Source organism: Larimichthys crocea, chromosome XXIV, assembly GCF_000972845.2.
Source record: "Larimichthys crocea isolate SSNF chromosome XXIV, L_crocea_2.0, whole genome shotgun sequence".
Classification (NCBI taxonomy): domain Eukaryota; kingdom Metazoa; phylum Chordata; class Actinopteri; family Sciaenidae; genus Larimichthys; species Larimichthys crocea.
This window is the reverse complement of record NC_040034.1, coordinates 18,707,149-18,779,004: the sequence shown is the minus strand read 5'-3', so window position 1 is coordinate 18,779,004 and position 71,856 is coordinate 18,707,149. Positions and strand designations below refer to the sequence as shown.

Sequence of the window (71,856 nt, the reverse complement as noted above, 5' to 3'; positions counted from 1 at the left end):
GGCTGTATGTGTCAACTGATGGAGTTAACAGGATTGTTTTGGCATACTGAAGTTATAATAGTGTCATACCTTTATGTCTGTGTCATTTGTTATTAACCAGTGTTGGAGGAATTATTCAGGTATTTTATTTAATTACGTTAAAAGTACCAATACCACAAGTAAAGATACTCCATTACAAGACCTGCATCAATATTTCTACAAGCAAAAATAAGTAAATATTTTCAGCAACATGTACTGAAAGTATAAAAGGAAAAATATTCAATGTGCAGGCACACTGTGTCTCAGTGTCACATTACATTATATAATATTCTGCTGTTGGAATATTATTATTACGGTGGAATTAACAAGTCAGCGGTATTTTAGGATTGTTTCTGGCTGAGGTGGAGGAAACGGTACCCATTTTTTGCACGGTTTGATGATTTTGATGTACTATAATAATGTGTCATAATATTATATATTAATATTCCATTATATTCAGTGCATTTTATTAAATTTCCATTGTATGTCATGTTTTAAAACTTAATCTGAAAAGTAACTACCAAGAAGTACAATATTTCCCTCTGAAATTAAAGTCATGCCATTCATGTCATTCAAAAGTATAGCGTGACAAACAACTAATATACTCAAGTGTAGTATGAGCATATATGGCATTCTACTGCCGTACAGTACAAAATTCTGCTGGATAATACCAAACCCATTTGTTTTAATTTATTCTATTCATTTTTAGGCTCTGGCAATATTATGTTGTTCAGTTAGCCTGTCACCTTCGATCCAGACTGAAATGTATTTATGTATTTATATTTTTTGATGGACATTGATGTCTCAGACTTTGATGATCCTCTGACTTTTTATTTAGACCCAACACAAAGTTCCCATGAAATGTGGTACACAGTTCATGTCTCCCTCAGGATAAAATCCTAACAACTCTGGTGATCCCCTGACCTTTTATCTAGAGCCAACACGAAGTTGAAGTTTGCGGTTTTGAAAGAAATGTCTCAACAACTTTTGGACAGATTCTCATGAAATGTGATACAAAGTTCATGTCCCGCCTTGGGATAAGAACCTCATAACTCTGATGGTCCCAGACTTTTAATCTAGGGCCAACATCAGATCAATATTTGAATCTGTCCCATATTTCAGTTTTATGACCAAATTCTTGCAAAATGATAAAATTCCGATTAGCCTCAGCTGCACTTTGTGTTTAGTGCTTATTACCTTAGCATGCATATACACTAAACTAAGCTGGTGACCCTGGTAAATGGTAAATTATACCTGCTAAACATCAGCATGTCATTGTGTTAGCAATGCTATTATGAACACGTTAGCATGCTGACTAGCATTTAGCTGAAAACACTGTTAATAGGCTCACAAACATGCAAGCATGGCTGTACCCTTAAAACCTAAAACAATATCAGTTGATTTCAAATAAATGTATGAAATTACAGACTGTAAATTTCCATTAATGTCATTAATGACCCAATAATTATGTTATATGTTATGCTCACAGATGTCAGAATATTACAAGAACATGACACCATTGCACCCGGTGGCATGGCCCGGTTTCAGTGTTCTACCATGTTAGCTCTTAATTTGAATTTGCAATACACTTGGACCAATATTCTTTGATTAGAATTACACAGGAGGTGACACATCTCTGAAATCACTGTGGTTCCTTCAGCTATGTGTATATCTGGTGTATTTTGGTCTGTATGTCTTCACTCAGAAGAACAATGCCTGAGACTGATGCAGAAATAATAATGTCTTGTTTTTTTTCCCTTCAGAGTTTCTTTTCCTCGGAAAAAAAGAAAGGAAAGAAAGAAAGAATCCGGTGTGCTTACAGCACTGAGGTCCCACTAGTACATAGATTAGAGGAAAACACAAAGTAGTAAGTGAACATGTACTAATGAGCCTAAATGGAGCTGTATTGGTAAACCCAGGAGGGGAACGCTATGCATTAAAGCGGAAATGAGCATGAATGTTATTGGACAGGCCGAGGAGCGCTGTAACCAGGCAGGGAGCAGCTGTCAGGATGTGAGTGGAGGAGCTTGCGTCACTGAGGGATAATTCTGAGAAGGAGGCTGAGACCACTAGCTCCAGCTTCAGCTCTTATCCTCCTCCTCCTCCACCACCCCACCCACTCAGCACTCTCCACAGCCACTCCGGACGTTAGCTACTCTTTACTTCTCCCACTTATACTCTTCACTCTATCTCACACGCTCTCTTTTCATTTATGATCTATTATTTCCCAGCCTATGTATCACTTATGCACTAATTTCTATTTTAAACTCTTGAGCTCAGGTTGTTATCCAAAGCAGCTTACAGTAAATGAACAAGTATGGTTCAGTTTCTTCTGCGTTTTTGTGATTTGGCAGTTTATTATCAAGCAAACAACCAGAAGGAGCACAAGTCAAATCCGAGTGGTGGTTAATTTAGGACTTGAGATTGAAGAGCTTGCGGGAACAGATCTGTAAATGCAGAACAGGTTTTGAGAGCGAGCAAGGCTAAATAAGTCATAGTTATTTCCTAACACTGTCTACCTACAGTCATTTTCTACTTTAGGCTTTAGATAAACAGTTACCTGCATGGATATGGACGTGCCACTTGTTAATCAAATCAAGTTGTCAAGTATCAATCCCACATACATTGACCTAGAGCTATAATGTATGTTACATTTTTTCGTAACTACCACACTTTCTCCTTCTTGCTTGCTTGAAAGGAGAGGATGACGTGAGGGGTTGCAATCAAAAAAAAAAACAGCTAGATGGCACTAAACCTTACAGACTGGTCTTTTAAGTCTTCAGCAGTAGCAACTGGCCTTGTGGCTGAGGTAAAGCATTGAGAAATAAGTATTGTTTCTGCTCAGTAGTATTAAAGTTTTGCTCATTTATACATTTACTTGGTCAGTTATATATTACTAGACTGTTTTCTAGTATTGTATTTCTAGACTAGATGGCGAGCAGGTGAGATCAAGACTGGCCCGAAGGAGTGTCTGAAGGACAGCAGAGTCAGAACATGAACCCAAGATACCAAGACCCTCCATACTTCTCTATTTATTCTCTGTTTAAGAAAAAAAATCAGTTCATCTCTAAACAAAAAGTTAAATTCGGATAAACTAAAACTTCGCCGCTGAGGCAAAAAATGTCTCTATGTGTCAGACCTGTGATGAACTAGCCATCCAGGATCGGCTCCAGGCCCCTGGGACACCGATGTGGAAAATGGATTGATGGATCGCTGATCATTTTGTATTTTGCAGATTAACATCAGCATTATTTGGAGTTCTGTTTCTGTTGACTTGCCTTGTGGAAATGCATTATTTGCTCTACTTTTAGCTCTGTTTTGGTCTCCACCGAGTCCTGAGTCTTAAGCCTTCTAATTGTTAAATGCTTCACTTTTTTCACCAGCCGACCTTCTCTGTTTGCATCTACAATAGGAAAACGGCAAAATCTAAAACTGTTCACTGTCCGCTGTATATCTGACATAGTCTACTCATTAAACGGTCTAATTTAAATAACAACTGAAGCACTTGCTGATGAAGTGTGTGTGTCCTGATGTGAATTGCCTCTACTGGCTGATTATTATTAATGTTTTAAGCAGCATGTGCACACACACACACACACACACACACACACACACACCAACACACACACAGACTAAGACCACCTCCTCCAAACAAGCCTCAGCTAGCATATTATTAGCTGTCACAACAACAGTTTGCTGTTCTTTTGACCTACCAACACGATCGCAGTAGGTGACACGATGACTCACACACACACACCGAGTCAGAGGCACCAAACACCACACACTGGCTCACAACTCCCCAGCTTGCGTCAGCAGCACTATGCCCTATTAGCTATTATATAAAAGGAAGGAATACATAACAAAAGGTGATTTCATAGAGTGGCTCTATCTGTTCACCACACCGCTTCTGCATCTTTATCAGCCATAGCAAGTGAACTGTAGCTCTTTTTCAGACTATGTGGTGCAGAGAAGATATGACCTTTAAAGGTGGAAAGGAATACCCTGCCTACAGTTAAGGCTCAGGGGAATTAAGACTTCTACTGTAGAAGGTACAGTGGTGTCAGACACATAATTTAGATAGCGGGTAAAACAAAAGGCAACCAAAAATTTAAACAAAAGATGAAACAATATGAAAGCTCAAGATCAACACTATGACTATGTTGCTTTTGTGTAAAATATGTTTATTCTTAAAGGTACAGTGTGTAGAATTTAGTGACATCTACTGGTAAAGTTATAGATTGCAACAGACTGAAAATCCATCACCTCTCCCTCTCGGTTCAAGCATTAAAGAGAAACAACAGTGGCTGTGAAACTTGTGAAAAACGTGAATGGTTCTATGTGGAGCCAGTGTTTGGTTTGTCCCTTTTGGGCTGCTGTAGAAACATAGAGGTTCAACATGGCAGACTCCATGGCAGAGGACCCGCTCCCACTCTAGATATAAAAGGCTTATTTTAAGGTCACAAAAACATAATTCTTATTTTCAGGTTATAAACATTATATTCCATTTCTGACGATAACCTTAAATGTTACACACTGGACCTTTAAGTGACAATAGAAGAAAGGTCAGGGGTTCATCCAATGGGGAACAGGAATGTGCTACGTAACATTCGTAGTGTGTTGAGCTAGTGTTAGCTTATTTTCAGTATGTCCCTTTCTGTCATATTTTTAGGCGGTAGGATGAACAGTAGGCAAGTTTTAAACTCAAAATATAGCGCTGACATAGCCAAAAGTAACCTACTGGCTTAGCAGCTCTGTAGGGCCAAAGGAATCTCTGTAGTGGGCATTTTTGTGATGCTAGTCCTGATGATTGTCAGATTTTTCCTGGCTCATCCAGAACTAAGCTATGAACCAACCATCATCCTGGTAACATCTGGGACCAGCTGGTAGTAGGCTACTCCCTGTGATGTCTCCTCTTTCTGAGGGTCTCATGTATGGATCCCCATTTCCCTGTTTCCCTGTATCAAGGGTACTGTTTGAGAGCATCGGTCCTCTACGATCAGAGCCAGAAAAGATGCCCTCCACCTGTAAAAACTTTACATCTTCGTATTTAGCATACAAACATGAAAGTTGATCTTCTCATCTAAGTCTTGGGAAGACCAGTTCCACCATACGTGGAGTAAAATTACACAAAAAAGTTATATATAAATTCCAAAACTAAAAAACAAGTCATAGTTTCCTAAAGGTCATGTTGACTATGCGGCTATTTAAGCTGTTGATTTTCAAGATTTGTGATCCTTTATTTTATTGTCTGTTACAGAAAGTCCTCTGGTATTTTTGTTGGAGGGAAAAACCCACAGTTGAATACAATCACACATTTAATGTTCAAAATCAGTTAATTTAGCGTGGATGCACACTTGCGATAAGTTGTAGGTGGTTGATTTTATGGACTTTGAGAATGTTTCATTATGCTTTTACACCCACATCTTTACTTACATTGCAGCACTGAACCCACAAAACCACCCTGGGTACTGTCAGCGTGTCCTCACATTCAATCTCTAATTCGTTATCAGCGAGACTGTTCCAGAAAATGCTGCTTGATCACATCACACACTTTCTCAGCTCTCTCTGGAGCTTTGAGGCAACTTGTCTCTGTCTGTATATCTTAATCCAGCTGTCCAAGATCTCTCCCAGTGTGGATTTTTGCTTTCAGCATGACCCAGATTTGGTTCATGTTCTGCTTGCAGATAAGATCTAATCTCTTGTTTACATAAATCTAATTTTTGTTTTGTTCTTGTGTAAATCCGGTAAACATCATTTGCATTTGAACATGCTGTGTTACCAGTTGCCTCTGTGCTGTTTATAAAACGTTTCTTTTTAAAAAAATTATCACCACTTGCAAACAGAATTGTATGCAATGCTTGTTTAAAGTCAAATGTAGGAGCTGGTAGGAAAAACAATGACAGCAGGATGGTCTGAATTGTATTTCCATTTACGTAAATGGCAATGATTATGTCAGTTATGATGTCATGCACTGATGTGCATCAGGTCGCTATGGTTACACCAATCTTGTGATAGTGAAGCCTTCAGACTGGATTTCCATGTAGGCAACAGGTCTGTGAGGGTGAGTTTGTGGTCGAAAAAATTTGATCCATCCATCCATTTTTGTAACCGCTTATCCTCATCAGGGTCACGGTGGGTCTGGAGTCTATCCCAAGTTAGATCTGGTCAATAAAAAATAAACAAAACACTTCCCGTTGCTTGTTAAAATCATGACGTATAAAATAAGGTGCAGGATTTTGTGTTTTCTCTGACAAGGTTCTAATAAAAAACCTTGAATATCTTTTTAGATGAATGTACAAACCCTTTAACCTTTCTCAAAGTGTGGAACAAAATTTCCTTTTCACACCAAATGTGTCGGTTCCTGCTCCTCTATATTCAGCTCAGTCCTATATTTAGGCCTGCTTGATGAGTCCACAATAGCCTGCTACTTTACATAGTCATACTGATGACCACAGTGTTGTTAGGAGTAATGTTATAAAACAGGCAGCCAGTGTGTCCTCCTCCCATCTGTTCTCTCTCCTCTGTCTCTATTTCTCTGTGTTCCATGACGCAAAGCCTGAGTGGGAGTGGACAAACCTTCTGCTCCCTGAGAGGACTGAGTGGGCCGCCGCCATCCGCTGTGTGCGCACCAGAGATGGAGGCAGAGATGGAGGTATATGGAGGAAGAGAGGGAGGGGGGGGGAGAAAGAGAGAGGGGTAGACGTTTGAACAACAGTGAGAGGAAGCCTGAGAGAAGGAGACCGCGATTGATACAGGAAAGTAAATAATTGGGATGAACACGGAACAGGAAAGGAAAGAGTGAATGACAGTACAGATTGTGGGACGGAGTTTATTGGAGGGAGGGAGATGTGGCTACATGAGAAAATGCAGAGGAAAAAAAATAAGGCACGGGGGGGAGGAGGAGGAGATGAGGCTAATAATGGGGAGATAAGCATAGAAGAGCGGAAGCAGGCGGAAGACACAGACAAATGAGGAAAGGACTGGTTGAAGAGACAAATATCAGGAATTAGAGTGATAGGCCCTGAATGACGTCTCACTGAGAAATTATTCTTAGAACAAATGCTTTTCAAATCAACCCATAAGAATCAAATTGGTGCCATTTGCTGGGGTGACCAGGTTCATTCACATGCACATCATAACAATTCAAATGTTGGCAGCATCTTTTCTCTCATCCAGTCTTCATTTAACATCATTTTATATTTTGCCTGCCTACTTTCTAGCCCCTCTTGGGAAGATCCTGTGTTGCACAGATTGTGAATCCCTCTGTGATACATTTGTGGCTACAAGAAAATGTTATCTATGGGCAGCTATGGTTTGCATTTAAATGGATAGTCAAATGTAAAAATACCCCTTCTCCAAAGAGTCATTTGTCAGCTTAGCATGAAAAAAATGTTCACACATCAGTTCAAGCAACAACAAAAAAAGCAACCATAACATTATAATTCAGACCTTTCCACCTTTGTGTTTGGGCTTAGCTAAGCTGTAACAAATGAAAACGCCATTCTGGGTAAGTAAGGAGAAAACAAAACATCTTTTCAAATAATTAAACCTGAATTCACTCATGCTTTGGGCCAGTTGGCTCAATTTTAGTTTCGACCAACTCTTAAGAAAAATATCTGGCATTTCTGCCTCCCTAAAGGAAGATTTTTCCTTGCCACAATCGCCAAGTGCCAACTTGTCTGTCTGTTGGCTGATGCTGTGGAGCAGTGGGTTCATTAGGAATCTTTTTCAAGTAAACAATGACTTGCATTGAGTAATGAATTGATTGGCTTTTATTGAACTTTATGGGTGAGTGGTAGAAATTTCATCAGAGAACTCGTCCTACATGTTGTAGCATCTCACTTCCGTGGCCTGCAATTGAGCAGGAACACAAAATGAATGGTGAAGAGTTAATATGATGCAGACATTACTAATAAAAGTACTCATTTAGCACCCAAACAGTGCAGCGTTAAATCATAGACATAAAAATGTAAGCAATATGCTACCTTGTTTTTATTCCTTATTACTTCAAATTATATATTATTAAATACATCACATATGGGTGCTTTCTGAATCAGATTATTCTCCACTCTAGCATTGCATTTTTATTAAATTAATTGTTAAATTAAACCAATAAAACAATATATAGTAATGGATTGAGGGCTTTTATTGTGACCTCTGTCTGATTTCTGATCTCTCCTCCTGCTTTCTGCTCCTTATCTTTAGTAACTTGATCCCCCCTCATGATCCATCGGTGGCTATTTTACCATTTGGCTAAATCCAGCTCTGAGGTAACAAGTGACACCTTCTGTTTCCATGCTTCCGGTCGCTAGGCAACCTCAGCAATTATGCCACTGCCAAGAGAGGAAAGGGAGGAAGTAGCACCCCATGGCCCCCTGCCTTCGTTAATCTTGGCTGCGGCCGGTCAGGCTTCATCCTTCATCTAAGTGCAGTGCTTCCATACCAAGCCAGTGACGAGGGCCGCTGAAGCATGCTGTGTTCCCTACTGCTCTCATTAAATCAGCTCTCTTTCCTGTGTTATACGGATACAGTTGTCTAGGGACGTCTGTAAGCGACTCACTGATTGCACCAAAACACTCTGCTGCCCTCTGTTGTTCTCCACAGCTTAATAATTAACAATAACGTTAAACTGAAAGGTTGAACATTTATTGTTAATAGCAATCATTTTTATTTTAAGAGCACTCAAAAATCAGGTCTACAAAGTGCTTCACACAAGGAAGCAAATTAAAATCAACAATCTAACAGAAAAGTGATGAAAGACATTAACTGGATTTTAGTCATTCTTGTGTCAAATTTAAGCGGGTCTATTTTAAGAATATGGATGGAAGATGGAACATAATATTCAACAATGTTTTCATGGGGGAAAAAATCACCTGAAAATAAGAATCATTATGTTTTTGTTCCTTAGAATGAGCCACACAAGTCCTTATCCGCCATGTCCACCATGCTGAACCACCACGTTTCTACAGTTGCCCAGAATGGACAAACTAAACTAAACTAAACTATGTTGCAACTATGTGCTAGATGCTGCTAAATCCTGCACTCTGCAAAATCTAGACCCCTTAACTGCAGGATATCGAGCTACAGGTACAGGCTCAAGTGGTCTTAAGTGACCTGCTTTTTGACCGATGATTACAGCCTCATGCTGTGTAGCCAAGCTTTGTACAAAGCCACAGGACTTTTAGGCTTGCATTCCCAGTTCCCAAAGATACCAAATATGGCTGAATATTTCAGTTTGATGGATAAGAAAACATCTTGCGTCATGTTGGGTTTGACTGTGTCACACATTCATTGTATCTTTTAATTCCAGTTTAAATGAGCTACAACAAGCTGAAACAGCCAAAAACAAACTAAATTGGTCTCTTTATATACTGCTTTTTTTTTCTTCTTCTGCTCACTCAAGTAAAGCAATACTACATTATGAAGTTTATTAAAAGTAAGTTTGATCACCAAGAGGTACTTGAGTATCAAAAGTAAAACTTGTACCATGTATAAAATTATACATTGTAATTTTAGCTTAATCTAGGGACAGTGCTTTTGGACAAAACAAGGCTTCTACTAATAATCCAAAAATCAATTGCACTCTTTCAGGTCATCATGACCTGGACACACACACACATACACACACACACACATGCACAGACAATGATCCACTGTGTTGATGTAGTCAGACAGCAATTTGCACATTAATTTAACTTTTTGAATGGGACTGCAGTACATAAATCAAGGTTGTGTTCCTGGAGAGAGAGAGAGATGTTGTGTTTTCCATTCAGATTTAAACCACACTTTGTTCCACAAGAATGACCATGGCTGGAATAACATTCAAATAAAAACAGGGGAACAGCTGCAGAGGAAAATGTTCAGCATGGCTAACATTTTGTGGAAAAGGTTACACGTGCATATTTAAATTCCCACCCCTTGAGAGTGATTTGTAGTGTGGTGTCACTGTAGGTAAACCACTCTGAGGGTTAAAACATGAAGGATTGTGGGCTAAAATTGTCTTGTTTGGTTAGTTTTTGTTCCCTAGTGATGTCATGTGTTAAAGGTAACATTGTCCAAGGCGCAAGACCAATTTGTGGTCAAAGCAGCTATCTTTAGCAGCAGTGTGCGTATCAGCTGTTTAACCTGCAACTGACATCATTTCTCCTTTTTTCCTCTGTAGTCATCAAAAATCAGCCAGTCAGTATCTGAAATTCTTTTTGTCATATGATACCTTCAACCCTGCAACCTTTTGTAGGGATAGGGTATATGGGCCTATGACAACATATCCTGCTGTTTTATTGTGTTATCAGTTTGAAGGAGTAGCTCAACATATTTGGAAATTGATTTCCATCCAGCAAACAAACAGCTACCCTGGCTCCGTCCAAAGTTCAAAACTACACACAAAAGAGAAAAAATATATAGTTATAGCTATGTTATACACTATAAAGCAACCATGTAATGGCTTTATTTTACATTTACAGTACAGTATTTTACATCCATACACAGAAGAATGTCCATATATTAACCTTTGAACAGAACACTGTGCATTTCTTGTTTGAAATGTCACCGTGTCTCGAGCTTTCAAGTACAAGTAAGGCATTTGTATGCGTGTCCTAATTCTGTTTCATTTAACTGTGTCAAAGATTTTTCAGTATGTTTCATCATGAACATTGATGGAAAACCGTCTGATGAATTATCCAGTTTTCAGTTTTCAGTTTTTACTGGACATGTCTCTAGGGATGAGTATATGTCAGTTGGTTGATCAGTCCACCACTTCGATCAAGACTGAAATATCTCAGTACATATGATATTGATATACCATTTGGTACAGGCATTTATGGTCCCAAAGGATGAATCCTACTTGTTTTGGTGATTCCCTCTTCAACAATATTGGCTGACATTTTTGTGTTTTTAAGTTTCAACAATTATCGGATGGATTGCTAAATAAAGCTGATACATATTTCATTCCCAGCAAAAGAAACCTAATGACTTTGACAACCCCCCTCAATCTTCATCCAACACCATCAGCGGATCAAAGTTTTCATTTTTCTAGTGAAACACCCTCTTGATGGATTGCATGCAAAATGCATGGTTTCCAGGCAATGTATCCTAATGACTAAGAATGACTTTTAATCCAGCACCATCATCAAGTAGAACATTTACTCATGACCAAAACCTGCAGAATTAAAGGAATCCCCATCAGCCTCAGCTGTGGTGCTCATCAGTAAATGTTAACAAGTAAACATTATACCTGCAAAGCCTCGGCATGTTAGCAGTAGCAACAGTGTGTAACCATACTGAACTGTACTGAACTCTTATTCAAATATCCTGAAGGTGTTTGTCTACATTTTTAAACTCAACTCAACTTTAATTCAACTGCATCTCACTCTGTTTGTTTTTTTTTTATTTAAATTCAGCCTAATTGATCTTATGAGCAGTGACCTGAAGAGTGGGAGTCACCTGATTTAAACTAAACTTAACCCTAACTGGAATAAAATGGGAAAATTAGGTTTGGTGGCAAATGTAGCTATAAGTCAGACTGAAGGATTACTACATTCACATCCATTAGTTTTTAGGGTATTGTGGCTTATAGATGTGTGACTGAATATCTTTAAATTTGAACAAATTTGGCGAATCTTCTTGGGGAACATGCAGCACAGGTTTGTCCAACAAAATAAATGGCATATACAGTTTGTAATTAAATGTGCTGATATCATTGATTCCCCCTCCTCCTTTGTCATTTTTATCTTGATATGGACAGCTCTATCCCTAATATGAATAAATAATATGCATCCCCAGTGGAGCGACTGGAATTCTAAACCATTTATTTTGGAGAAAAAAAAAAATCATCTCATATCTAAATTTGACATTCTTCCTGTATGGGTGTGTTGCCACAGGCCAAGTGCAGTGTTGTGTAAACAAGACCTGTGAAGCAATGGGAGAGAGAACCAGAGAGTGAGACAAGTGTTGCGTAAGTAAGCCCTATGCTTTGTGTTTTCAACAAAGAAAAAAAAAAAACAGAAGAGAAAATAGCAGCCTGGAAGACTAAAAGTAACCTCTCCAGCACAGATGGTCCCCACGCTTTCCGCCAGTGGGTCAGTGGGTGAGGGAAGAGTGGAGGGGAGTGGAGGCGAGAGGAGAGGCTGTGGCCGTACGCCGCTATCCAGGGGAGAGTGTGGGCGACGCGGGCAGCAGGAAAGAGAAAGACAAGGACTTCCAAGGCCAAGTGGGCCGTCGTTTGCAGAACACACTGCTAAAAACAGACGTGATGACGCTCAGAGGTCAGCCGGTTGATTTGTCATCAGCTATTTCAGCAATTTCAAACAACTGACGAGGGAGAGGGGAAAACGTTGACATCACTGGTGTGTGCTCACATCACTTCTTCCCCCCACATTCTTCCGATTGTGAAGAAATCAAACAGCGTTTCCTGGCTTCAAGATTGTGCCATATTTGGTAACCATGGCCATGATGGGTCAAAGAGGCTAAAAACTTGTGTCATAGCATCACCTTTAGGTGGTCTGTGGTCCTGCCTCTGATCAGAGCATCTTCTCTTCTCTTCTCTTCTCTTCTCTTCTCTTCTCTTCTCTTCTTCTTCTGGAGATGTGCCAGTTCACCTCCTAGCCTCTGCTGACCCCTAACCGCTCCCAAGGTTTAAAGAAAATCCCCACTGAGGGATCAATTAAGCTTACCTTCTATCTTGTTCTTCTCCTCTCTGGATCACAGCACAGTGTCCATCCAAACCTCATCAATAAATGTTGAATAGCTCTGCTGAGCCACTGGTTGAACTTTGCAATGAACTCTTGCTGTAACCTCCCTTACATTCAGTGGAATTACTCTCACACAAAAGTACGGTAAGTGACTAAAAACTACAATTGAGGAAGAGGGAAGAAATGATGACCTTCTGACAAGAAATGATTGAATCACCCTGCGATGTTTGGTTAGGCTAAGCAAATTATTACTTGAAGTGTCACAGATGAGGGAACAAACACTTTTCACGCCCTTGCTCTCTACAAACACTTCCTAACACGCACAACCAGCTCAACCCACACTCGAATGAGTAAGCTGTGCAGCATGAGTGAGCTGCCAGCAGAGGGCAACCAAGACTGTTGCTCATATGACGCAATTTCCAGTGAAAATATACAGAATAAAAGATAAAAATACTCCAAAAAAAGTTCAGTACGCATCAGTCTTTGCAGTGATGTACAGGATGTGGGTGTGCTAACCGTTAAAGCACAATATGATCTATAATATAAATACTCTGGAAGGGTAACCTGTTTAATCTGGAACCTATTTTCCCATGTTTACACGTTTTCCCCATGCAGTATTCATTGAGAAAGAAATATACAAACATGAGATTATATAGGAACCAGGTTGAAAAATACTGAAGTCGCCCTTCGGGGTGGCCTCTTTGTAAACTTGAGGCTCTATGTTAAATGTTTTGTGTTTTACTACCGGTGATATTATGATCACATGCCGCATATTTCTGTAGTGTTTTATGTAGACCAATCACAAAATAATAAACCAGAGGTTAGTGTATCTGGGGCTTCCAAAGGAGTTCTTCAATTTTTACCCTCTTCTGACATAAACTAGGAATTTGTTTTACTTGGTTGAACTTAATTTAATCCATTCTTCAGAGAGACGTATCTGTTTCAGTGATGCACTCTGGGTGAAAGACTGACGTTTTTATGGGATACATATTGATCTCTTTATTCTTATTCTCTTTTCAGATGACCATTTTTCAAACAACAAGTCATGATGTTTGACATTAGTTAGGTCATATTAGTAACATGACTACACCACCCACCTCCACCACACCCATACAATGCTGTTCAAAGGATTTGTGTTTCTCTGTACAAGCCAGGATCTTTGCTCTGAAGTAATCCATTTATTCCTCGCCTCTGCACGAATACAAACGCTGCCCCCATGTGGCCAAACGTGTCAAGACAAGAACAAACAAAATGGTACAAGCAAGCCTTTTGGTCTCTTACAAACAATTTGACAAGCAATACAAATCATCATAACTATGATGCACTTTTTCTTTGTCATGTTTTTGGTCAGTTTGTATTATATTCAAACTCTTGTAACATTGTGTAATTCAGCTTACACAGGCCATGGGTATTGATGGCTTGTTGGCTATATTCAGCTGCAAATTGGATTTGCATTGAGCTTGACCTGGAGCCAAGTCACAGGTTCCTTGGAAAGTTTACCAGGTCATTGACCGGAGGCGTCAAATGAGAAAGCCTCTCAAACGAAAACAAAAAAGAGTGAGGCAGAAGCTTTTAAAGGCATAGCACTTTGTTTTTGTGTTCAACAGCAGCAGAGAGATAAGCAAAGAAGAACTGGCTAAAACTAAAATTTCTATGATGGATCTAATATGCTGATTTTTACAACAGCAGGTTTGGGGAATAAACACAGTAGTGCTGGATATGTTGGCATGAGCAGTGATAGCCACCACAAATGAACAGGCAAACAACGAAACTTATTCAATCCTGCCATCTAAAAAAGTTCCAGTAATGTTTGGAAGATGTTAAATGAATAATAAAAGTTGATTATTTTGTTGTAATGCAGAATTTTTAGAGGACAAAGCATATTTCTTTTCTTTTTCGGACAACAAAATGAAGCTGCAGTGTAGAACATGCATGAAACATATGTGCACATGCAACAGCATCTTAGAGGAGACACTGTTTGAAAAGCATGACATCATTGAAACTGGATGCCCCACTTACACCAATTATACCTGACATACTCTCCTTCTTCACATCTCCCGCTGTCTCTCTCTGTCTCTGTCTGTCTCTCTGGTTTCACGAGATGGTCTGGTTGTTGTTACCCGCTGAAAAAAAAAGAACGTTAACCATCGTAAAAAAAAAGAAAAAAAGATCAACACCACATTATGTTTTTATGTTACAGGTTCCAGAATCCACAAATATAGTAACATTTTGCCTTTATGACTCCCACATGGTCTTTGTGTGGTTTTCTACACTTTGCCCCAGGATATTACAAAATATAAAACTCGGTTATAACAGTTATAAATAGTAATCTCATTTGGGTAATAACTCTGAATTTAATTATAGCAACAATGCAATTTAAAGTTGTAAGAGCAGATTTTCCTTGGCATCACAGAAAAGGATAATATGTCTTTAATGTAAATATATATAACATATGTAGTAGTGGAAATAAGCCTTTGTTTAAAACAAGAAACTATTATGATTAGTTACTTTACAAATTAAGATCTAATTACAAAACACATGATTAGCTTAAAATACTTAAAATGAAAATACCTATACATATTGCACAGCAATGCATGGCCAATAATTATAATCAAATAACCTAATTATCAAACAACGTAATATTTTCCTGTATTTAGTACTTTTGACACTGAAGACTTTAGTACATTTTAGTTTGTACTTTAGTACATTTCAAGATCATGTTAATAGATTAACAACAGGGTCTCAACTTCACCTTGTCAAAAGTTTATATTCTTTCTAAAGACACATAGACTATATGTTTTTACATTGCACACATTCTGACTTTCCATAGTAGGAAAAGCACAGGTGTGAGTAATTTACTAATCAAAATGGCTCCATTCCATTTAAAGGTCCATTGTGTAAATTGGCAGAGATTGAATATTCATTACTACGTTTTCATTAGTGTGTAATCACCTTAAAATGAGAATTGTCAAGTTTTTGTTAACTTATCAGTCGTTAACTACAGAGGGAGTGGGTCCTCTTTTATACGGTCCACTGGATTCACTGTTGAACAGCCACACTGCAGCCATGGTAGTTTCTTCCACATGCTTGGAAGGCAAATTGGTTGCAATCTGCAACTTAAGTGCAAGATACCACATCCCACTCCTGGTCCTTTCAAGCACCAGTGTGTAGGATGTAAGTGAACCCCAAAATTCCGTCAACTCCCACTCTCCCAGCTAATTTAAAAAATGCAGCAGAGGACAGTCACTATAGGTGGAGTGGCCCCATGGCTATGTAATTGTGATGTGGGAGGTATGCCGATTGGAATGACAGACCACTGCTCAGTTTAGCAGGAATACAGCTGCCGGTTAGTTAGGTAGCTGAACTTATTGGGTATGAGCAGCTGCTGTCAAATGCTCCCTGTCCATGCTGGACACAGAGCCGAAGCTTTGACATTCACTTGAAGCACAGTCATTTGTACTAGTTTCTGTTTGGTACCTTTGTACTAGTAGAGCGTCAGAGCTAACAGCCACAAGTAGCTAAGACTCTCAAGACATTCATGACTGTTTATAAAGGTTTCTGTGTGGTAAATGTGTCATAACGTTAGCTATGATAGCAACTCAGGAGTTTCATATGGCTACATAACAGGCTACAGTCAGGAGACGCTGTTTTACGACACAAAGTTTTATAGGAGGGGATGTGGAGTCAGGGGCTGGTTGGTGATGAAATCTACCCCCAGCTGCCACAGATCAGCCAATAGCAAAATTCAATTGCAATAGCCAGGTTTCAACCAGTAGAGGGCGTTTGCTATGCATATTTATAGCACAATATGTAGAATTCAAATACTTTGCTTTGATTTGAGCCTGAATCAATAAACAACACTACTAAATAGCCATATATAATGTTTTTCATCTGAAGAAAGTGGTTTTAGGGTTTAGTTACGCTTTAAAACTCAATAGACAGAAGGGTAAAAAGACCAAAAAGGATGTTGAGAAAAGAAGCTAAGAAAGAGAGTGATTGAGCAAGTTGTTGTTGCAGTTGTTCACTTCTCTAGCTTCATGAAATAAAAGGTTTAAAAAGAGCTGGACTTCTTCTGTTGGACTGGTAAATAATATTAGCTGGCTGCTATGTCTTGTGTTGTTGCACTTGCCTGATGTTTGACTTTGTTAGCAAAGTTAGAGCTAGTTTTTGATCATAAGTAATAGAATCATAACACATACCTGTGTACAGCTGTTCATTTTTTACTGAAACTGAAACTGGGGGCAACAAATTGCAAAAATACCAATTTTTTATGCAGTGTTGTTTTAAATGTCCAAGTAAGGCTTCCCAGTGAGGCAATACAAACTTAAATGAAACACAGCAGTGATTTCTGTCATTAATTACACCTACATTGACGTCAACAACCTTATTATTGTTCCAATGGCTACAGATTCATTGTTCTAAAGCAGAGGTTGCTTTATCAGATCCACATTTCTGTTCTGTTTTTTTTTAATTTGCTGCCTATAAATTATAATCCTGACCCGAAAAGAGGAAGTAAACAGACAAGATAATGTGACTTTAACTCTCAGCCCTCCTCCTGGAGAGAAAAAAAATCGACATCACGGAGGATCGGCAGCCAATCAGAGAGCAGTACGCTGAAGCTCGGAGGAGCAGTCAGTGTGGAGCTGGGTCGTGCAGTCGGCTGTGTGTATGTGTGTGAGTGTGCGTGTGTGCGTGTGTCTGAATGCGAACAAGTTGATAGCCTGTTTTTATTTTAATTTTATTTTAATTTTTTTTAAATATTCCCAAAGCATCTTTTGAATTAAGCTCTCTGGGGGGTGAGTTTAGGGAAAGGCAGCGGATGAGTGAGGGAAAGAAAAAAAAAACGGGACTTTCAACAACAACGGAGACTCTAATGAACTCGAAAATAACAAGTTTGCTCCGCACAGCCTCTGAGAAAACAAGCCACGCAGTTTAACAAATGTCGGTGTGTCACTCTTTTTGCCATAAGCTAACTTGAGCAGAGTAAAGAGTACAGCTGCTCACACTGTTTTTTTTTTTGTTTTGTTTTTAGTGTGTGTGTGTGTGTGTTTGGTTCAGTTTGAAGTCAACTGATAGTCTCGCGTGCCTTCTTTTTTTTTTTTTTATTAATATTATTTTATGTGTAAAGTCGCTCGTGCTCGCCACTAATGAAGTTGCGGTGAACGTCGCGTAAGAAGACACTAACAACAACGTGATTGTAGGGGATAAGCCATAAGCTACGCAGGAAAAAAACAAGACAAACAAAACATGCTAAAGACGCTGACGAAGAAGCTAAGAAGACATTCACTCAATGAAATACAGCCTTTCCACCTGAAGGTAAGTGTGCCAGCGGTGTAATGTCTTCAAAGACAGGTTGTCAGGATGCTGCACTGAAACCAACAGAAGGAGAAGAAGGAGCAGCGTGGCTTTTACTTCTTGTCTTGTGACTTGCTCAGTCCATTTTACTACGCCACATATTGAGCCTGTAACCTTGCTTTGACAGGGTTGTAGTGAGTTCATTAACACGCTTTCTCTTTCTCTTTCACACACACATCGCAAGACAACACACTGCGCAGCTTCCCTCTGTGGAAATTACCAGACTGTATATATGTGTATATATATATATATATATGTGTGTGTGTGTGTGTGTGTGTGTGTGTTTGGAGGTTTCTTCCAAGCACCTCAAACCCGGTCATTACCATGTTTCAGAAGAATTGTACTCTTGGTGGCTTCACAGGACCAGAGCCAGATGTTTACAAGAAAGAAACCGGAGATCCACACTGCTACACAAACACATGAGCAAACATGTGGCATGTCAACAAACTCTCCCACTCAGCAGATGGACACTGGTTGACTCATGAACTGTACTTCAGCTGTTTGTCATCTGAGAAAGTGCATCAAGGGATGTAAATGTGTACACACTGTCCAGAGTTCTCTTTGTGCGGGTCATATCTGCAGAGGGGGACAGGCTATAGTTTCCAGGGGGTGTTAGGGGTGGGTTGGCAATGGAAGCCAAACGTTTCAGTGCAAAAAAAAAAAAACAAAACTTATTGTTGCAAGCTATTTTTGTCCCGACATCTACATCTCTGCCCTCCCATTTTTCCACAAAAGAACCCGTGTAAGTGCTCCTCAGTTGTTACTGCATGCTCTCTGTTCGCAGAGTTTGCGTAATGCCACATTTTGGTGAGTAACGGGGGTGAATTGTATCCCGCACAGGGTCACTAACTCGCCCCCATCCTCAACAATTTTCTGCATGAATCAACTGTAGAGTCGCATGGCAGCCATTTTGTGCCAAAGCCCCCCCCCCCTCAGCCTTTTTAAAAGCCAGCCTGAGGATACAATGGAAAGTGTGCCATCCCACTTTTGTTTGTGTTTTGTTACTCTCCTCATCGGTGTGGTTAGTGTGATAGGAGGAGTGAATAGGGGGGGAGTGATGAGGCCTGGAACTTATATTGTTTAAGCTACTTCTTTTGTTTTGTCTGATCATCTGACTGCTTGTGTTTCACAGCTGAATTCTTTTGCATTATCGTCATATTCACATATGATGAAACACTGTGATGGCTAAAGCTACCAAACAAAAAGGCAAGTTGTAATAAACCAGCAGTGTAGTTGCTCATTGCTAAGGTTCCCCAGTCCTTATCCAGAGCCAGTGTTTAGTTAGTCTCTTCTGGGCTACGTCAAAACCATGGTGGACTCTTCTCTTTCTGCCATATTCTGTAAACAGAGGCCCTTAAATCTGACACACTAAGTGTGCGCTAAGTTATTATTACTTATTATGTCCAAAGCTATAAACCTAATACACAAGTTACAATAAACTTGACCTGACCCTTTTAAAGGGGTACTTTGGGGATCTCGTAGTGTACTCCTATAAAGTTGGAGGTCTTATGAGAGAAACTGTAAAACAGGAATGGCTCAAACTGATGCAGCAAAGGCAGACATATCCGTTAATAACGTTTAAATCCCCAATGTGGTTGTAGCTCCAAAAAATGCTGGGTCCCAGAAGATTTAGTAAAACTCATAAATGGCCGTGTTTTTCAAACTCAGGCCTTTTGTTAACTGAGTCGTACTCCTCATGATCAGGAAACACATCTATCTGGTCAAGGAAGAACAATGTAGGTGTAGTTCTTGATATGTTTGGATTTGTTTAAAGTTTGTTGTGAATGACCAGTTCAGGATTGCTAAAAAGCCTCTAAATGTCTCTTAGGCTATATTATGGTACCTATCCGAGGAGCTTACGCTAATCAAGACTACTTACGGTACACTTACAGTATCAGGGAAGATCCACCAGAGTGTGAGGGGAAAGAGAATCAACCATCTCTGACCCCGCGTTGTGTGTTTTCACGCGGGAGGGGGGGTGACGGAGTGTGACAGTGTCCATGTCAGTGTTGGAAAGGACAGAGCAAAGCTGATATGTGTGTGAACTGGGCGGTGTGCGTGCGTGCGTGTGCGCGGGTGTGTGGTGTGTACGCTGTGACATTGCCATTGATCCAGCTTAGCAAGCTGCTCAGCGATGCAAGGGACTGACAAGGATTTCATTCAACTGTTCTTGACACACAAACACACAACTCTTTGTCCGTCCTTGCGTGCGCGCACAAAAGCAAGTTTTTTATGCTTCATTCACGCAGTCTCACTTTCACCTCGCTTGTGCCCCCAGCTCTCTGAACGATATCACGTCGTCTACGAGCACTGAAATAATTATATTATTGAGGCTGTGCATGTATATGTACTGAAAACTGGGGTCATTTGTGGACAGTTCTCCCATCATGCAAAGCAGCAGTGAAGCCAAATTAAGTAGTTAGACGAGAGAAACATCACGATAAGATTGATGATAATGTTTGAATGATGCAGTTGCAGAAGGTATTATTTGGAAGCAGCATCATAGGGGTCATTTAGCTCCTTTAATGCCACTTTCACACTTTTTTTTCCCCAGATTCACACGTCTCCGTCACAGCAGTTTGTTTTCGCCGTGAACGCGATGCTAATGACTAATAAACGTGTGGGGAAGGGTGTGACTGTGGGTGGTCCCGATTTGAACATCTGATTGGGATGCACCCAGTGTGTGTTTGTGTGCTTTCTCCATCGCATGTAGCGCCTTATATTGGGGCACATATACATCGCTCATATGTACTTTAACTGTCGTCAGAGTTGTGCCTTTGCAGAAATACTATTTTTTCTCGTGAGGTGCCAACTTTACAACACTGAATGTTCTAGGAAAAACCGCTGGAAAGGCTAAGTGTCCATGCTAAGCTGCAGGGATTAAAGCATGAGGCATTGTATCCAGGTTGGAGTGGTGCAATCCAGGCTTAACCACAGTGCGGTACATTATACAGGAGCTGAAAACAAAATAATGAACAACTGGAAGTGACAAGAAACACAAGAAGAAGAAGAAGAAGAAGGAGAAGAAATGTTTGTCCTGTAAAACAAAGTTACAAGAACTTATATATCCAGCTGCTGAACATGTGTTCAAACTTGTGATGATAAAAGACTTTTGAATAATAGAACATTAAGGTGAAATTATACAAACACATCCACATTTCGGAGCTGATCTGACTGTTACAGTCGGGTATGATGGTGAAATCATGTTACTGTTTTTCTTTCGGGGAAAGCCTTGGCATCCTGTCTAACCATAAACCGACTGTCAGTTAGGCAGTCTGCTGTTTGCTGTAGCAATGGCCATGTCAGATGTGGTTCACTTGAAATCACATGCAAAGTTTCCTTGCCAGTCATGAGAGACGATCCCTTTCATTTTGATGTCAGATAGCCAGTTTTTGATACACAGAAGAGCCATGTGTGACGGAGGGTCGAAAACAGAACGGGAAATGAAACTTATCCAAAACTTGGTTTTACACTCTCAGGTGAGATTTGCATTTTTTTTTATGGTCCGTTGAAGGGGACCTGCTTTGTATAGTGATTTTTAAGATAGTGTACTGACTATTCAAGTACTGTTGTAGTGTCAACAGTGTGTTGGTGTGCCACTAAAGTAAGGCAGTCTCTGAGAGCAGCAGGCTGTTCAACACACGGTGTGTTTGTGTGCGTGACAGAGCCTGAAACACATTAACAAGTCTACATGTGCTATATTTCTGTTCTCTTATCACCACCAACAACAACAACCTCTGAGGCACAGACAACGATTGCTCTGTGGGAAAAGGTCAAAAGAAGTGCATACATTGAAGTCTACAAAAAAAGACAAATTACATACTTAAAGAATCACACACATTAAAGTGCAGCACATTGCTCTATGAGTAGTATGCTGACTGTAGCTGTATCATCTAACTGACAGTCGGTTTATGGTTAAACAGGCAGAGGCACAACTCAGTTAAAGTACGATGAATCATCACTGAGTGTGTGAATACAGATTTAAATGTCTCAGACTAAACTCTCTTCTGAGTACAATGAAGACATTAGGTTGATCCCAGCATCGCTTCATTCTTAGTATCCTGCAGCAGTGACTTTTAATAGGATTTCAGCTGTTTTGTGGACGCTGCCCAACAATAATTCACTGTAGTGTACGGTGTAGCTGAAAGCCCCGAGCCAGCAACTTGCCAAAATACATTTCCTTCCCACAGTTATTCCTCTGTGTAATTTTCCTATGGAGTTCATGATGCTGTTTAACTTGAGACTCCTCGAGAGCCATGGTTCTATTTTATTTATTTATTTTTCTTCATCCTGTACACTGGCTCTGAGCCTGTTCATTGAGAATCTGTCCCACGGCTCGTGTACCGTTAAAAACGAGACTAGGCAGAGCGAAGGCCTCATCCAAAATATATTTAACAACAGCGTCAATCGTAACTGGAAAAATTAGGCTGCATGACCGGTATGAGATTTTTGAGACTGATGTAGATTTATAGTTGGAAAAAATCTCTGCACTTGAATGAATTAAGACCTTTCCTATGTGGATTTTCTTTGTGGACATGACTTGTACTAGTAAATAATAGACTTTATTAAAGAATATTTAAGGTATAATATTCTACATTATCAATCAGTTCTAGTTGACAGTGCTGAGAGCTTCTTCTTCTCTCTTAATCTGTGCTGCTTCTTTTTTTATTATATACCAGAAGAAAAAAAACACTTTTCATATCGGTGCATATCAGATAACATATACGCTGATACTGATATATCTGCGATAGGACGATATCAGTGTATCGGTCCAGCTTGAGCTCTAGAATGAATGTCCTGCACTGTGCTATTTAATACCTTGAAAAGCAGTAGTCAGTACAAAGCTGGATCACAATACTATTTGCAATGTCTTGTTTAGCCTTTTTTTGGATGTGAGAAGTCGTGCCAAGTCATGCCAAAGTATACCACTTTGTCAAACAAACTACATATCTGGGAATGATTTTACACTTTTGATACGTTCAAAGTGTTAAAAAAAAAGCAAGATACAGCCTTTTGATTTTTATTTCACCCAAAAGGCGCGCAGTGAAATTACACATTGGTATTCACACTCAACTTGAACTGAATACTGTCTGTCCTTATCAGGCTCAGAGGCCTCTCGTTCCTTTCTCCATTTTCCCTCTTTTTGAAGAGCTTCAGAAAAAAGAGGAGTGTGTGTGTGTGTGTGTGTGTATTAGAGAGTAGAAGGGAGGACACCGTGCATGTTTATGTGGATGATTAGAGAGTAGAAGGGAGGACACCGTGCATGTTTATGTGGATGTGTGTGTGTAAGCACACACACACACACACACACACACACACACACACACACACTCACACAAGCACAGATGGCAGCTGCTCGGCGAGGCCTCAGAGTGGTAATTACTGAGTGTGAGGCGCATTACTTAACTCTTAGCGTTGCAGTCTGCAGGGTATCTGTATTGTTGCTACTGGTGCAGACGAGGAATTGATTTTAAAGAGACAGATTCGTTCAGGTTGTGGGAAAAAGAAAGTAGCCAGAAGTTAAGTTCGACAGAGCCGTGACTTAAACTGGTGCTGCCATCTATCCTGTATGTTGGTGCGACTGTAGAAATTACCCCACCGCAAATGGTTTTAGAAAAATTCAGACAATGTTTCCATCAGCAGCTCATTATAGGTCATGTCTGTGTTGCAGGTTAGTGGTTTTTGTGGTCCAAATTAAGACTCACTCGCTCTGCGTTGGATTAAATCACTGTAATTGTTCAAATTTGCTTCTTAATTGTTTTGACTCTCATAACAGATCCCAGAATGTTTTTTTTACAACCTTACACCGATGTAAAGGTTAAACATCTGAGGTGTTACCATATGCCATATTTGACCTACAGTATATACGCTCAATCCTTTTTGCAGATATCTTACCATGGCGGTGGAGAGGGAGGGGAGAGTGATGACTCGGAGGGGGAGAACCAAGAGCTTGCACAGATTGACAGAGGTATGTGCACTCTGTTTACCAGTTTTAGTTAGAAATAGACAATTATAAGACGTTATATTTTCCAGTCAACAGAGAATATACTCTTTATGTCCCCATGTTCTCCTTTGACTCGATTTCCTGTTTAATCGACTCCTCTAGAGAGACGGAGAAATTGTGCCCTCACCCCCTTGGCCACCAGCCAGCAGCACAATCAAGGTCCGCTTTCTCCAGCCCGGTTACGCCGCCTCCGCCTCCTTTTAGATGCCAATCTGGATCGTCACTCTTCAGAAGAAGAGCTTGAGCGCATCAGCTGCGGCGACAACAGGAAGTGGATGTCTGCGCTTCCCCAGCGCCACAGCGATCACCACAGCAGCGCCTCCAGTGACGAGGAGGTGCGGGACCTCTGTGGCTGCGGGTCACCGGCCGCCTCCGCCAGGCCACTTGTTGAACCGGGTGCTTGCTTGGCTGCCTCCCCCAGCCCTGTACTCTTCAGCTCAAGCCCGCCGCGTAGCCTCAAACCTCCCCCCATGCGCTTTCAGCTGCAGGTGGTGCAACCGGTGACACGGCCCATCATCTTGACCCACTTTGATCAGTCAGCACCTTACAGGAAGTATCGGCACAGTTTTGGCGGCGAGCCGGGGAGGCCCAGTCTGGACCTGGAGAAAATGCAACAGGTTAGTAGTGCAAGGTACAGTTAAACACCTGATGACTGGATTTTATCATCACCAACCTTTGCCCAAAGTGTCTGTTAAGGTCTAAACTACTGCGAAGTCATGCTTTGCCAAAGCAAAAGTCACAATGCCACCCTTTAAAAATGACAAGTACAGATCCTATTCAAAAAGTTATGGTATGTGTTTTTAACCAAATATACTTAAAAGAATAAAAACTCCTCACTGTTATACTGTCATATTACTGATGCGTTTATCTGTGAGCAACATTTTAATGTTTTAGCTGGTGGAGGTGGAACTGATTTCCATATATTTCCATCTGAATTGTAGTGAAGTGGAAAGCAGCATCAAATGTAAATACTCAAGTACATGCACACAGGTACTTTGTTACGAGCACTGATAAGGTATTATGACGACGTCTTCCTCTTAACCAAATTCATTTTCTGCCCCTAAATACTAGAAAGCACTCACAGGACACTTTATCATGCCAAACTCATTCCATCGTTAGTTGAAGTATATATAAATACACTAATGACACATGATTTGACGTTTAACTTGCCACTGTAACAACATTTGTACTGAAACATTAAAAGTACGAAAACAGCAGAGGAGATTAAGTCAAACAGTTATGTCGGGCTGGGGATTTGGTCCCAAAAACACAATGACTTCCCTGCAGTCTAACCGGCTACCCTACACACGCACAGCCACACAAATGTGCACGGTTGCACAAGCAAACAAAGTCTTCCCTTTCCATAGCCAGACCCGCGCCACCACGGTGGTCTGGCTGGAGAGGGATGAAGGAGAGGGAGGCACGGACGGCAGATGTCCGCCCTCGTTTCTCACAAAGGCTGGCAAGCGAGGGGAAACGATGGAGGGGTGGAGGCAGAAGGAGAGGATTAAATAAACAACAGAAAAACGACAGCCACTAATGAGTCATGGAGAAGCTGGTCCACTAATCATTAAAATCCAGTAGACTTGTTGGCCCACACTGTGGATGGGAAAGGGTGTGTGTCTGTGTGTGTATTTATGTGTGTGTGTTTGCAGGGAGAGAAACTGCAGGTTTCAGGGGTCCATATGTCCATGGGTTTTTAGAGGGAAAGAACAGATGATGAGAGACAGCGGGCAGCAATGAGAGGGGTGAGAAAAAAAAGAGGAAGAGTGTGTGTGTGTGTGTGTGTGTGTCTTGGGTGGGGGCGCGTCATCCTGCCTGTCTTCTTGTGTCTGCATGTGTACATCCTCCTGTCTGTGAATTTGTTGCTGTATCAGTGTGTGTGTGTGTGTGTGTGTGTGTGTGTGTGTGTGTGTGCGCGCACACTCAGTCAAGTGGAATAGGAGGTGCTGCAGGGAATACAATAGGGGGCCTACAGAGGTAGCTAGCAGACACAGCTCCAGTCTCCCATTAACCCTTTAGCTGGACAACCTCCATTTACGTCTGTCTCGCACACAGTCAGAGTTTAAACCCAAGAAAGTTTAAACCTAAGAGAGAAAGATGACAGGAAGTAAAAACTTTTTAACAAAAGTTATTTAAAGGTGTCAAAACCAAGGAACTCCATTATATGTGTGAAAGGTAGAGAAGCAAGCTGCTCCCATTCTGTTTCCTTTTTTTGGTCAGATATTAGTTTTGAGTACTGCGAAAAGCTAATGGGATTTTTTTCCAATGGAATTTTGATAATTTTAGAACATGAGCTCTAACTTTGTTATCTTATGACACTTAATATGGAGAGCAGGTCTAGACCATACTTAATCATACTATTTACTGAGACTCAGCAATTCCCACCATGAGCAAGTGCTTGGCGACGGTGGCAAGGAAAAAGTTTGGAACAAAAGTTTATGATACTTACACATTTTGTTCACAAATAAACACCACTTCTATGATCTACACCATGGTCACATGACTTCAACGTTGTAAGCTCTAAGCTTTAAGTGTTCAGTCCGATGATGCCTAACGTGCCTGGCAGCCTCTTTAGTCTCATTTAACCACTTGTTGCCAACCGCTGTTTTTTTAAGACATAAAAGCTTCAGAACTTAAGAGTGGAACATTTACAGAAGAAAACATGAAAATCTCTTAAGCTTGTGTTAACATTGTTTCAGGCATGTAACAAGAAACCCACTGACTTTGAGACAAATAAACCAGAAGTGCACAAATGCATGTGATCAGAGAAACACTTCTTAGATTAAATTATTCCCTATTTTGTTGGGAAAATAATAAAGCAATGTTAAGTCCAGCTGTGCTGCTCTTTGGACACCTCTGATTCAGAACTATCTAGGGCCAGTGACTGGCAAGCAAGGCTACTGTGTCCCAGTGTGATCAGCGTTAACTGGAGCCATAGTCATGCATCCATTTATCTCACAGTTTTCTTCAAGGTTAAAAGGTTAAAAATTCAGTGGCTTGTTTTTTTTTCTTCCTCACGCATGATAATCTGTGTCCGATTGCTCAGATGTAGCAGCACCATTGATGGTTAGCATGATTATCATAAAAGAACAACACAACAGTTTGTGTGGCACGCTGGCCATTTCAGAAATATGTCGGACCTCTGCACACAAACTGGTGCACAAAATACACACTGGTTGCTCAGAGGAACTATTTTCACACGCTGTACCCAATGTGCTAGATTACCTTACTTCCAGCCATTTCCCAAGCATAACATAACTTTAAAATGTATTAAAATGGTTAGTTATGATGAAAATCAACTGGCTAAGACTTAAAACTCTCTTGCAATGAGTAGTCTGTCATGTTGAACATCATGCTCAGTTATATTTTTGGCACTTTGTGGTTTTAAAATAAGATTACAGTTGTGTATTAACGCATTCAAAAGTGCAAATAAATAAATTAAAAATAAAAAAAACTCAGCTGGTGTGTTGATGTTTCCGTGATAAGCTTCAACATCTGAGAAGACTGTAAATATTTAGACATAAACAGTGGCAAGTCACGACACAGCAATGTGCATTCTTTCAGAAATGATACATTTCCAACCACACACACACACACACACACACACACATAGCTAAACTCTCCGTCCTAAACAATCAATAACCGATAACTTACTTTTTGTATTTTTCATCAATAACAACAGGTAACTAGGGGGCAAGTTCGGGCCTGTTGGACACGTATGTGTGTGTAGTGTGTAGTAGTGTGTGGTGGTCGACAGTGTGATTCTGCTGCAGTGGTAAGAGTGTAGAGAAGTTATGCACCATGACCATTTTGATAGGATGTCATTGAAGGTTTTTTAAAAGTGAGCCCGTTGTGGTTGACTGAACAAAACGTAGTCACTGAATCACAGTATTGATGATATATATCTTTAGTGGGGTTTTTTTGAGAGGCTGAAATATTGTACAGATTTATATTCTGAATTCTGGTTCGAGCAGCATGCACCCACATGGACTGTAGAGTCACTGGTAAAAAAAGATAAGGGCTGGCAGGAGGTGAGCACGAGGGCAAGTGCACACCAGCTCTCTCCCACATCACAACAGCAGGAGTCTTGTGTTTCCATTCTTTCCTGTGCTCCCTTCCCCCTTTAGAAGCTACCTCACCGACTCGAGACAATTCGATGATTGTGTGGTCCCTCCACCCCCACTATTTTTTCTCTTTTTTTTGAAGAATAGTGGAGCTGCGTGGACAGGATATTGCATAAGCTTCATTGACTGACTGTTTAGTTTAGTGAGACAGCTGGATTTTCCTCACTTCCTTGATCCTCCCGATTCGATATTAATTCACAGTTCTCATCACGCTAGATGTTTTCAATATAAAGATTAATGTTCACATAATAGTTTTGACATGGGCCCATTATTAGGATCAACATTGAGATCTACATAAACATAGCATGACTTTATCCAGACAATTGTCAAATAAGCTGCTGCAGAAGTATCTGTTTTTATTTGAGTCGCGTATGCTCTAATTCTTGTTTTTCTTCACAGAAAATGCTGCTGAAAAAGAACTGTGGAGGGAAAACGCGAACTATAAAGATCCGGGTGAGTTCATTTTTATTCAACTTGGTTTTCTGCAGAAAATAAACAGAACCTTCTTGCAGCATTTTGTCATAATCAATGCAAACTGTTCATGCTACGGTGAAAACCAATGTCATATTAATTTGAATATGCAGCCTTTCCTTTTATGTAGATTCATAATAGGCAGTCCAGATCAGGGTGTCTATTACAGGAGTGATAAGGTTGCAAGGTTGCTCGGCCCCCGTGAACAGCCCGGGCCTGTCTTGTCGCCAGCACCTTGATGTCCATCCAAACTGCATACTGGGACAGCATCTGGCAACAGCGTTTGTTCCCATGCCCTGCAAGCAGCAGAGTCGTGCCTGAGACGTCTGAAAATCTGATAGCGCTGTCAGATTCCTTTTGCAAACAGCACCGAGCCTAAACACTGTTTACTGCAGTGATACATGGGATAAAAGAAACAAGAAGAAAAAAATTTGCTCTTTTTTTCAGGTTTGTCTGATCTCTTGATCTCACTCGACAGCCTTTAATAGCCGAGCTTTCCACTCGTCCAATTAGTGGTCTTAGACGTGCACATTTCCTCGACTAAATAGCTTTGTAAAGACAAAAGGTATTTTCTCAAAGATTGTGTCCCGATCTTCCCGTTTGAGTGGTTTTCCAACAACGTCTAATAATCACCCACCAACTCAGCACTGCAACTGTGTATGGGTTGATTTTGTTTGTAGTGAGTAAGGGAAGCCATGTTGGACGGTCGACTGCAACAAGCCTGGGCATCTTGGCACGGAGCAGGGCACTCCAGAAGGATGCACAGTGTGGTGAGAAAAGTGACGTTATTATCACGTTGTGTGGGATAGTGTCAGTGGAACCTCATCACACACTTGTTTATGTACACACACACTTGTACCAACTGTAACAGCATCTAGGTTGCTCCAATCCTCCATACAGGCATGCATCATCAGTATAAATATGTATCAAACAAACGCAGGGGTAATCTTTGAAGTGGTTGAGAGGAAGAACAAGTGAGCGGCGAGGAGCGATGGAGTTGAGGAGGAGGTGGAGTGTTGTGCGGTTCCCTTGTGGTGTATTTCCAGGGATGAAGTCATTTTCCATTTATAGCCTGGCCGGCTGCTATCTGTTTAGCTCCACTGATACATGGAGATATTGCTCATTATCCTCTTGTTCTCGCTGGCGTAGTTGGTAGTGTTGTTGTCCCTGTTAGTGACGTCTGTGGGTACTGGGTATGTTCCAGTTCATAGATTTGTTTTTTCTTGAAGTGAGTACACAGTGAGTCTTTGGATTGATGAGTTATTTGGAGGCTTGTGTTCACTCTGCCTACCTTTTTGTACCACGGCATACTGTGATCCACTCCATATCTCTGTCTTTTCTCTGCTGCTACCTCTCTCTTTTCTCCCCTTTTTTTTGTCTGTCAACCATCGGCCCTGGCCAGTATCCAGAAGAGACACTGGATCTGGATAGGGGCCCCCAGTTTCGAGACTGGATTGAGCAGCATTCAAGCATGGGAGTTGTTACGGGAGTCGAGGAAGTTGATGGTGGTGGTTGTGTGTGTGTTTTAGGGTGGGGGTGGTGTCATGTGGAAGCAGTAGGAAAACACAGCTTTGGCCGCTGCTGCTGCTGCTGCTGAGGCCTTCCCCTCGAGGGGTTGGAGGTGAATAAGAGAGAGGGGTGATGAGAGCTTCCCATGCAAGAGTGATGGCGTCTGGTTTCAGCCACTGTAAGGAACGGGCGGAGAGAAAGATGAAGATTGATTGAGGTGAGGGAAGTGGTGCAGATCTGGAGAGTGGAGGGGGGAAACTAAATTGAGGGAAAATGTACTGCGTACCCCTTTGGTTTTTATTAACAAGACATGTTTATAACAGCCACTTCATACTCAGGCCCCTGTGAGGCCTTGGGCCCCAGGTCCTGTTCATAGTAAGCCCATGCAGCGATCCATCCATGTGATAAATGTTTTTCCCAAAAACTGTTGAACTGTTCCTTTCACAGAGGGCCGGTAACAATGTGGAAATGTTTCAAAAGTGCAGACTGAGGCCTAAATTAATGATCAACAAGAGAAGCTTAAAACAATAAGAACATTTCAACTCTCTTCAACTCAGTTTTCCAACCGCCGCTTTTGATGTCTGCACAAATGGAGAGCCTTGTCTTTAGGACTTGTACTTTGTTTGACCCCTCTGGGCCCTAAATGTCCATCATACTGCAGATGTGACCACAGGACAACTCTGTGGGGATTGCTAACGTGGCTAGGGAGCCATCCTGATGTACGATTCTCCCCCACAGTTGGACTGACTCGCAGTCACCATATGGAGAACATCTTAACATCGAAACATCTATCAAGTTTACTGTAGCTTGTTCTTGGGCTACGATTTGTTTTCCCACCTCTCATTTTTTTCCTGTTTATGTTAACATTGGTAGATAAAACAGCTCTAAGTGGTAATGGGAATTGTTGCTGTGTTACTGTGGCTCAGTTGTCAGTACTGAATCCCTTAAGATGTTGGCTGAAGTCATAGCAACACCTGTAGCCACACATGCACTGTTAATGGGGCCTTATTTCAAATGCACTGATGTCACTGGTACTTTTCCAGTAGCAGTGGGTACCAAGGATGCGTCTATATCTCTGTTCTCAGAGAGGTGTTTGGTTCACAGTGAGATTATGCAGCTATCCACGTAAACACACACTCAAGTTTTTCCATGGGATCAGCTCCTAATTACACTGAATCCGTCTCAGGGTCCTAATCTTTCTCAGTCCACCTTCTCAAAAACTTCACTCCCCCTCAGCAGGCTCTGGAGAAAGTGCTGCCTCACTGCCAAATCCAACAAAGTCATTTCCTGTCATTTCCTGTAGGGAGGAAAATGACCAGGGCTAATTTTAGACAGAGGGCTTGTAGAGCCACAAGAAGCAAGGCTTTGCTCGGAGGGGAGGTGGGGGGGGGGGCTCTGTGAAAGCATTTATGTCACCCAACCTGCAGTGTGAATGAAAAAAAAAATCAGTGTGAAAATGTTCTAACGAGGCACAGTCATTTCCCCAACACTGCTAGTTTGGTTTTCACTCACTTCTTCTAGTGTTACATAATCCAGTTCCAAAGATGCTGTGTAACTAAAACAGAATGCAGTAATAATAATAATGATTTTTTAAGTCCACAAAGACATAATATTTCACTGTTTTTTTGCAAATGTACATTTAGTCTGAATGGGATGTGAACAGGGTCATGTTTACTAGTGTCACATCACCTTTTCTTGAAGCATTTGGTAGGTGTTAGGGAACTGAGGAGACTTAATGTTGAACTTTTTAAAATGAAATTCTTTCCTTTTCTTTCTTGATATACGACCTCAGATGCTCAGCAGTCCAGGGTTTCCGCTGTAGCCACAAATTTTCAACGGGAAACAGGTCTGGACTGCTGAGTCCAGTACCGAGTCCATCTATTACCTACACTCTTTTACTCCAAAATAATGCTGTTGTGCACGTGTGCAACGTGGCTTGGCATTATCTCACTGAAATAAGCTGTTGCCTGGATAGAAGCATATGTTGCTTCAAAACCTACATGTACCTTTTAGCATTAGTGGGGCCTTCACATATGTGCAAGTTACCCATGATATGGACATTAGCACACCCCTATATCATCCCAGATGACTGCTTTTGGACTAAGCACTGGTAACAACTGGAAGGTCCTTTTCCTCTTTAGTCTGGAGGACATCCGTCTACCCATACTTTCCAAAAACAACTCAAAATGTGGACTCGTCAGACCACAGCACACTTTTCCACTTTACGTCAGTCCATCTCAGATGAGCTTTGGCCCAGAGAAGTCAGCAGCATTTCATGGATGGTGCTGATATGTGGCTTTGTACGCTAGAGTCTTCACTTGTAGTTGGTACGTCAACTGTTTTTTTTATTGCAGTACCTAGGCATTCAGTGTTAGTTTCGGGGCCTTGCCCCTTACATGCAAAGATTCCTACAGATTCTCTGAATCCTTTCGTGATATTATGGATTGGACATTGTGGAATCTCTACATTTCTTGCAATTGTTCATTGAGAAATGTTCTTAAACTATCTGCCGCAGCAGTTTTTCACAAAGAGGTGAACCTCTCCCCGTCCTTGCATGTGAATGGCCTTTCAAGGATGCCCCTTTTATACCATCAGCTGTTACTGACTATTTACCTGTGGAGGTTCCAGAGAGGTGTTATCGGTTTAAACGTTAAATATCTTGTCTTTGTATTGACGTGAACTGACATAGTATTACCGTTCATTTACAGCATAACTCATGGACAGAGGGTAATCCTCACCATTTCCATCCCTTAAAGCTCAAAAGCTGGATTAACCCAAACACAGCTGACAGGCCTGTTACTCACTGTGACCACTTGTCTCTCTTTTTTTCTGTCCTCAGAATCTGACCAGCAGTCGCCCTCCACCCAGGTACACCTACGATCCCTCCATCTTCGCCTTTCGCTCCCTGAGCACAGTGCCCCCCTGCAGCCCCCTGACCCCGTCCGAGGATCCCCCCTGCTCATAAGAAAAAAATCATCCACTGCCAGATAATCCCTCTCCCCGCTTTCTTCATTTCCAGACAGCTGCTCATTTTGCAGCTTCTGCAGCAAGACCAAGGAGTGACTGTTCCGAAACTGACCGCTAGTTAAAGACATTTGTTTGACGGTCTGACTATTGCACACTCAGGTAATCCCACCCTGTAATGCTGTCACTTTTGGTCACTGTTCTCCATGTGAAATCAACATTTGGAGAACAAAATGGCTTCAACACAACACTTGGAAGGATACTTCAGGTTTTGCTTATGTATAGCTGTCTCTGAAAGGATCCTGCGATTGGAGGAAGACATGGACTGTGGACCAGAGGTGGTACAAAGGGACAAGGCCAACCATTTTAAAATCTGGATATAAGTCGGGTTGGATCAATATTCAAGGAAAATAATGCATGTAAGACAATCAAATGGTTCCAGGGTTTCTTCTTTTGATGTCATTACTGGGCATCTCGTGAGGTTCTTGGTAACATTACATTACTAAACATGGCAAGCCGAGTCATCTGATATCTTTATATCTAGTTATTGTTGAGATGAACATAGACAGTGGTTACATTCGTCTGTCTGAAAAACTACTTCTTTGGATGTGTCATTGAATATGCAGGTCATGACGAGCTATAACAAACATGTATGACATGTATGTAGTTGAGTAGTTGACCTTTTGATGATGTACGTTTCTTAATGAACTTGTCACTTTTAGTCCAGGTCAGAGTTAAGTACTTGTATCCTCTTTCCTTGCATGAATTCCGCTGTTTTGCAGAAAGAGAGGTATGTGGAAATAAGGAAGTATGAGACTAGTTTGTTGCACATTTGGCAAGTGTAATCGGTGCTATGTCATGCATAGCCTACTTGTAGTGTGCCATTTTTTTCCCAATATTGTACCTCATTACTTTCTAGGTAGAAGAGGACCACTGGTATATCTAAGACATCCCAGTGTTTTCTAAAGATCTCTTAATGCCTTGAAATCACATTCCTGTTGTATTGAATGAAAACTTGAGGTAGTTCTCAGCTCTTGAAACGAGCTGATCAATTGATTAAAACACAACGTCACCACTGTAACTAAGATTCCGCCGAAGTGAATGTAACATTGTGACATGTTTTTTCGTCCATTGTTGCACAACAAGAATCAATAAATGCCCTGTGGCCTCTTGTTAAGCATGTGTTTTTTTTGGACAAACATAATGTGACTGATGTGTTTGACAGCTCTCTTCATCACCTGGTGACGATTGGCAAGAGTGGGACCAGTATTTTTTTTTATTTCCTTGGGTGACTTAGCTAATTCAATGGTCTGCCTCTGAAGAACGAGTGAGGAGAAGAACAGCGAATAGCCAGAATATTCTCACGGTTTATTTTAACCAAACCAGAGTTGGTGATTGCTGGAACAAGACTAACCAAGATGGCTTTGATGAGTTTTATTTTTTATCCATCTGTTGTTTGAATAAACTGTTTATTATGATGACTTAACAAGAAAATTAAGCCAGTCTTAGCTTAGTTAAAGACCGAATCTTGTATTCAGAAGGTGTAGTTATGTTTAATGGGATAAAATATGTTTTGGCAGTTGTTGGGGTCTCTAGGTCGCCCCTTGTAAGACAGTTTTATGTTATTTTTTCTTAATTTTCACACATCTGTACATCCATTTTTACCCCCTTTCAAGATCATTTTTTTTATCTTCTGTGTTTTTAAGAATAGAGCCATGATTTTTGTGTCTAACAACTAAATGCTGAACATTGAAGGTGCACTAATCAATACTGCACTTAATGAGTGGGTTTTATCACTGGACCATCATCTTAAGTGAGTGTGAGAAGATTGTGCCAGGTGGAAGGATAGAGGACTCCTCTCATGTGTTCTGAGGCAAGGGAAAATACTTTCCGTCGCTGATTAGTAGGTTACAGCGCAGAACATCAGAGCAGAGATCTACAGCCAAGACCACAAGCCTCTTTGTGCCAGATCATACCCTGAGAAATGCTCTTTGTGCGTGTGAGAGAGAGCATCAAAGAGGGTTCAGAAACTCTTGACGTCAAAACTGGGTTGGGTGTGAAGAAGAGCCCCTGAAGGGTACACCAGGGTGGAGCGACGACTGGAAAATTTAGGGGAGAGCGTGTAAAAAAAAAAAAAAAAACCTAGAGCAACTCCCATGTTATGTACAGACAATTTTATTATACATTTATATAAGAAAATACAGTTTACATTTCTTTACTTTGTGTTCTGAGAAAAGAGGGTGGAAAGTATGGCGGTAAACCAGCAGAACAGCACTGAGTGGGATTTCACAGAGCGAGGAATCCTGCTCTAGGCAAACACACACCGATAGCTGACTCGCTCATGAAGACGATCTTGTTAAAAAGAGAACTTTGAGAAGGTTGGACTGTGTGTGTGTGTGTGTGTGTGTGTGTGTGTGTGTGTGTGTGTGTGTATCGGTGTAGACGGAGACACACACTCCACTTAGCTTGAGTCATTATCAGCTTGCGTTTCATCCAGTAAGCCATCCAAGTGTCCAGATGGTCAGAAAAGCTGCTTCAATGCTCTCTCTCCCTCCCTTCTTGCTACACACTCTCCTTTTGAAAAAATAAAAATAAAAAATAAGGTTATGCCAGTGATCGACTGGAGCCAAATAGGGGAAGGATACAGATTGGATGTCAGGTGGACTTATCTGCAAGAGGAGCAGCCAAACAGCAGAAAGCTGAACTCAGATCAGTTACTGCTCCTGCTCTGTCCCTTTCTATTTTCTGCTTGGATGATATAGGATTCAAATAAAGAAGGACAAAAAAAAAAAAAAAAAAAATTCAAGTGCTACCCATTTCTATTATTGTCCCGGGTGAAAAGTGCCAGCGGGCTGACTGCCCAGTGTCTGCTCCGTGAAGAGGGGAGGGGAGGGCGATTCCTCAAGTTTGCCAGTTTTAATGTGAGATGGTGTGCTTTGAGTTTATGGCAGTCTGAGAATGCAAATATCTCTGTAGCTCTGTAACAGGCTCCTCTAAACTGAACCACACACACAGGGAACTGGGATGGATGAAGGGGGTTAGCGGTCGGGGCTAAGGAGGGCTGGAGGCTTTGTGTTGCAGGTATTATCTGCGGTGTAAAAGCTGGTGGAGTGGAGGCGCGACACCTCAGTAGCCGTACTTGTCGTTTAGGGCCGTGCGGCCATCTCCAGTCTGTCCTGTGAGTGAAGAAGGGCACGATTTAGCATCAAAAGGATTCACAGTTACATACCGACTCATGTTCAAAGGAAGGGAAATCATGTCAAACTAGATGAAATGCTTGAAATGCCTCAGCCACATCATCAAAACAATCCCATAAATGACACAGCGCAATTAGTTCTGACCCCGAATCCGAGCTCAGTCTGGCAGCCATTTTCAAAGTTTATTTTTATTCCAGCTTATCTTATCATTTAGAAGTGCCTTTGATCTGCATTCCTCAGCGAACAATGAAAATGTCGCTGCAATTTCAGCTGCACAAATGGACCATGAAAGCCTGTTTACTTCCTCTCACCATGTCCTTAAAATTAAAAAAAAATCCCCCTCCTTCATTCCTGTGCTCAGCAGACTGAGAACATACAAAGCCCATCAGTGTCAACAAGTTAGCCATCAGGGATACCTCGTGTTTGCTGCATACATGCAGTCTGATACACATGCTTTATTCATATCTGAATTCCAGATTACCTCCATTCATCCGGTTTGAAAACGTTCTAAAGATTTCGAACAAATAATTCACATCTCACTTATCAGAACTCTCTGCAGCTTTGCGTCATCTACGTCTTGTCGTTCACATCTTTAAGAATTGGCATTTAAATGTAAATGTCTCCAAAAGTGTGTAACAGGACATCTGACAGTAGTGCAGACTGGCTGTCTGTGTCTTTAAATTTGACTGTTTTCTGAGCTCTTTCTGCTTTTAGATTCGTGACTGTAATACAAAACAGACAGGTCAGGTCGGACAGTTTACCTGCAGGAGGCATCCAAACACAATAATCAGGGTCGTCCTCTGGATACTGTCCAGAGAGCTGCACCGGTGGCTGTGAAGATGAATCAGGAGAAAATTCAATTTAGTCACATTTTTCTGTATGTATATTCTGTGTGTGTGTGTGTGTGTGTGTGTGTGTGTGTGTGGACCTACTCTGCTGGGACCCATCACTTTCTTCTTCCCATTCTTTCTGGGACTGGGCTCTGCTGTTGCCTCTTTGTCACCTTGTGATTTGGACCCTATGGAGACGCGGGTGGAGAATATTAGAGGTGGAGCAGCGATACTGAAGAGAAGAAGCGCAGACTAATGAGTAATGTGTAACAAAACACACGATGAACAGACCTGGACACGACGTGGCCACGGCCTTGTTATTGCAGCTGCGCTGAGGAAGCTCCTCACCTCGACTGTGTTTGTGGCTTTGCTCTAACATCCGGTCAGAAACACAAAAACAGAAAGTGGAATCATTCAGTTCACTGTCCAACAAGGAGGCACCTCGAGTTCACATTAGTCACAGAGACTACCTGACTCCTCTTTTCTAAATATTTATCAATATAAGTGTTTTAAAAACTGGAATCTGTGAGTCAGTCGACGTGATAGTGAACACACAGACAACACATTACACATCTACTGCCACCCAGTGGAGAACAGAAATCAGAAAACAAACACACACAGGGCAGATTTGTGGACTTAAATAAAAACAATAGTTCTTCACTGAGTTCAGTCGTCTTCTACCTTTTGGCTCTTGAGCTGGTTCCCGTCTTTGCTGCCCCGAGGACGTCCTCTCTTGAGAAACGGATGCACCGGACTCTTCAGGGTCAACGTGCATCTCTGTGATATTCGCGCACTCTTCATCATCATTATCCTCATTTTTCTCCACCTCCTCCACTTCTTCTTCTTCCTCCTCCTCCTCTTCTTCTTCTTCTCCTCCACCGCCTGAAAGCGCTTTCATGTCGAAGAGCTCTGCGGGCAAGTTGGGACGCTTCGGGGGCAACTTCTGCAAGAGAGAAGAAAACATCAATAGTGGAGCTCTCTCAGAGAGGCTGAGCAAAAGTCAGAAATAAAAAGAACACAAAGTGTTTTCAGTCCAATCAGGTGATTTGATTGAGTTATCAGACATGAGAAACAACACCTACCCCGATGGTACCAGTCTTCAGTTTGAATTTGCTTCCTCCCTTCATGGCTCCAAACAGCGGTAAGGTCTTTTTAGGCTTCTCCGTCTCTGAGCTACCACTATCACACCAACACACATCAAAATATCTTTAAGTGTTTGAAATGTGGCCGAATACATATTGGAACAAAATGCAATTCACAATAATTTCCAACAACCCTGAGCGCAGCGTTATGTCTGACCTCGGCAGCAGTGAGGGCATCTGGGCGGGCCGTGTGAGTTCGACCAGTTTGCGAAGCCTCTGGGCGTCTTTGCGCAAGTCGGCTACGTGCACGTGGAGCTTCCTGCGCTCCACGGCGTCCATCGCTGCCTCGCTTCGCACTGCTGTCATGAAAGCATCCAGCGGGTCCTCGGTGGACGAGCTGGAGGAGCCTAAGTGGAGGGACGAAACACAGGATCACGCATCTGTACATGAACATGCGTCTGTAGGTAGCGTGGTTGCCAGTGAACCCACAGGCCTTCGTGACTCACCTCCTCTGTCAGCACTGAGCTTTTTCTGAGTCTCTGCCAGCTCCTTCTCCACCTCTGACAGTTTGACCACCTACATGAAAAACAAATGCATGAATGTTACCACAGAAGCATGCGCAACATGATACACAGCAGCTACATTTACATTATTTTGACAGCGAGGAGACACGGGCACCTCTTGTGAGGTTTATGAGATTGTGTTTTCATATGGTTGGGACCAGCAGAAACCTGCAGTTCCTCAAAGGGCCACTTGAAAGTTATCTCTGTAAAGCATCTGTAATAAAATGTCCAACTTCACAGCAGAAATAAAGATGTTTACAGTCTGCTTGTTGACTGTCCTGAGGGTGACTTTTTATAGAACTCACCCGTTCAAATTATACTAATGCTTAAACTTATGCAGAATCAAGAGGTGGGATACTTTGACAGGTGGTCGCCATCACAGGCGACTTATTTGAATACCCAGGCTTCATTTCCACCCAAGATCCACGTCTTTGCTCATTTCTGGATTAGCCAGCAGAGGCGGGCTCCAAAGATGATGTTCCAGTTTATGGGCCAGTCCTGACTGAAACATCTTGACATTTACTGGATGGATTTGCCATCAGATCTGGTCTGGATGAAGTCTTCTGACTTTGGTGATTGCCCTGATGTTTTCCTCAGGCACCATCATCATTGTTTTGACGTTCACGTCTGTGGTTTCGAGTGAAATGTCTTAAACTTTGAATTTTGGATTGCCAAGAAATCTGGTAGAGACATCCATGATCTCCTCACAATGAATGCTTTACTGTCATTTACGGTCAAATTCAACCAATACTTTGGTTTCTGATCAAATACCCACAAAACTTTCCCACCAGCCTTAGCTGTACTTTGGTTCAGTGCTGATCTGTAAATGTTAAATTGCTGCAGTAAAGATGTATCCAGTCCAAACAGAGTGTTTTTTTCAATCGTGTGTATAAATAGCAGCAGATGTTTTTGTACCAATGATTCATAGGTCTCAGGCCGCTCCTCGATCTTTCCCGCTTTTTTCATTCTCTCCTGCCTCTTCTTCTCCACGGTGCCGGTTCGATCCAGGAAGGTGTCATCGTCGCTGTCGTAGTAATCCTCATCTTCCCAGTTCTTCTTCTTGCGTTTACGGGACACTTAAAGAAAGATAACAGAGAAATCGTTCCAATCATGGTTACGAGCTATAAAAAGTCTCCAGATGGTGGTTTATAAGTCTGCGTTTAGATATTCCCACTGGAGTGGAGTTCACACCTGCTTCCTGGCGCAGCAGCCCTCTGGCTTCCAGCATCCGACAGGCCTCCAGGCAGCACTGGATGGCTGCTTCTTTCTTCTTCCCTGTGTGGGTCACCTCAGCGACCAGCTGTCGGCCCATGGCATCGTCCACTGGAAGCCTGACAGATCATCAACATCAACATGACGAAGAAAAGGAATATATCTTGTAAACTTCAGAGACATAAATTACGTCACTTACTTTATTCTGCAAAGCCAGCAGCCATGGCTTTTGTCTTCATACTCAAACTCCAGCTCCTCTCCTATGATAAAAAGGACGCCAAAGTTGAAGTCAAGGGATTACACAAACGCACCACAAAAGCGTCTTCTCACATCTTCTCACCTTCTCTGTCGTAGAAGCCCTGCAAAGCCTTCTTTGGGTCTTTCAGGTAGGCGGCTTCCTGGTCCTCGTGAAACTCTGTTGAAAAAGGGTTTTCCTCGTTCTCGTCTTCCTCCAGAACGGCCTCCTCAGCTACATGGCGGATTTATGGAGACAGATGGAGTGAAAGAAAAGGAGAGAACAGAAAGGGATTAACGTGCATCTTTAGTTACTCGCCTTTGGAGGAACGTTGACACCAACACAGCAAAATGTCAACACAGATGACACGTGACATGCTGTGGTATAATCCTTCAACCAGAAGGAAGGCTCACCCATTCCCCACGAGCATCCCGAGTCTTCAGTCGACGCTTTGCTCTGGCTTTTGTTGCTTTCGCCCTCCTCCTTCTCCTTCTCCTTCTCTTCCTCCTCCTCATCATCAGAGCCCTCTCCCATCATCCTCTTCTCCAGCTCGGCCCTCTGTTTTCGTGCTCGCTCCCTCAGCTCCGTCACTGTTAGATCAGACTCCTCTTCCTCATCAAAATCTGGACCCTGTGAAAGGAGGAAAGTGGAACTTTAAACAAGTTTCTGCTGTGTCGGACACAAGGCTCTGCTGCTATACTGGCAGGGAACTTTGTCAAAGTTCAGACTTCAGACACTTCAAGAAGTGCCATCTGTTTTTCTCCTGTCTGTCGTACACATTGCTCTGCTGTCTGAATAAATCGAAAACTCTTAACTGTGAAAGCTCTTTTGTTCTTTCCCCCCCTGTATCGTCCCCAAACACATCAGACTGAGCTTTCCTCAGGCCTTTCCCTCACTGACACACTGCCTCCGTACCCCACCAGGGGGCGCTGCCTCCCAGCTCAAACAGAAACTCTGCTTTAGTCTATAAAATACATAAAACCCAAAGTAATGTGATATACAACACTATGACTTCATGTGATTATGTCACACTTAACTGATCGTTTACATTAACTGATATATGATATGTAATATATAAGATGAAGCTTTGACACATTAATCAATCGGGTCATCGGATGAAAACATTTATATTATACATTGTGAAACAAATTAAATGATGACCAAGTGTGAATGAATCGGTTAAAGTCAGTGATTGTTCTTTAGTGGTGAGCTACAGGACTTCATGACACATCATGTGTTAATTAATGCATTCAATAATCATGAGTTAGATAAGCATTACTCAAGTGTGCGACAGGCTTTCTCATTGTGAGAAAGAGTTAGCATGTCTGGGCACCCAACAACTGCTTTTGTTATTGATTAATCAATGTATTTTTATGGTATTTATTACGGTGATGATAAAAATGATGATAAATAAACACAAATTCAGCCTAATCTTTTTGACTATAAATCTATCACCAAAATAATAATAGAGGCTAGGGGCGTTTCTATACCTGCTGAATGTAACCGCTGTGAAACAATCAGGAAATAACTTTTTATTTCTCTGATTAATGACAGCTTTATCAAGGCCGGTGCTCGCTCTCTGTTATTGTCTGTCTCTGTCTCTCGCTCTCTCTCTCTCTAATCATCGGACACAAATCAAATTAAACTTCTTCGTACATGAAATAAACAAAGTGAGAACACACAAAGGTAGATTATCAGAGTTTAGTCCGTGAATCCACCTGGACAGTTTCTGCTTCAGAGACATTTCAGGCTGTCTGTGGAGGTTTGACCGATCTGAGTGTCTGATTGACGGCCGGAGCATGAGGGAAGAGCTCCTCACTGCGAGTGTGTGGCACACATACATACGCCATCAATGGGAATTTTTTTATTTTTATCGTGGGATGACATATTCTTACTGTGGGGAATGTTTTTGGCGATATATCGCACATCTCTAGGTGGGGTACACCCTGGATACACAAGTCTGCAGTTCATCACAGGGCACACAGAGACAAACAACCATTCACACCTACGGACAATTTAGAGTCACCAATGTCTTTGGACTGTAGGGAGGAAGCCGGAGTACCGGAGAGAAGCCATGTAGACATGGGGAGCACACGCAGAGTCCACACAGAAACCACTGCACCACCCATGTATTCATACGTTGAAGATATTCAATTTAAAACTGTTTTCATTTGACAAGCTGGAACCGGCTGCACTTTTTCTTGATAAATAACTTGTATTAATATTTCTGCCACAGATGCACAAAGTGATCTCAGGGATTATTTCAATAGATTGAGATGTTTTGTTTCATGAGTCTCGATCCTGATTTATGCACATTTGGTGAGTTCTTGTCTGGTTCTTTTTGTTTTTTGTTTGTTTGCTGTAAATATTCCTATATACAGCGCCGGTCCTGGCCACATTTGCGCCCTGGGCGAACCCCCCCGGGCGTTCGTGCGCCCCCCACGGAGAATGCGCCCTGGGCGGCCGCCCACATTGCCCATAGCTAGGACCTGCCCTGCCTATATATATATAATCCTCAGTTCTTATATGCACCAGGTGGTGTGAGGCAGCATAAACACCATTTACCTGCAGGATAAAAAGCCTCGTGCTCCCACCAAACTTTAAAACATGTCCCACGCGCAGTCTGATGTAAGTCTTTGGCGGGATCTTGTTCTTGTTCACCACGGTGCCGTGCGTGCTGCCCAGGTCGTGGACGTAAAAGCCGCTCTCCTCTCCCACGGACTCCCCCTCTCCAGCCTGTCCCCGGTACTGGATCACTGCGTGGTACCTGGAGATGGAGGGATGCTCCAGAGTGACGTCACACACAGGTAACCTCCCGACCACGAAGTAACTTCTGTGCGTGAGCGGCACCGTGTCCACTATGGTGCCGTTTTTAAGGATTTCCAAAGCGTAGTCGACATCCGGAGCGTTGCCGCCCCAGGGTGGCTCCGAGTACGGGAGAGGGGGGAACTTACCAGCCGGGGGCCCTTTAGGAGGGAGCACCCTGTGTTTGACAGGAGCCGCATGTTTGTCTCTAACGACCTTTTTGTCCGCTTCTTGTCGCTTCTCGTCGGGTTTGTTTGCATCCACAGGTCCGGAACAATCCTCCGTGGTAGTGTTTTCTGTCTCAGCGTCGCTGTTTTCTGTCGCAGGTTTAGTTTCGGCTGTTTTGGACGGAGCGACGCTGCTGCTGCTGCGTTTGCTGGTGAGTGAAGGCGCCGCGAAGAGAGTCGGTTTCTTAAACGTGTCCTCTGTTTCTGGTTCCGTTTTCCGCACGTCCTCACTCTCGTGTCCACGTCCACTCTCCGTGGCCGAGCCCTCGTCCGTGTCCGTGACATTATTCATTTCTTCGTCCGTGTTTTTCACACACACGTCCGACGGCGGGGAGGCGGCCATGTTTATTTGGTGTGACTGTGAATTTTGCCCGGGTTTTTAATTTTTTATTTATTTTTTAACCTTTTCTACGAAACAGCTAATAAAGAATATACCACAGAAAAATATAAAATGTTGTTGGGGGAAAAAATAAATTTTAAATTGACAACTACACAAGAGTTTATCATTTTATAACGGTCGAAATAAACGGTTTAGAGCGGAACTAATGTGTCCACCCGGGGTGTTTTTTTCCAACAAGGACGAGACAGTGTAGTTCCTGACTGTCCTGTGCAGCTTCCTCCGCTGATCCACGGGCTGTGGACTCCAGCCACTGTCACACATTTCATCCATCTCTGTGCAACGTGAGTAACAGTTTAACTTTTTAAACTTACACATGGTTTAACCGGCTCGACAAACTTGTAGCTTCCGTACACGTAGCTTAGCTTTAGCTTTGTATCAAGCTGACATGCTGGGTTGTTTTGATGTCCAGCTCACACATGCTCATGTTTACACCTGGACTCCAGAGCTTGTCCGAGTTACTGCAATCTGCCCTTCATACATACATACATACATAAACTACACATACCTGTTTCCAATACGGTTTTAGTCACTGTCTTATACACTGTGTGCGCATATTTAAATGCAGTGATCTTAGATTATAATTACTAATATTTTCTTTACAGTGTGGCAGTGATTGGTTTTCAGTACATTCTCACACGGGTCTTAAATTGTCTGAGTAGTGCACGCGTGTCACTGTGTTATTATTAATAATTGTCGTGGTTTTGACTGATATTTGGTTTCTTTGCAAAAGTCTAACTGTCAGGGTTCCCACGGGTGCTTGAATTCCTTGAAAATGCTTGAATTTCAATTCAGTGTTTTCAAGGTTGTGAAAATGCTTGAATTTTTTGTGAAGTGCTTGAAAATGCTTGAAATCTGTGTGATGTCTATTTGTCACTGTTATTGCGCTATGGTAGTTAGACAATACACCGCTCACAAGCTGAGAATACAAGCCAATTCACAATTAGTTAAAAATCAAAACAGTCAATCTACCACCATATGAAATAATGCTAATTAGACCCATATTATTATGCCATACAGTGGCACCGCTGCGCTTCCCATGACCATCATGGCAAACACAACTAGTAGGCTACCTATTTAAAGGTGCTGGAAAAATGGAAAAACTGGTGCTTGAAGGTGCCTGAAAAGTGCTTGAATTTGTTCATGAAAAAGGTGTGGGAACCCTGAACAGTTTGAAGGAAGTTTCCCATTGACCTCCACAAATCTGACTCAACTCCAACTTCTTCTCCACCTTCCAGATATTCAGTGCGAGTTTGGACTCCCCTTTGTCCCCTTCATCACTCATCATGATGCGTTACTGGGGAGAGATCCCCGGACCTGCAGGAGCTCCCCCCAGTCGCAGCTCTTTTGATTTACTCCAGCGTGAGTTTCGCTCGGTGGAGATGCAGGACCCTCCCCTGCACCAGCCCTCAGCCCAGCGTCCTCGGCCCACCACAATGCTTGACATCCCCTCGGAGCCCTGCAGCCTCACTATCCACACAGTCCAGCTGTGTCAGCATACCCGCCGCCTCCGTGGTCTCTTGGCAGCGGCCCAAGCCCAGGCTCAGGGTCAAAGCTCAGCATCCTCCGAAGGTGGCAGCAGGCTGGAGGAGGCTGATACCAACCTGCCCCTGCGTCCTCCCACCCCGCCTGTCATGCCAGATGATCTGCTACCTGTGGACAGCAAAGCCCCGCGGCAGCCCTTCCAGCTCCGCCACAGTGACCCTGAAAGTGACTTCTATAAGTAAGTTCATCTGCGTCAAGATGATACACTCATTTCTTTAGTGTAAGTAAAGCATCTAACTTGTAGGCCTGTCACAGATTAGATATTATGTGTTATCAAACATTTTACAGATATAATCAAAATAATTTTTAGCTTCATTTATTTCCTTTCATCTGGTTCTTCCATCATAAGGGGTAAAGGCGAGCCTGTCACAGAGCTGAGTTGGCCCTCCTGCAGGCAGCTCCTCTACCAGTCAGTGGCGACAGTCTTGGCCCATGCCGGCTTTGAGTCGGCCCAGGAAAGCGTGCTGGAGACTCTGACGGACCTGGTCCATGAGCATTACTTGCGCGTCACCCATCTGCTGCGGGTAGCGGTGGACCGGGAGGCTCGTCTCGGAGCCAGTCCCTTCCCGGACGTGGTTGAACAAGTGTTCCACGAGGTGGGCATCGGCAGCGTGCTGGCCCTGCAGCGCTTCTGGCAAGTGCGGATCAAGGACTATCACAGCTACATGCTGCAGGTGAGGTTTGAGCGGGTCATAACTGTTCTGCTATTTGACAATATTAACTGAATATAAATCTGTCAGACATTTTAGATGTTGGCATATTGCTTATACCATGGTTAAAAACAGAAAAAAAAACTACCACCACCAGTGACCAGTTTCCCAAAAGAGACGTTACCACAGGGTCTGGGAAATTATGACGTTTTTCACTGTTGTTCTCCATCACTTGAGGTCATTTGAAGGCATTTCCATCGAGCAGTGACACTTATATTACATATTCAGATTAGAAAATGGCTACAAAAGCTGTGTGCGCTTAATGAAAGATGAGCTGAAAGAAAGAAAACAACAACTAACAAATACTGTATGACAGGACAAAGACGGGCACAGATGCACAAGTACAGTCGTTATTCCCCGCAGCTGTTTACCTGCTACATGACTGCTGTCATTACCTGCTAATGCCCTCCTGTGCACACAAGAAGCAACAACAACATTCACTCAATACAAAGAACACATATAGATTGCCAACAACGGGTTTATTTTGACATTTTGTAGACTGAACCATTAGTTAGAAAAAAACAGCGAGTCTGAAAAAACGTTTTTCAGTGAAAGCTTCACCACAGCATTGCTGAATCATCACGGAAAGCGTAAAGAACTGTGTACAAGCGAGAACAATGCACCGTATGGCAATTTGTGTGCAAGCTGCTTGGAAGCGAGACAAAAAAAACAAACCGAGAGATTCACCGTCTTCCCTGCCAACATGATTTCTAAAGATATGCAAGTGATGAGCTGAAAAACGGACCATTGTTTTCACAATCTGTCGGATCATTTTGTGTCATCTGTAAAATATATTCTATAACAAATGACGATGAATTGAAATAATAGATCATCCAGGCTCGGTTCTTACACTCCTTTGTCCTCGAGGTTTCACCTGTAAAATGGGACTAATAAAAGATTCTCCTCTTCCAGGTGAGTAAGGATCTGTCGGAGGAATACGAACGACTTGTGAACCCAGAGAAGGCTCTTGAGGACTCCAAACCCCTGAGGATCAAGGAGGAGCCCATGAGTGACATCTCCTTCCCTGTTAGCGAGGAGCCCGAGGCCGACCTGGCCTCCGGGGACCAAGCTCTGCCCATGGGAGTCCTCGGGGCCCACGGTGAGAGGCTAGCTTCAGGCCTGGATGGTGACCATTCTCCTCACACATCAGGTGAGAACAGAAATAGCCTGAAACACACACTTTATACTCAGTGGATTTGGACTTGCTGAACTTGTGTTCCTCTCTCATAAGGAGGAGGCGGGGCCAACAACTCGCCACTGTGGCCAGTAAAAATGGAGCCTCAGGATGGCGAGGAGGGCCAGGGCTCCGGCCACCATCACCATCACCACCACCACCATCACCACAGCGTGCTGGGCGGAGATGTGTTCGAGGATGGGGGTCCCATGTCGACCATGAGCGAGTCAGGAGGAGCCATGGCGCCCTCTCCCGGGGGCGCGGTGTCAGACGGCAGCTACGCTTCGCATTCGCCAGACTCCTTGATGGGGACCTCGCCCGTCTTCAACCAGAGACCCAAGAAACGGGCGAAGAAGATGTGAGGACACGTTTGAGATCATAGACTGACTGAGACGCTAACGTCAGAAACAAACTGAACTGACCTGGAAAACAATATTTTGTAGTTGTAGTTTTTTTTGTATAGTTTCTCTAAAAAAATAGCTGAAAATATTTGCATGAAATTTATTCATGTGGTTTATTGTCAAAGGAATAAATGTCTTTTGAAGTATCAGTTCATCATTTGAGTTGTTACTTCTCAGAAAATATTAAAGGAGGGCGACAATTAACCCTAATCCATTGAAGAACAGGAAAATCTAATAGGTCCAAAAGCAAATAATTTAGTTAAACAGCTTAATAATTCAGCAGAGTGGTTTGTTTTCCCAAGCTATTAAGTCTCTTTCTCCTCACACGCTAATTACCGCCTGTGCCATTCATTGCGATTAAAAGATTCTCCACCAAAAAGGAAAATATTTTCCCCCCTCCTGAACATGCCGTCGCTTATTATGATGTATATTCAACTCTGCATTCCCTGTCACCGTACACTTTACACATAGGTGAATACAGCGGAACGATCCACTTGGAGACGCACGCACACACACGCATCACACACACCTGTCAACCTGAAACCGCTTTGCTAAATTAGCATCTGTTTCAGTAATGAGGCAAAGCTGTGAATGCAACACCAGCGGCAATTATGGCTTGGTTGTCTGCATCGTGAAGGCGACATTAATCCAGTCTTAATAGCAAATTAATTATGGCATGCATAATTTTGCATGCTGAATGAGCTGGTCTGTTTCAATACATGTGATTTTCTTTTGTGTGGGCCTCTTACATTTTCACACTCAGGCAGGTAATTGTCTATGCCTATGGGAGGTGCTGATGGGGGTCATATGTATTGATATTAAATTAGCTTCATTCATAGTAGATTTATGGGATTTTTTTTTTTTCCGTGCCGCACCTCCAAAAATGTGTCTTGATTTGCAGTGTTATGTGACACAGGTGGGAGTCTGAGCAGCTGGAAAACAAAATCAGTATGCCAGACTTCTGATTGAAAAGGCTCCACTTGAAGATGGTAATAACTGCAAGCAATGTCACCTGGATGTACTCAGAGTCTGCACAGTCACAGCACAAAACTCAATCCTGTGGCAGATGTAGCAGCGACAGACGCCAACTGAGACGATGTAATAAGTTATTCATCATTTCTTTCATTCAAGAGTTTTCTGATCTGTTGCAGGACTATTTTGGCCTCAGAGTTTAGAGGGAAATGCCCTGCAGGGATTACGTTTACAGTTACATAGTCAAGAATTTCTTCATTATATTTTTGATTACCTCTTTTCAAAAAATATGGTAGGTGGTCTGCAATTTATATTCAGTAACTGACTACATTTCAAAGTAATCTGCTCTTCGCAACTCAGGCACTAAACTGACAAGGGGCCCCAAGATCCCAAGCCAAAAACTTTTAATGAATGCATTTTAATTAAGAGGCTCATGAAGTTTTTTTTATATGTAAAATCCTGATCTATAGCTGTCAGATAAATGTAGTGGTGATTAAAAAGTGCAATATTTACTTCTGAATTGTAGTGTAGCAGAAGTATAAAGCAACAAAATATGGAAACACTCAAGTAAAATTACCTCAAAATGTATTATATTAGTATAATGGAGTATAGATTATAACTGTACCTTAGTAAATGAACTTTCCACTGCTATTTACAGTATGCTACAAGGAACATTTATTATTTAGTGCAGTGTATCAGTAGATCCTTTCACAAATGTATCTACCAAAGATTTTTCTTAAAAAACAAATAAAAACCTAAAATTTTAAACTATAAAAACTAAATCTTGGGCTGACAAATGGTTTTTAATGATCGGGTGGGATTCAATGGCTAACACACAGCCTTATTGTATTTGTGCCGTGCCAATGTGACCCCCCCCCCCCCCCCCCCCCCCCCCCCCCCGCCCCCCCCCCCCCCCCTCAGTTTGTCAACAGCTGCTGAGTTGCTTTGTGCTGAGGAGAAAAGGTGTAATTACAAAAATGTCAAGATGTTTTCTGAGCAGGGGTCTCTGAGAGGGCCAGGGTGTTCTAAGAGCCAAAGAAAAGGACCCAACAAATGATTAATTACTCTCCTACGTGCAAAGTCATTAATTTAGCATGAAATTTAATCTCACCAGCCAAGTTTTGAGTTTGTGACCAGAATGAGGAATACGTTTCATTTTTGCACAATGAGCTGGGATGGTCCTTCAGGGCGCTCATTTGTCTGTTTTTGAACAAATCACAATGTAAAGTGGAAAGGAGACGCTCATCGGAAAGTAATGTCATCATAGGAAATCTCAGAATTCTATTTGTTGTAATCACGTAAGAGATACTGTACATCACAAATAATGAATTATAATACAAGATGATCACATCAACAGAAAGATTAATTACCAGACATATGGGATGTGACAGGTGCAAAGGGTCCCATGCTATATATGCCACTGTTACAGCAATTTCCCTGCACCCCAGAGATGAGAGAACCGATTGCATGGCATCTCAGTTTGAACCTATCAATGGATATTTATTCTCTCTTGGGTTATTGATGCGGTCTCGTCATCTTGGAATTCATCCATCCTCTTGTTAATTTTTTTTTTTTTGTCTGGAGAGTTGCCAAAGGTATAATTAGGAGGCACAAATGAAATCCAAAAGAGTTCAAGAGTGAGTCAACTGCAAAGCACTGCAGATCACTGAAAAATGAGGCTCGATGAAAGTCAACTTTTTCATGATGCATGCAGGAAAAGTTCAACACTAGTGGTGGCATTAACCAGGTCTCTGGACTCAAGTAGGTCTCCAGTATTTCTGTTTTATGGTACTTTATAATTTTACTCTACAATTTTACTATTTATTTCCTATTCAATCCCCCCTCCCATTGTCCAAAATTGCAATAGAAATCGTCGCCGCCACCATGTTGGATGTACTGCCTCACAGCTAATCAATATCTGCAAAGATGTGTATCATTGCTGGACCTGAGGCAGGCTAAATGATCCCTGGGTGTTGTAATAATGTAATGGCACTTACCTGTCATTGAAAACAGCCATGCCGTTAATTATGCAGAACTTTAAGCCTTAATATCACTTTAACGGGTGAGTTAAAAAAATTAAAAAAAGTATTCCCCGTACACTTGATGAACAGGAAAATTTCCTTTAGAGACCAACTCTCAAGTGGCCACTTGGGGAATTACAGTTTTTAGCACTTCTGCATTGGCTTCATTTCCCAGCACCGGAGGTTGCTGCTTGCCAAGAACGCAAGAAAAAAGAACACAAACACAGACCACACAGGCAGAACTGGTGCTGAACAATGGTTTAATAAGAAATGTCGATGAGCAAAAGGCTTGATGAGGCAGGGAATGGTCAATACCAGAGAGCAGTCCAAGGAAGGTAAACAAATCCAAGCAGCAAGCAAAGTCCAAAATCCATAAAAGAGACGAGGTCCAAGAAAATAAAGTTGTAGTCAAAGAAAAAAACTCAAGGAATCTTTTACTTGACACGCAGACAAATGCGAACTGACACTTAAACCAACACACAGAGTGAAAGTAGGAAGACACAGGTGAAAACTAATTACTTGTTACAGCTACAAATAGAGGGGAGTTTTACAAAATAACAAGAAATCCAAAACCATGACAATAAATTATACATAGCGTCAGTATGATCCACCAGTTGGATGGTCAAACTGCTACCGCATCCCACCACACTTTTACAGTTTTCCAGTAAATTTATGGGTGCGTCCAAGCAAATGCAACTTTGTGAGAACGAAAATGCAACAATGAGACCAACTCCTCGCTGTGATTGAGCAACTGTGTGGAGATGAGAAAGTTCGATATGGCTTGCCTTCAAGTAGAGATTCCTCTTCTCTATTGGGAACCAACATAGAGGCCTGGTTGGAATAACTTAGTCAGTTCAGACTAGCTACACTTTGACCAACTGCAACAGTAAAACACTTTTTCAATCAGAATTACCAATCTCATAATAAGATATGTAATGATATATGAATGAGTTCCAGGGACCATTTTCTTCTTCTATCTAAACATGAGGTATGTTTAGACTTGCAATGGAGTATTTTTACATTGCTGTATTGGTACTTTTAAGTATAGAGATTAGGATTTTAAGACTTCTTCCAACAACAATGAATTCACAGTCTGTACCGAGAGTCTGCAAGATAAATGTGAGGGGTTGTGAGCAGGTAAATGAAAGCAAAGCAGGACAAATGTACTACATTTACTACACATTTATATTCTTTTTTTTTTTTAATTTTTATCCTCACTCCTTGAGAAGTATTCAGACAGTGTAGTCAAAAGAGAAAAGAAAAAACACTTGTTTGAACTGGCCATTACTCACATATGAGTATGTAGAGGTATATTATTAAGCATTCACCAGACATAAAGGTTGAGAACTACTGCTCCAGAAGTTACACAGGCAACTGAACATGACACCAAACATCATTCTAGTACTTAGAGAGGATTTAACCCTTAAAAACACACTTAACCGCAAACATTTTGATATGCAGACTAGTATTTGAGTCTTAATTGGTCTGAACCAAAAAGGCTTTAATTGATTGACCTCAACTTTATACTCCAAAGCATTATATTGGTAGAGCTCATTGGGGCGACAGTAGCAGAGTAGGGGGGTTGTACTCAAGGCAATAGAGTCAGTTCCCATGTAGCTCTCTGTAGTTCATACAGCTTTCATCTTTATAAAAGAAAGTCGACTCTGAAATTGGAGCTACTCTCCAACTGGAGCTAACAATTTGTTTTACTGGAAACAAATTGTCTTTTGAAATGTGGTGCATTAGGCTGATTTAGAGGCAGTTTGTCAATCTTCCATCGGAGGGCAGTCTTGTGCCACACACAAACTGTAGGTGGACTGTGGCCTCTTCCTCAACATTCAACCAGTTACCACAGTGACTTGGGCACTCCCAAGCCTTCAGAGCGAGCAATAGTTATATGACATCAGAATGCAGCAAAATGGTGGATTTGAGATGAATACATGTCCTCAGGACATGGCAACAATTAGTTTGCTGTTTCTACTGCAAGCCCATGGATGTTAGGATTGGGATGTATCTAAGAAATCAAATTCGTAACGTCATACCAAACCGAAGAGCATCCATTGGATATGTTCCTCATCAAGATAGAAAATATTTCTGCAGACCTGTCACTTTTCAGGATTTTTTCCCCACTGTGATGTCAGTGGTTTGATCTTTATACATTTCATTTGGTGCACCTGAAAATAGGCTTTCAGTGCTTAATTGCTTGTCAGTCAGAGCAGCCCAGTTGTTGAGTTATATGCCTTCTCACATTTGCCTTTGCAGTACCAGGGTAACCAATTAGTGGGGGATTGTGCCTGCACATAGCTGGCAGCAGCAAGCACACAAAAATAGCAACACCATTTTCTCATTCTATTCCACCACAATTGATATGGCTGCCGGTAACGTATTTACATCAGGCGCTGAAAGCACTTTAGATGATGGTATTGATATCGTAGAGTAGCCTACAATCCTTCCCCACACTATACAGTACAAGTGCTTAGTGTTCGTATTCATTAAACTGGCTCAAATGCCTCCGCATAGGCTAAAAATGCTGCTGTGTGCTTTTGATTTCATCTTTATACAGAAATATTTTTTTAAAGATTCTCCAGACGACGTTTCTCAAAGTGACTCGTTATGACACTGAGAATGAGCACAATTTTTGAGGTAGAGCGGGTCGTCTACTAATCAGAAAATCGGCAGTTCGATCCCCTCCAGTCTGTGTGTCGAAGTGTCCTTGGGCAAGATACTGAACCCCAAATTGCTCCCGAAGGCCATCGGTGTATGAATGGTTAGCTCCTAAAAACTGATGAGCACTTGGCACCTTGCATGGCAGCCAATTCCATTAGTGTATGAATGTGTGTGAATGGGTGAATGAGATATGTACTGTAAAGTGGTCAGTCCATTTTTGACGCAAATTGCAGAAATTGGGCACTAATGGTTTTAAAGTACCTAAATTGCCTCCATGAGCTGTATGTCACACACACTGCTGCTGCTCTGTCCGTCTGCACCCCCCTCCCCTATAACCCCCATCCCCATCCCGAAGGCATGCATGCCTCCCAGTTTTTGGTTTTGACATCAAATGAGCCATTAGCACCACACAAAGGCAAACGGTGCATTAAAATGACATTTATCATCGCTTAAAAATTCAAGTTTGAAATGCTGGAATGCAGCAGTTTGGTGTTTTTATGAGTCATGTTGTTTCCTCAAACCAAAAAAAAAAAAGGATCACTGGGTCATTTTACCTTCCACCTCGTGGCCCGTTCTTGGAAAGTGGCAGTGTTAAGTCTGACACACTGTCATGAGTCCACATCAGTTTGTCACACGACGGTTGTGAAGCTGTGACACTTTGATGAGTCCACAGTGTCAGCTTGTTGATACCGAGTATATGACACCATCCCGTCCCCGTCTGCTATTCGTTGGCACATTCTCCAAAACTGTCAAAACACTTTTGAGGTTGTGCAAATCTGAGTGCAAGCAGCAACGTCTGACAGGAAGATACTGAAGCTCGAAATGGAGTCGCTCACTTATTTGATATATGTTGACACCATTCAATCAGGATGGTTATTTGTTGCTATTCTCTCCAAAAACTACTGAATTTAGATGTGCGGAGGAATACCTGGAAGAGACCAGGTTTTGTTTACCTGCTTGGGGACCAAACCTCTCTCTACAATCACTTACTTAGAGAACTAGTCAAAAGCAAATCGTGTTTATTTAAGACACATACAGCATATGCTTTATTTTGAAAATGCAGTATGCTTAATACACCAACTGAACAGTGTACCTGCAAAACGAAACACTTCCTTCCTCACATTAATTATTCATCTCCCACTCAAGCTTAGTCATTAAATTACTTTTCACATTCAAAGCCATGAAGTCCTGTCCAACTTCACAGATTCTTTGGAACATGGGTTATTCTCCTCTCCATTACTTTTCATGCATTTCGAGATGTTTCCTTTCACTGTTAATTATCGTCACAGGCACAAATTGAGGAATCAAGCAAGCCCATGCTGAGAGCCTGCCGTTCCCTTTGTCAGGTGTAATGAAGTATGTAGTAGCACTTCATAGGTCTCTGCTGTATTTTGTTGATAAGTTCTTTTTTTTCTCCACATCATTATTTCATGCAGTGCTCTCTTTGTTTCCAATTTCAAAACTTTTCTTCTGATCTAACTATGACTTTTTGATTCTTGGCAGCAAAAAAACTGCAATGAATGGTCTGTAGTTTGTCTAGTTAACCTTGCTGCCTTTTCTCTCTTTTTACAGACAAATCACACTTCAGCAGTTCCACTCAATTCACTGTTGCCTCATATTGCTGACATTGAGACAAACTTCATTGTCTGTGACAAGTGCTTTCAGGAAACATAGTGTAGCAGCTCCTTGGTATTCCAAAAAACTCATCTGAAAGAACATATTTTCCACTAGGGAAATATGTTGTTATAGACATACAGAAATTCATTTTTGGAAATATGCTTATTCATTTTCTTGCCAAGAGTTAGATGAGAAGATCAATACCACTGAACAGAAAATTACTGTTAAAATGCATATTGAGAATCAGAGAGGTATTTACTGACCTATGCCGTTGTGAGCCTTTATACTTATGCATGTGTTTTTGTGTTGCTCTGAAAATATCACAGCTAAAATACTACTTGGCATGGGTTTTTTTGCCAGTGTGTTGAGTTTCTTGATGAACTTTAAACAACAGAGACTGAAACTAAAACTCTCCGTTGTCTCTCGCCTCTTTTCTTCTGTCTTTTCCTCATTGCCTTTCACACACTGCTGCTCGTGAAATGAAAGAACGAGAGAATACGAAGGAACGGACATGTTTTTCTGCTTGTCTGTGTGTACATAGAGATGTCGGACATGTTTTTCTGCTTGTCTGTGTGTACATAGAGATGTGAATGTGGGTATGTTTTAAAAGGTCAAGTGAGTCAGTTTCAGGGAATCCCATTTACAGAATATGTCAGAATATAATATAATATTTATAATTGTTACTTTACAATGAGACTTTTATATTGACAGGAACTGGAAGACGAGTAAAGGAGGTTGTGCTAGATGTCCTCAAACAGCATTATTAACTCATCTGGGTTCATCTGAGTACATCCTCCATATACATCCATGGTCGCCTTTCATTCTCATACAATGCACACACACCAAGGGGACCACATCACAATTGTTGCAGTTACATTTCTGAGGTACATAGATACACCCCAAATGCAAACACAACAAAGGGGTGAATAGTGCAGAGGAAGGGGTGAATAGTGAGTTTCAGATGAGGAGATCCAAACTGTACAGGGCTGGTGGTGCCTGATTTCCAGAGATGGGAGCGATAATGAAGCAAGGCTGGACATGACAGGTGAATGGCAGGTAGGGATCCTGAGGCACAGAGAGAGATTAGTAGACACAAAGAGCGCTGAACTGGCCGTAGCGTTCTTACCACAACAGAGATCAAATGATCTGGCAGAGCCTGGAAGGTTCAACCGTGGTTTTATACTCCACTTGTGACTGGCTGAGCCCCAGGTGGTGAAAGTGATCAGGTAGGGAAATGGAAAGGGAAAACACCGGTAACTGAGAGGCAGCCACCGCATGAGAGCTATGGTGTGTAGGGTATCAGCCCACCACCAGCTGGCTAGTTTAGCTTAGGATAAAACTGGAAACAGAGGACCCCACAATTTGTAAAACCATAATTTATCATCTTCACCTTATTGTTTTTACATATTTAATTTTTTCAATCAAGGTAAGGTGTCATTTGAAGTTTAAATGTGTCGGTAGGCTTTAGTTACTTTCAAACAGCGCCAGGCTAGATATTTTGCCCAGTTTCCAGCCATTAAATTAGATAAGATTAGATCCCACAATGGGGAAATTCACTTATTAGTGTGGCTAATCTGATGGCTATCCTTATAAATGATGATCTTCTCATCCAACAACATTCTTTTTTTTTTTTTTTTAATCTCAAAGTATTTCTGTAACTCTGCGGTAAAATGTGCAGGTGTTTGAAACAACTTTTAGAGCAGTCTTTTGTTTAAGTGGGCCACTTTAAATATTAAAAAGTTGGGAGTTATTTGGAGAGAGATACAGATTTTTTAGGTCTGTTCAGTTATCAGGGACTCAAAAATAATGACGAGCAGCCAGACTAGAATGACCAGCTTTGAAATTTACTGTGGTACCATTTGGATACATTTTGGTCCTGACTGCAAAAGGCCACAGAGACTTCATTAAAAAAAAAGCTTCAGGCTTTATTGTCTGAGTGTCCTCAGAATATCTTTTGTGTTATCATAGTATCTCAGTCAGATGAATAAACTGTGATTCTGTGACCTACAACTACTTTTAAGATGACCAGGGTGATTATATCGTTTGTATGTTGTCTGTATTTCCTTTATAAAAAGGAGCTCAATTAACCCATTTCATGCAGCTGATTAAAACTCTGTATTGCTGAGAAATTCCTACTTTATGCTCTTTGGTTTTAACATTTTTGGCCTTCAAATGCCTTTGCTACACAAATGATTCAATTACTCCTCCTTTTAAATGTGCCAGTGGAGATAGCGTTTTTGCTGCCAGAGAAGGAGGAGAGAATGAAATTAACCTCGGCTAACTCCCCATGCCCTCGACACTTGTATTATGATTTTCTATTAAAACGCTATCTTTCTTATAATGAATTCAGTCCTTCTACAACCGAAGAGTCCCAGCATTTGCACAATACTAAATTTTTTGTTTGTGTTCAGGGGAACACTCAAATGAGAGACCTACTGACTCATTCAATAGAGGTTTTAACACCAGTCATGTGAGCCAATGACATGGCAGCTACTATCAGACAGACAGCTTTTTTTGCATCATAATACGTCTGATTTATTACAGTAATAATCAATGTCTAATATTGGAATAAGAGCTTGGAGTGGAACTCCCTGAGATCTATCCATCCATTTTCTGTAACTTCTTATCCTTATCAGGGACTGAAGCCGATCCCAGCTGACCTTGGGCAAGAGGCAGGATACACTCTGGACAAGTCAAATAGAGACAAACAACCATTCACCTAAGGGCAATTTAGAATCACCCTTTAACTTATAAACTTACTAGGGGGTGGCAGTTGCTCAGTCTGTAGGCATTTGGCTTGGGAACCGGAGGCTGGCCGGTTCAAGTCCAGTATAGCAGAAGTATGGAAGGTGGGCTGGTAGCTCGAGAAGTGCCAATTCACCTCCTGCGAAGGCACCGAACCCCTAACTACTCCCAGGGCACTGCTCAGTGTGGCTGCCGTTCACTCTACCATCTCTCCACATTTGCATGTCAATGAGCCCTTTGTGTGTGGTTGTATTTCGGGTAAAAATGCATGTAAAACACTTGAGTGAAAAAAGAATTTCCCCTTGAGGGATCAATAAAGTATCTATTCCATTTTTTCTTCGATTATATGTCTTTGGACCTTCCCAACACTAATATAAGTGTATCTGGATCATATGAGCCACCCATCCCTTTTTTTAGAGCTTTTCCTAGGCATGGTTGTGAGTGACTTAGCCTATCCCATCTTGTACTGTGTGAGAAAGACAATCACAAGTCACCCCTGATTACATTCAAGTTATGGGCTTTTCTCTTACTTCCAAGGAAGAGAAATAGTACTGCTGCAGAATCCAATATTTTAGATTATGGATTCCCAACCAGGAGTGCAAGGTATGCCAGGGGCTATTGTCTGCACACATGTCACAAATGAAACAATGATTTTAATTAAACTAATTTTGTTAACAGGCTCCATGAAATTGTATTAGGTTAGTTAAATGCAAAACTGTTAAGTTAATGTACTAACTTAATGAACTTGTTAGAGTAACACAATTATTATGAGTTGAACCGACTAAAAACCAAACCAAAACAAACAACAAACAAAAACCAATAACTTCCAGGCTTTCACCTGACGTAACAATAAACTAGAAGCCTTTGAACTCAACCCATGTCCCAAAAATCATGTTTATCTATTATTAAACGGTTTTACCAATTACATTGGACTGACAAGACTATAATTGCTGCCTGAAATATGTTTACAGGAAACATTTTTGGGGGGTAAATGGTGGTCAACTTGGATTGGCTGGTGTTCAAAAGTGCTAGGCTTTGGTACTAGGGTCTGGGGTTCCCATCATGACTCCCATCTGTGGTTAGGTTCAAGCTACAAAAGCATGTTGGTTCAAATTAGGGAACGATCATGGTTTTGGCTAAATGCTAAGCTTAAATGTTGAACCAATCTTCCGTAAGTTTACATAAGTGCTGCTCGTGCCTAAACATACCATTACACAAAAGTTTAATAATTCATTTGTTACTTTGAATGGATATTTGGCAGAAAACAAATGAAATACCATGTCAATGATAATTTTGGTACGAGCAACATTTTTGTGACATATTTTAATTAACTTTTAATGAATATTTTTAATTACATTAATAGAAAACCTAATCCATTATGCATTATGTTTCCTTCAAAAAATTGCTGTTGCCAATTAGTGGTACAGAAACAAAATTTGTGACGGGTTGTCCATCTACAATAGGCTGACAGCACAAGACATGCCTCAGTTTTAATTATGTTTCAATTAAAACTACTAATCACCAAGAAAGGGGGGATTAAGTCAAAACAGAGAGCTAAAAATAATGGATAGATTCTCCCACAACACCCACATCTCAAGCATATCTCTGTGTAACCCTGGTATAGCTAAAGTACATAAACAGCTATGATACCTTTAGCACTGGATTTAGCAAGATAAGTTCAGAAACTATATGCCCATTCACAAAACTGGTAGTTTTGACTGCTGACATTTTGCAAAGCATTACTGCTATGCTACATTACATAGAACTATTGAAAGGTCAGCAACACCCAAGGCCAAAGTTGAAGTAATTTGAACTTTGAGTGCAGAGCTCAGTGATTATTCCAAGTGGTGCGCACTGCTAAGCCTAGTGCTTCGCCTAGTTGGGCATGACCGTTCATCATGTTGGGGAAAAGTCCTCTCCTGTTTCAATGTGACAGTTCTCCGGTTTTCCCTTCATGGTGTGGAAGAATTTTACCAGCCTGCACAAAACCCCAACCTCAATCCCATTAAACACCTTTGGGATGGACAGGAATGCTTACTCTGAGCCAGGTCTTATCGTCCAACATCAGCACCTGACCTCACTTGGGGCTGAATGGGAGCAAATCCCTGCAGCCAGGTTCCTAAATCTTGTGTAAAGCCATACAAGAAAAGTGGAGTTAGAGTATAGCATAGGAATGCACATGGTTTTGGCATGGCAGGTTCAGAAATCATATATGGGTGTTCGAATAGCCTCATCTTTTAGTCATGTGCACCTCTTCATACATCATGTAGAGATGCCTGGCATCACATGGACTTGTAACTGAACTCATTAACTGATAAAACTATGGATACAAGTTTCACTTCAGAGTGCCTTTCTACTTTAACCATGAATTGCTTGAGAAAGTCTGTGTGGCCACACAATAGGCATGGGCCCACACAGACAGCAAATGAATGGTTGATTAACACTCTGGCTAGAGTTTCTTAGGGATCCTTAAGAAGGCTCGTTTCTATTCCTTTTGTGATCAGTTTCTATTCCGATCTGACGCTGTTCCTTTGCCCGTAAGGCATCAGGGGCTGTTTCCATGCAGCTGCTCCGACGAAAAGAAGAACTTGATAAACAAGATCAGATTGCACAGACGGGGGATGAGCTGTTGCTATGGCAACCCCCCTACTGCATGCCTCCGATGCATTAGAGTCTGATCTGGCAAGAGTTGGGAAGTGACAGACAGCCAAGACACTAGTCTACCTACTACCATGGGTAATCCAGAGTGAGTGTCATGACCTGATAGGATCTTTACTGTATGCTTCCTTTTGGAGCATCAATAGCTGTCAAAAAGACATCTAATGGGGACAGAAGTAGAAGAAAACATCATCAGAGGATGACGCAAAAAGTGCATTTTATGTTTAACACTTTCACCACTGTACGTCTGAATACAGAGATATCACGGACGTACAAGTAGATGTACTCCTTCCCTGTCTCTTTCACACTCATTTTACATTTACTCAGTTCTCTGTGTAAGTTAAGCTCCTGTAATTGAGATGCTCACATGCTTTCCTTGGATTTGAGCTGTCACACGCATCCATTTTTTTAAAAGCCTAAACAATTTCTGTAGTTATAATGAGCCCCATGCACCACCTCCCACTTCATTATTGTCCTCTCTTTTTGTTTCTCTCATTTGGTTTTACTCTAAAAGCCTCCCCCTGCGGTGTTTACACTGTCACAAAACTGTCTTTCAAACCTGCTTATCCGTAGACAAGCATTCAGCCTATCAGGGAGGATTCGACATCAATAAATGAGGCATGCACACTGGCGACGTCACTGGCGCTTGCTGCCAATATAACTGAATGTCAGTAATTCCTCTGAGATGGGAGACGTGGGTGCCCATAGAGACAATGGGATATGTGTTGTCTGTAATGACAAATGAAACACTTTTAGGACGTTTCTGTATTTTCTTCCAAAAAGAACCAAAACATCAGCTGCATAAATATTTATTGATGGCTATGCGAGTCAAGGAATGTTGTACATTGCGTTTATGTGGGGGAAAAAAGCCTTCAAAAGAAGCCAAGAAGACATTTCGCAAAGCGGTATGTAGGTACTTGCTGCATTATGGGTAATACTGGGTAATCAAATCCATAATTCACAGAGCAGAGGATGGGGAATGTGATATAGGTTCAAGACCACAACGTGGAGGTGATGGGAGACATGCTTTCTGTTGACATCTGTCACTTGGATTCTGTTAAAACCAGACATGTGCACGGCATTAAGAGTTGGAGCGAGCTCCTGCCTGCACGCTATAGTTTAGATTGAATGGCTGTGAGGCTGAGGCCATTTATACACTGACAACCAACTGTGTAGCAGGGATGGATCATCAGTCAACCCTCCTCCCTCCTACAGGGCACCATCGCTCTCCTTCACTTCCTCCTCTGCTTGCACTCTCTAAGAGGAAGGGATGTGCTTGGGATGCACAAGTGGGGGGAGAAAGAAACTGGGAGCCAAAATAAATGCTGATCCCGGTGCCGAATCATCTGTTGGATGGAGGAGACAGAAAAACACACACATAAAGTGGAAGAGAAGAGCGGACTGTATCACATTAAATACCCAGGGGAAAGTTGCCTGAGCAAACTGCAGAGACAAGAGCACTGAAATTGTGAGAAAGCTGGTGGGAAAACAAAGCAAGCAAGGTCAGGTGATTCAAGGCATTTGGAAAAATTTAATAACTTCAACTACTGTTCACTAAGCCTTGCCCCTTTTAGTTACATTACAACTGTCAAGGTCTCGCACAGTTTACAGTGATTACAGAGTTATCAAAATTCTTGAAAGTAAATTTATGAAACAATGGGTGCTTGATTTCACAAAAGCAGGCCTTTGATTCAAATTGTAACCAGCGCATTTTAGCTTAATTATGGTAATGTTAGCTTTATGAGTTTGTTAAATAAGCTGACCTTTGAAGGTTTGAAGCTGACACATTTTAAAAATGTGAAGCCTGGTCTAAAATATGTAGGGCTAATAGGCTGAGAAGGCAAAACTGCATATCACAGGCAAAAAGTCTGCATCCTCACCAACAAAACACATGGAAATAAAGAAACAGCTTCATGTACAGTAGTGGAGAACTGGTTAGTCCTAACAGTATAAGTATTATAGCCTAAAACATAGCTTACCTGGGGAAGATGGAAGTTAGATTTATGCTTTATTGCTTGTATTGTTCACCTTTAAATGGTACACAGGAAAAGTCTTTTTAGATAAGGACTAGCCACTTTGTTTGCTGACTGTAATCGATCTTGGCTAACAGTCTAGCTGGGGTTGCAAATTTTCTCAAATCCAGTAGAGCAGAGAAGAGGCTAAACTCTGGTAAAAGTTTCCCACACAGTGGTAAAATACAGTGGATGTGCTTGTCGAGGGGCTTTTGGTTTACTTCCACTGACCACAGCTGTCCATAGTGTACGGCTGTCCACTGAATATGGCCAGCTGGACATTGTTATTTGTTATATACATATATTTATTGAGATTACTTTAATTATGATCAAAAAGCTACCTAAAAGCTAATCCAACATCAAGAAGCCCAGCCGTTGTCTGTCTTTCAGTCCTTAAAAAAAAAAAGAAAAGAAAAAAAAGAAATACTACTAAGTCAGTCCCAGATGTGTGTTTGTACCACAGACATTTTGGACCAATGGGAAGAGGAGGTTTTCAGGCCCAGAGACAGGGGAGTGCTGATGGGGAGTGGAGCTGGGCAAGCAATGTAACTGGATTGAGTGGCCTTTATGGACATACTGACAGAGGCGAGAAGACTGAAGGTGACACTGATGGAGAAAGTGGAGAAGAGAGAAGGGAAGCTTGCACACTTACACACCCAATGTTCTGAGCTCAGATCATGCAACTCCGCTAACAAACTGAGCTAATGTAAGCTAACAGCAGCTACAGTTGGCAGTTTTCTTTACTGTCCATCATCACAGAGAGTTGAGGAGCAGCTGCCAGAGGACATCAGAGGGAAAACCAGAAAACATTTTCTCCATAAAATATCAGAGTTTCACCAGTATCAGTGAAATGGTTTGTGGTGTGTGACTTAGTAAGAGATTGTACCTGGAGCACAAAGTTACATAGTGCAAGAACAAGAGGCATACAGGGCACAGAGTGGGAATGACTCCTCACCTTCAGCTTAGAACGTTGCATCTCAAACTCAAGGTAACCTCAAACATTATATAACTGTTTTTGCATACTGATGAGTAAACTGATATTTACGTATATAAAATTAGTGGCATATTCATCCTTATGACTTTTGTTAAGGTAGCATATATAAATCAGCTCACTTACACAGCTCACCTCACCCCAACACTCACTGTCTGTCTCTGCTTAATATTTTCTGGCTATTCCACAGTGACAAGCAACATTAATTATGAAGTGTGTCACTGAGCCAAAATTCACTCTACAAATAGGAGAATAATCAGTCGCCTCATCAATATTCACTCCACGCTGGATAAAAACCCTGTATGAATGTGGTAATTGTGAAACAGACACAATGCAGAAAATCAAGTTTTATGATAATGCAGTCAAGGGTGAAAGGAAAAAAGTAAACAAGTCTGTTATTCTAAAAGTTGGCTTAGTGCTTGATTAACTACTTTACTGAACTAATTAAGCTGTTAGAGGCATATATTATATAATTCAAATATTTAAAGCTCTCTGGATTTCCATTGCTGTGTTGTTTTAGTATTTAACTGAATGTTAGAAGTTTACAATAAACACCATTTGGACCTTCTGTTCTAAAGAGACAAGTTAATGTACTGTATGTAATTCAAGCTTTAAAAGATCACTGCACAGCATACACATTCATATTTATACTGACATTAAATATTAATCATATTCAACGTGGAAGAACTATTTTGAAACCCTAATGCATCAAACCATAGGAAATTGCAGCCTACTTTTTTTCCCCCTGCTGTCATTTGCAATAAAAATAATCACGTCTTGGCATTTGGAAATGTGAATCTTAAACTCCTCGCTTGGATCTACTGTGGGAGAATTGCTCGGCAAATGCTTTTCTATCCTCTTTTGGCACAGGCAGCCTGACACTGAATGTCTGAGTGACTAAACTGAAGCAGCCAACACAGCATGCACACCCAGTTCATAGCTGAGACTTCTGGAAACAACATTCACTTCTAATGCTTGAGAAGACTCGAAATGATTACCGAGATGTAAACTTTTCCCAGTTGTCTTTAGAAGAATATTAGTGCCACCAGAGACTGTCTTCGTATTATACTTCAAATTAAAATCAATATGTCTTACCCTTATGGAATACTTTAATAAAAACAAACAAAAAAAAGTAAAGTAAAAGTGAATACAACTCTAATTTGACTTTCGACATGATTGAATCCTTGGAAAGGCTCCCTTGGTGTCCTGGATTGTGGACTACCTGTCTGGACTATGTTAGATTGTGTGTCCCCCGGGTAGTTCTGTCACCCTTTGTCTTCACCCTCTGCACCTCTGACTTCACACATAACTCTGAGTCCTGCCACCTGCAGAAGTTCTACAATGACTCTGCAATTTGGGCTTCGAGAACCACTGATCCTTTTCACACTCGACACGGCACTTCATTGCTAGGACACTGTTGCGTCCCCTAGCAATGCTAGAGTACGTGCGCCATTTGGTGAACGTGGTCTCAATGTGTGACTGTTTAGCTGCCCCAAAGTGTGAATAAGTTTATTAATCACAGATGAGAATGTGCGGTGGCAGATGTGGAAAAGAGTATCCAAAGGCTAGGCAGGCAAGGCAGTGGCAGAAAAAACAGGAATGGTAGATGAAGCATGGTTGGACGTGGCTGGACGCCACCATGGCCTTACTACCACAGACGTAGACAGAACAGTCGGGTGGAGTCTGGGATGTTGAAATACTGCTTAAATACTGCAGGGGTTGATTGGTTAATGAGGAACAGCTGGTGAAGGTGATCAGGCAGGTGAGAGGGGAAGCCGGAGGCCACGCCCAGTGACACACAAGACAGAAAAACTAATACTGGAAAATACTGGGAACTAAGAGGCAGACAACCTCCTCCATAACACTATGTCCACTAAGTCCATTGAATGTCTATGGACAAGCCCCAGATTGAAACTAGACAGTGTGATTTGATATGTTGCCCCCCTGAGCAAGCAGACACACTACATCAGGAATACATGTGAAGTTGCACTGTGCCATTTGGCGGCCTAAAAGTTAAGGGGTCCTCTCTCAATATACTACCCGATAGAACTTGTTGGAACAGCAGCGAAACACATGAAGTTAATCAAAGGTTGCCAGGTTTTAAAATGAACATAATTTGTTTTCGATTATCACCTCTGGTAACCAACATACTTTTTTTTGGCATAGTGTGTATATTGAATCTGCACCTCAAGGTTAGCACAACAAAATTGTATTTAATTTTAAATTGTATTGTAGATCATATTTTTTGGCCACTACTTTTTCAAAGTTTTTATGAACATATATCTTATCTTACTTATCTTTTTTTATTATTATTATTGGTGGCAGACAAAGCCCCCTATATTCACCAGCCACTCATTTACTTTGTTGCTGGGCAGGTAGTGTTCAGTAGGTTTTTCAGGGCCTTTTTCACTGAAAGCAGTTGTCTACTGTGTCTGGCAGTGATGTAGATGAGAGCAGAAATGGCAACTTGGAAAACCAAAATTATAAGCTAAAGGCTAAAAACCTTTGTAATGCTGAGAGGAACTGCAGAGTTAGTTCTTTGTGGGTTTGTTACTAACAGCAACTTCTTTCACATAACAAATAGTCATTTGATTCATTGTTAATGCAAAAACCTTGATTATTATTCAATATTCAGCTGCCATGAAGATATACCCACAACTAAGAAAATAAATACTTGTCACAGTGCCAGTACACTCTCCAGTGTTTGGATTGAATCTCGGATAAAAATGTGTGCATATGAAACACAATCTCCAGTGGCGCAAATCTCCATATTTATACCTTCTAGTTTTCATTGTCATTCTGTTTTCACAGCTGAGTTCAGTTCAATTTTGTCACTTTACTTTAAAAGCACAGACCCTAAAGAATATGTTATACAGAGCAGGCAACATCTTTAGCTTTGCTTTATCTTAAGACGTAGACAGTATCATCAGCTTCCAAATTCCTGACATCCTAACTGCGATGAAGGGGTGCTTCAGACAAAGAGGGGCATCCTTGAACCGTCATTAGAGGCTATGTTCTGTTTTGCAAATGTAAAAAAGATGCTGAGTGAGGCCTCCACGTTTAGAACACATTCAGCAAAATTGTATCTCCTTTCTAAAGCTGTGTCGCTTTATCATTTAACAACTACAAAACTGCACTGAGATTTGCTTTCCTAAACTGCTAAGAAAAGTGTGTGGTCTGCAGCCAAAGTCACTCCCCTGACCTGAACCCCCCTCTATGACATTTTCTTTTCCAAGTGTGACATGCATTTCAAAGCATCAATCCAAGTGCTACAGCATTTTCACTTAGTCCACACTGTTCTCAAGACTCTCCCAGGAGCTTCTGCTTCGATCCTCTTCCTCTTTTACCGCGACTTCAGTGAGCGGGCTGTGATACATGGAGGTGCAGGAGCAGCCAAACTTGGCATGAAAGTCAGTCTGAGATGTGTCTTACAGAAAGAAAAGCTGTAGCTTTTGCTTTCTTCGCTGGCATCTACCGATAACAAAGGCACAGCACACACTGGCTCAAAATCCGTCTTTGGTATATCAAGCAATCATTTGAACAAAAGACAACAACACAGTCTCTACCTCCCCAGTTTCATTCACATTTCACAGTGAAATTCTGTTCTAGGATAAAGTTTTTACCTCTTTATTCTGGCAGAGTTAACTTTTTATGACTTTTCTTTTAGCCTGCTGTTACAGAAAATACTTATTAGAAGTAGCTGGAATTGCGAAGGAGATTGGATATTGTGAACCTATTACATTTTATGTATTTCTTTGTGGAGAAAAAAAAAGTACATGTTCTTCAAAGGACAAAAAAATGCCAAATGCTTTAAAGGTCCAAACTTTCACTTTAGTGACAATAAGGTTGAACCAATTAGGTTAGAAATGCAAAAAATAGTTTTCCTGTCATCTCCTGTAATAGCAAAAAAAAAAACCTGCTTCTTGGCTAGCTGTGTTGGAGCATGTAACACTTTAATTCCCAGTATATAAAGTAATTGTGTGAGATTAAAATAATTTAAAGTATGAAAATAAACCCTTTTACTAATCCTAAATCTATAGGTTATCTGCCAATTTATAAGTGCATGTGAATGTGGTAAGAGGATTGGCTCTCTGCTAGCTCAGATAGCTCAGTTCATATGCATGCTAGCACTTTAGCACACAGTAAGTAACTGCAGGGGATTAGCACTTCATTATGCAAATACACCTGTCACAAACCCAGAGGTGAGGTGGTTTTTAACAGAGAGCCTGCAGTTATGAATCACCAGATTTAAAGTTGCAGGCCACAATGAAAATCCAATATAAGTTTATTAGAAAAAACACAAATGTGCTGACAGTTATACTTTAAGTATGACAGCAAAAATTAAGATGTGTTCTAAGGGAGGAAAGGATAAGACCTGTCTGCATGTAAACCAGCAACTCTTAAAACAAACCACGGCCTAGATGAATGTGAGACTATGTGAATATAAAAACAAATACAGTAATTGTCATGTTTCTAAGGGGAACGCAGAAGTAGATTGGAACAAGAGATTTGAATTAAACTGTTTATTTAACACAGAGTGAATTCGCGAAACAAAGGGTCGGCTGGCAGGCTTGGAGGGTAGAGGGTGGAGGTCCGCGCGCTGGCAACACGAGGCACACGCTGAGTGGATTGGACTGAGTCCTGTGGAAGAGAGAGTTAGTGGCGGACAAAAAAACAGACAGCAAGAGATAGGCAGACAGGCAATCACTGGTTACAATGTAGGTTCTTGAGCTAGAAGGCTGTAGCATACTATATTTCACAACGATCCGGCAGAGACTGAATGTGTGGCTGCTGAGGAACAGGTGAGGTGATGACCTCAGCCAGGTACAGGCACGCCCCCCTCAAGCACTGCCAGGAGAAAGACACCAGACAACACAACAAACATAGACACACAGTCATCCCTGCTGGGGATTCGTGACAGTAATAACAATATATACATATGGATGATGAATTAATGGATTGTCACAGATTTTCTGTCAAACCAACCTGATATTATCAAATATTATATGACATACCAATATGTTAAAGTCTGTGTAAAGGCAATTCTGAGATTTCTTTCAATTTAATATAATACATTAAACGATATATTACTGAAATGTGGAATTAGAGGTTAAAACTGTTTTTTTTTTACCAGTTTTCATGATTTTGTAGGCGGTCCTAACGGGTGGCTCGATGACACACTGAGGTCACCCTGAGCACACCCCTGCACCCCTAGCAGAGAGATAGAGATGAATTCATCTTGCTCAAAGTGTTTCAAAGTTAGTCTTGTCATTTTCTGAACTCATCTGATACGTTTCAGTCGCTTCAAAACTGCTGCTTGACTGCTCCCACGGGTGCATTCAGCAGACACGCCCCCTGCTGCTTGACTGCTCCCACGGGTGCATTCAGCAGACACGCCCCCACAGTCCTGGAGCTGAAAATACTGCTATACTATATTTTTACATGATTTTGACACCTGATAATTCAAATTTGGCTGAGTGGGTAATAACAATTTCTTCTTTGGTCTGACAAACTCAGAACACATATTTATTCTTGCTTTACACAGACTTTAAGTAATTTCACGTGTTATTACTACAGTGTCTACACTGACGAGACATCTCGCCATTTTACACCCGTGAAAGAAATGTCAGGTGGTTGGGGTGGATGGATGGGTCAAACAAAGACGACTTTCGCCCAGGAGAAAGCTGGCATTTAAGTTATGTGACATGACCTAACCATTTCACAGATGTGTTTATTATGGTTACTATGATGACATAATGGCCTTTCCTTCACATCCACAAATCATAAAATGTGTCACGTGAAACGTGTTAAGTTAAATGCCCAAACCCATGTAAAAGCAAGGTGTTAAATGACACACAAAATATCCTTTAACGTTGGTAGATGGATAAATACTAATCTTTTAGAAGATATTCCTTCATTTGGTGTTGTGATAATGATGAAAGGTAGCGCTTCTGGATTGGATCTGGTGACTATGAAGGCCAGGACATATAATTCACATTATTTTCATACTCTTTACCATTCAGTGAGCCTTCTTGCCCAGGGTAAATGGTGGCTTTGGTATGTCCAGTCCAATCAGGACATAAATGTTTCATCATATAGGAATCACCGAGAGTTTGTTTTGACTTACAGTAACCTTTTCCTCTCAGACAAACTATGAGCGCAGCCATCAAACGCCTTTTTTTGTGAGGGTCATGTTCAGGCCTGTGTTCTCTTGAGGTACACCACACATGCTCTCACCCACTTGTGGAAAATATGGTTTAGAGTGACTCATCCTTTCAAATGTGCATTCATCTTTGTAGGATGTATTGAGTGTTAATTATTTAATTTCCAGTACACTGCATTCATCATGTTTCTCGACTCATTTGTTTCCTTTACAAATCCTTGCTTTTTTTCATATTCAAGCCCGTGACAAACACGAAGACCAGCTGAAATCTTTATGATAAGAACCGGCAGCAAGTTTATCTAAAGATGTACAATGAGATTAGAATCCTAATGTTGCACAGTATATGATTTTATCTGTCACCAACTGACCCAGACCCTAACAGATCCGGTCTAATCTCTCTAAACAGATATCTGCATATGAATAGAGAATCTGTTGGCAGAGAGTTTGGCACAAGAAGTCACAACCTTTACTGATGAACCCATAGATAATTACACAGACTCTGCAGTTCCCCTCAGTCCTTTTAAGTAATTTTAGGAGCTTTTAGCTCATTGTTTTGGTTTTCTGGCCAGCAGTCAGATTGCACAACTACCCGCTTTATGAATTGACATTTAGTTTACAAATTAAATCCAATGCTAAAGCATACACACTGATTTGGTGACCAAAAAATGTTAGCTTAGCAACAGTCTATACCTTTGGAAATTCAGATTTGTTTTTATTCATGAAGACAGTATTTTGCTGAACACGCTGTGCTTTCCCACCGCAAGCACTACTCCCTGCTTCGTAACTGGCATTGAACAAAGTGCAAATCTGTCCACCTTTAATGGTTCAGTGTGTAGGATTTAGTAGCGTCTAGTAGTGAGGATGTAAATTGTAACCAACTGGCTACCCCTCACCTCACCCCCCACCCTTCCAAGTATGTATGAGAGACTATTGTGGTCCGCAAATCTCGCTACAACATAAAAGGTTTGTCCTTTCTGGGCTACAGTAGGAACATGGCAGTCCACCATGCAGCGTTCATTTTTTAAAATTCTCATTCCAACATAACAACATTCTTATTTTCAGGTGATGACACACTAATCAAAAGAATCTTGTGAATATTATATTCCATTTGTGGCATATTTTGCCAATAATTCTGCTCCAAAACCTAGACACTGCACCTTCAAATGGTCACAGCACTAGAAGTTTCCGTCATGCATGGTGTATTAAAGGAGTGTCTGTGCGCTTGCATACTGTATCTTTAAATGTTTAAAGCTCAGCGTGTGTTCCATGGTTCCAGGAGCTTGAAAAACCAGGCACTGGCACTGACCACGTAAGGTCACAGCCCGGAAAGACACAGCACCAAACTCTCTTCAGGGACCAAAGCCACAGCTGGTGAGGTTCTATTGGCGTTCACACACTGATGATTATCCACATGGGGGTCATTGCGCTCCACATCTCTCCCCTGGCCCAGCAGTCTGTCATGGTTGCAGCTGGTCACACATGGGTGATCCAGGTCTCTGCAGTGTTGGTAAGCATGCTGCAGTGAAGGTGTCGAAGCGATGAAGTGTACTTGTGGGTTTCACTTTGACTTTAAATATACAATAAGTATGCCATATGCGATCATTTCATGTGTTGCCCTACATAGTAATGGTTGTCAAAAAGCTTCGATACTACATGATATCCAATAATTGAGCCTTTCCCACACATTAAAGGACGGCTAAAGAAATAAACACAACTCTCTGAAATCTAAACTAAGAGATCATCCTGGGTGATCATGCTGGGTGTGGTGCCGACCACCTGCTCCTTCTAGCTTAATCGCTAAATTGATTTAATTACTGGTGTAATTGGATGGCTTTGATGACTCTGAAGGAATTCAAAGCACCTGAAGTGTCACTGCTGATGGTTAACAGTCCATCTTTCTGCAGGTTGCTGATGAATGACTGTTTCCATATAATGCTGGTTCGTTTACTACAGTATTGGAGGCATTAATGCTGCATAAACATGGAGAAATGGATTCAGGTTCTGACCTCATATCAGTATCAATCCTACTAGTACTGATACCTAGAACAAGACCTAGTATAGTATAGATACTCAGCACTTAGAGATGTAAGGATCAATACTTTATCTATCAATACCTCACTTACTCAGATTTCAGGTTCACTCCATTATTCTGACTCAAAAGTTAACTTCCATCTACTCCATTATCTGAAATTATTATTTTGCCCAGCGGATCTGCAGCTAATTTACTGTGTGTTCTGCTGATATGACGTATAAAAATCTGTTCCTTTTTTTAGGTTTTAGTGGGGGTTTTGCTGTTCCCTTGCACCAATATATATTTTTCAACCTTAAATGAAGGCTCCCTGTAATTGTCTGTCAGTTACTTGCTGGCTGGAAAATAATGTGTAAAATGTGAGAGCCAAGCCATCACACACACACACACACACGCACACACACACACACACACACACACACACACACACACACACAGTCTGTGCAAGTCTGTCAGTGTGACATGT

At 41.5% G+C, this 71,856-nt stretch overlaps 3 protein-coding genes across 4 annotated transcripts; 2 read left to right on the top strand and 1 right to left on the bottom strand.

Annotated features, from left to right (window-relative positions):
- Positions 1 to 17,295: 17,295 nt before the first annotated feature.
- On the top strand, positions 17,296 to 34,314 carry si:dkey-16j16.4 (uncharacterized). The gene is made up of 5 exons (XM_010736378.3): positions 17,296 to 18,023; positions 23,949 to 24,030; positions 24,169 to 24,683; positions 28,593 to 28,646; positions 33,013 to 34,314. Exons 1-5 carry the CDS (start codon positions 17,955 to 17,957, stop codon positions 33,136 to 33,138), a joined length of 846 nt encoding a protein of 281 aa, XP_010734680.1. The 5' UTR covers positions 17,296 to 17,954; the 3' UTR covers positions 33,139 to 34,314.
- A 982-nt stretch (positions 34,315 to 35,296) lies between these two features.
- slc4a1ap (solute carrier family 4 member 1 adaptor protein) lies at positions 35,297 to 43,698 on the bottom strand. The gene is made up of 14 exons (XM_010736377.3): positions 42,822 to 43,698; positions 40,670 to 40,886; positions 40,362 to 40,490; positions 40,221 to 40,281; positions 40,001 to 40,140; positions 39,725 to 39,885; positions 38,753 to 38,822; positions 38,464 to 38,653; positions 38,247 to 38,343; positions 37,846 to 38,107; positions 37,456 to 37,536; positions 37,267 to 37,352; positions 37,096 to 37,165; positions 35,297 to 36,313 (listed from the first exon to the last, which is right to left on the bottom strand). The coding sequence occupies exons 1-14, from the start codon at positions 43,629 to 43,631 to the stop codon at positions 36,264 to 36,266; spliced, it is 2,424 nt and encodes an 807-aa protein (XP_010734679.3). The 5' UTR covers positions 43,632 to 43,698; the 3' UTR covers positions 35,297 to 36,263.
- A 168-nt stretch (positions 43,699 to 43,866) lies between these two features.
- On the top strand, positions 43,867 to 47,631 carry supt7l (SPT7 like, STAGA complex subunit gamma). 2 transcript variants are annotated; one of them, XM_019267554.2, is made up of 5 exons: positions 43,867 to 43,969; positions 44,924 to 45,408; positions 45,580 to 45,904; positions 46,853 to 47,090; positions 47,172 to 47,631. In XM_019267554.2, exons 2-5 carry the CDS (start codon positions 44,972 to 44,974, stop codon positions 47,474 to 47,476), a joined length of 1,305 nt encoding a protein of 434 aa, XP_019123099.2. In that variant the 5' UTR covers positions 43,867 to 43,969; positions 44,924 to 44,971; the 3' UTR covers positions 47,477 to 47,631. The 2 variants fall into 2 exon arrangements, with proteins under 2 accessions (XP_019123099.2, XP_027131024.1); XM_027275223.1 differs by having other exon boundaries at positions 43,871 to 43,969; positions 44,864 to 45,408.
- The last annotated feature ends 24,225 nt before the right edge of the window (positions 47,632 to 71,856 follow it).

Excerpts from the sequence above, each read along its gene's own strand:
- slc4a1ap (XM_010736377.3), bottom strand. The coding sequence starts at position 43,631 with ATGGCCGCCTCCCCGCCGTCGGACGTGTGTGTGAAAAACACGGACGAA. Across the intron at positions 40,141-40,220 it reads TGCTGGCTTTGCAGAATAAA|GCTTCCAGTGGACGATGCCA; the intron begins GTAAGTGACGTA and ends ATGATCTGTCAG. Across the intron at positions 38,108-38,246 it reads TGAAGACTGGTACCATCGGG|AAGTTGCCCCCGAAGCGTCC; the intron begins GTAGGTGTTGTT and ends TCTCTCTTGCAG.
- si:dkey-16j16.4 (XM_010736378.3), top strand. The coding sequence starts at position 17,955 with ATGCTAAAGACGCTGACGAAGAAGCTAAGAAGACATTCACTCAATGAA. Across the intron at positions 18,024-23,948 it reads TACAGCCTTTCCACCTGAAG|ATATCTTACCATGGCGGTGG; the intron begins GTAAGTGTGCCA and ends TCCTTTTTGCAG. Across the intron at positions 24,031-24,168 it reads GCTTGCACAGATTGACAGAG|AGAGACGGAGAAATTGTGCC; the intron begins GTATGTGCACTC and ends CGACTCCTCTAG.
- supt7l (XM_019267554.2), top strand. The coding sequence starts at position 44,972 with ATGATGCGTTACTGGGGAGAGATCCCCGGACCTGCAGGAGCTCCCCCC. Across the intron at positions 45,409-45,579 it reads CCTGAAAGTGACTTCTATAA|GGGTAAAGGCGAGCCTGTCA; the intron begins GTAAGTTCATCT and ends TTCCATCATAAG. Across the intron at positions 47,091-47,171 it reads CCATTCTCCTCACACATCAG|GAGGAGGCGGGGCCAACAAC; the intron begins GTGAGAACAGAA and ends CTCTCTCATAAG.